We start from the raw sequence: 72089 nt of genomic DNA, 5'->3' as shown, positions 1-72089 counted from the left end.
ATCGCGATAGGCTACAATCCGACATTGATCAAAGTCGGAAACGTGATGGTACGCTTTTCTTCTCCTTACACGAGCATCACAACAACGTTTCACAAGGCAAAGTCGGTCAACTGCTCTTTGTGTATGAGAAATCGGTTGGAAACTTTCCTCATGTCAGCACGTTTAGGTGTCACCACCGGCACCAACCTTGTGTTAATGCTCTGAAAAGCTAATAATTTGCATATCAAAGCATCTTTTTCCTGTCCGTTAATTTTCACATCTGTAGCACGTCATCTTCGTGGTGTAGGAGTTTTAATGTGCAGTAGTGTATTCACTGAGGTTTAGCTATTATCAAAATTTTGTATCTGTATTGTTGTAAGTAGCGTTGCAGTAATAGGTGAACAAGATATCACCTGCTAGCAAAAATTTTGATTTTAGAGAAGCAGTTGCGTGACCACCTGAACACCGATGACGTGCCAGTAACAAGCAAAGATTGTAAGAATTCTACAGATGTGATGTATAAAGGATATCAGCCTGAAGATAACATTGTGGAAACAGAAGAAAAGTTTGAAGAGGATGGAATAGGTGTTGCGATAATACGGGAAGAATTTGACAAGGCACATTTTACAATGCAACAAACGGCACTGATTCCGTATTTGTTTATATGTTCAGATGTGCTAACAAAACTAACGGGGTTCCATTTAAAAAACATAGGTTTGTGTTAAGAAACATACTTCCGTGCATTTTTTTTATGGTTTGTATTAACCAATTACACTAACCCCTCTCGGTCTGTGGAATCGATTCGTCAGTATTTGATGTGGTTTACGAAATATATCCAGCGGTAATGTTAGGTGACTCAGCTTTTTTATGCCTCATTTTCATGATTTATTGGCTTTAGTAGCTTTACGAGTTCATTTCGTTTTCATTCTTGATGTTTCCTTCGCTCAAAATTCATAAGGTAATATTTACGCAAAACATCCTTGTCACAGTTCCATGCCATATGTACTTCAATAGTAAAAGGTTGGTTGACGCGTTATTTATTTGTTGGGAATAACTGATGCACTCGATTCGACACATTATCAGGCTACGTTACAAAATACGTATCAGTGTGGTGTGAAAAACGAAATGACCATCAGCCATAAAACGTGTGAAGTCCTCCCCATGACTACTAAAGAAATTTCATAAAATTTTCAGGTAGATGTTAAGGAACACATATTTCAAAGTTGTTGATTCAAATAAATACATGGTAGCTACAGTTACCAACAACTTAAATTGGAGCGATCGCCCAGATAATATTGTTAGAAGGCGAGCTAAACGCTGCGTTTTGTTAGCAGAGTACGTGGAAGATGCAACAATTCTGCTGAAGAGACTGCCATCACTACCCTTGTTCGTCTTCCTCTGGAGTATTGCTGTGCCGTATAGGATCATTACCAGTCAGGATTGGCGGAGGACAAAGGAAAAGTTGAAGCAGGATGGCATATTTTCTATTATGGCTTAATCGGAGGAGAGTTTCATTGATATGATAACAAACGTGGGGTAGCATTCATTAAAATCAAATATTTTCTTCTTTTCGGTTAGATCTTTTCACGTAAGTTCAGAAACTTAGGAATATTGGTCTGCAGTCCGTTCGTTTATAACTTTTAAGCACTAGAGTCACCTGCGCTTGTTTCCAGGAGTTACGGCGACGTTCTTTTCAAGAAAAGCTCTTGAGAAAATTTAGAGAACCGGGATTTGAAGCTGAATGCCGAACGTTTCTACTACCGCCAACACACATCGCGCTTAAGGATCACGAAGAGAAATTAGGGCCCATACGGAGGGCTACCGACGGTCATTTTCCCTCGCTCTATTTGTAAGAGGAACAGGAAGGGTAATGACAAAGTAGCACCCCAGATCACCTAAGAAACAAATTGCCCGATTCGGATAGAGAAAGGTTACGGAAGTGGATTTTAAATTCAGGTAAATCAATAAATTAGTTATGAGTAAGAATTACTAAAGACCCTAAGCATTCGATCCTTTCTAAATTTTGTCGATCTTTTATTCTGATATAACGGGCAGCCCTTCCTGTACAAGAGTCATATGATATAATTTTTAAATGAAATCACTGCTACGATTTGGACTTTTTTAAACTGCTTATTCACTTCACTATCGTAATTTTGGCTGTAGATATGATACGCATAACAAAATGCAAAGCATAGTGTGGTAACATTTGGTAAACCATTTAAGAAGCATTACATTACAAGACCTTTCCCTTGATACATGGCCGGCCAGAGTGGCAGAGCGGTTCTAGGGGCTACAATGTGGAACAGTGCGATCGCTACGGTCGCAGGTTCGAATCCTGCCTCGGGCATGGATGTGTGTGCTGTCCTTAGGCTCGTTAGGTTTAAGTAGTTCTAAGTTCTAGGGACTCACGACCTCAGAAGTTAAGTCCCATAGTGCTTAGAGCCATTTCAACCATTAGAACCTTGGTACTTCAAAATGGCTCTAGAGCTGAAATCGTAACAGTGAAATAAATGAATAATAGCTGTCATTTAAATCCTGGTTGGTTGGTTGATTTAAAAAGGGGGGGGGGGGCGGAAAGGACCAAACTGCTAGGTCATCGGTCCCTCTAAATCCTAGTATACACTAGAGCGAACGAAGTGAACGAGTGTAAAGCCTCGTTTATACTGCTGCAAACGCGTATTCATAGATAATTCGCCAGTGTTCACTGCCATTCGCTTATAGCTGTGAACAAGCTTTTATACTGGAATGAAGGGAGGAGAATAGAAGAGAACGAGAGTAGTATGCAAACTGTTACGTACACACAACACCGTGATCCCAATGCAACATTAATTTTATTTCTCTCTAAAGAACGTACATCATGGAATATAAAACATTAATTCAAGGATAATCAATATTTCCAGAGTGTCTATAATTACAAATATCAACCCGCAAAACCCTTCCCACCCTGGTAAACGTCTAGAGGAATGACCAGTTGAAAGGGACGTCAGATTATGGATGCTTCTGAAGTTCCAAGGGTTACAGTTCGTATTTTCCCATCTCTTCCTTCATGAAGATCTTCTATCCGTGCCTTCCTCCACATGTGTCGTGGACGAACATCCTCTTGTAGAAGCACGACATCACCCAGCTGGAGTCTTCCTGAACCTTGCCTTGGTTGATGAGTTTCATTGAAGTTTTTGAGCACGATCAGATATTCTTTCTTTCACCTGTTCCAGAAGTGTTCTACCATCTTCTGCAGCCATTGAAATTCCTTGGACAAGTCCTTTCTAACTGGTGATTCTGGACCAGAAGGTAGTATTGTGAGTCGATCATCCACAAGGAAATGTGCAGGCGTCAGTGGCTCAGATTCCTCTCCCCCTTGCGTAATTGGTCTAGAGTTTAGTGCTGCTTCTATGCTGACCAGGACTGTGTTGAGACCTTCTTCGTCCAACTGTGACTGTCCTAAAACTTTTCTCAGGCACCGTTTGACAGATCCCACCATCCGTTCTCAGAATCCTCCCCACCAAGGCGCGCGTGGGGCGATGAATTTCCAAGTGATGGCTTGCTGCGCAAGGTACTTGTGCGTCTTGCTTGCCATGAGAGCCTGCCAGAGCTCCTTCAGCACTAAGTGCGTGGCAAGGAAGGTAGTAGCATTCTCAGTGTAAATTGTGCTTTGCACTTTTCGTCTTCCGACAAACCTTTGTAGGGCTTGAAGAAAGCTGTCAGTTCACATATCTGAGCATAGTTCCAGGTGTATGACTCGTGTTGTTGCGCATGTGAATAAAGCAATATACGCTTTCTTCGTAATGTGTCCTTGTCTGACATATAATGGACCAGCAAAGTCAATACCTGTTACTGCAAATGGTTTCAGTGGTGAAACTCGTTCAGCTGGGAATGGAGCCTCAGTTTGTTGAACATCGTGAACTTTCACCATCTTACAAGGTAGGCAACGGTGTAGCACATGTTTAATTGCCTGTCGAGCTCTAAGGATACAGAGTTCTGTTCTCAGTTCAGGCAACACTGCGTTTACTCCAAGGTGATGCAAACGAATGTGAGTCTGCTGGATCAGTAATCGTGTAAATGATGATGTCCATCAAGACGAATCGGGTTGCGTTGATCTCTGGTTAATTCTGCAAACTGCAGCCGTCCACTGAGATGTATAAAACCATTATCCAAGAATGGGTTGTAGCGAGCTATCTGAGAATTATATGGTAGAGGCATGTTGTTGTATAGTGCATGCAGTTCGAGCGCAAAATGTTGCTGTTGAACAACTTGAATCCAGTAAGTGGGTGCTTCGCGTAAATCTGATGCTGTTAGTTCTCTAGATGTTCTGTTTTCTTTCAATAAGTGTCGTTTAAAGCGAAATACCCATCCTGTAACTCTTAACAGCTTAAAGTAGCTACTGTACCGTGTACCTGTTAAAATAGGAGGAATCGTTGTTTGTACCATGAAGACTTGGTCTGTTAATTTCTTCTTTTCTGGCAAGGAGTGCTCTTCCGTCTGTAAAATTCGAGGCCACTGTGTTCTGTTCTTTGTTAACCAAGCAGGTCCATGGAACCATACAGAAGCATGGTGAAGTTTATCTGCTGTGGTACCTCTGGAGGTTAGATCATCTGGATTTTCGTCACCACTGTGACGGATTCGTTAGTCGTTGTATTTCCGTAACACGGTTTGACACAAAGGTTTTCCATCGATTAGGGTCATGTTGTATCCATCCTAAGGCTACAGTTGAGTCAGTCCACAATGTTGCAGGACTTGTATTGTAGCTCGTGGCCTTACAGAAATAATGAAGTAGTCTTGATCCAAGAAGTGTCGCTAGAAGTTCCAGCCGTGGAAGAGTTATTTTTTTGATGGGAGCTAGTTAGTTTTTACAGCAAATTAAATGAACTGATACCATATTTGTTGTGGTGCACAGTACATAAAGGACTGCTCCGTAGGCCTTTTCTGATGCGTCGCAAACAGACATGGATTTCAGGTTCAGTTTTTTCAGATACACCAAGCCATCTGTAAAAGCTCATCCCATTCAATTCCTCTTGACGAAATTTCTTGAAAAATTATTTTTGCAGTGAGGGTCACAGGTGACAACAAACCCAGTAGGTCATAGAATCTAGCAGTGTTTCGTAGTACTTCTCGCTTAGTGGCAGGACGATTTATAACATTGTTGTGAACAACACTGAGCGTATCAGTCTGTGTGTTCCAGTGAACTCCCAGTACCTCCGTATCTGTAGTGTTTATGACACCTTCTGATTGCCATACTCCAATCAGTTGGCTTGAATTTGTGGATTTGTGGCCCACTTTGCCATTGGTAGGCTGATCTGTCCCATGAGTGATGTAAGCTCATAATATAAGTTAATTACGGCACTGTCATCTTTAGCACCTGCTACAAAATCATCCATGTACATATTATCTTCAACAAGTAAAGGAGCTTGCGGAAATTTCGATTTGTGCATTACAGCAAGTTCTTTCAGCGTGGCTGCGAGAAGAAACGGACTGCAGGTAAGTCCGAAAGGTAGCCGCGTGAAGCGGTATGTAATCCTTTCGTCAGTTGTAATATAGTTTTCTTGTTGATTTACGATTACTTTGTACCAAAAAAACCTCTTGAAATCTCTGTGTTTCCTATGAAGAACTAACGTTAGAAATGCTTGTTTAATATCGGCAATTAAAGCTACATGATGTAGACGATATCTCAGTAATATTAAAAGAATGTCAGGAAGTAAATTAGGACCTATTTCTAAAGAGTCATTCAATGAAGGTGCATTCTGGTAGTGCGAAGAACCATCAAATACAATACCCCATTTGATGACATCTAACTTTTCTTTCTTTACTGCACGATGTGGCAGAGAAAATGTGTCACGCAATTTCTGCGCATAAGGGGTGACTTCCACATGTTTCTTCTTGATTTATTCTATCATTTGCGCCTGGTAAATTTGTTTCAGTTTCTTGCCCTTCATAATTTTTTTCTCCAGTGAAGCAAATTTCTTCTGTGCTTGCTGAAGATTATTAGATAACATAACGTTGGGTTTTCTGGGGAAAGACACGACTTTTGTCTTCGATGCAGTAGGATTTTGAGAAATCTTGCAATAACGCCAATTCCTTCTGATTCAGAGTTGTTGTTTCATCTTCTGTGATTTCCATTGTTTATAAATTCCAGAAACGTCGTAAAATATCGTCTGTTGTTGTCGCTGTCTCTAAACTGATGTATTTTTCCGTCACAAAGAATCTTTAACGATTTTCCAATAGTAATCTGCTCAGATAAGAATCTCGATGGGAAGATCTTCTGTACCACCCCTTACGTCCGCAGACTGAAGTCCCCGTGTGCGTACAAGTTTCCTTAAATCGGAAGGCACAGTTGGGTGCACGGAAAATGAGTATGTGGTTTCAAACGCAGTCATAGACATCTTGGAATTAGTCCATGTACCCTGTAGTGTGAATTCTATGACTCTACGATGCGTTGAAGTTGCGGATGGCATTTGAAAGGCGTTGACAGATAGATCACGATGTTCTATAGTTCTTAAACATTGCTCATCAATCAGGAACGTGGAAATGAAGATTGACTGACTACCGCTATACAGAACGCAGCGAGTAAGTTAGCTTAATCCTGCGGGTCCACTGACTCAAACTCAAGCTGTATGAAGATAAGTAAAATCTGCTGAACTTACGTCCATTCTCCTTACAGATGTAGAGCTAATTTTCTGAGAAGATGAAGAAGAGGCAGCAATGTCAGTACAGATAGCTTTGTGAAGACTTTTATTGCACTTAGAACACGAGACATTGCCCTTCTTACTGCAGTTTCTAGCATTATGGCCTCGGTTTAGACATATGAAACAGCGATTATCTTGCTTTAGTTTATCGATACGTTGTTGGCTGTCAGTTACTATGTTGCAGTCTTGGGCCCAATGAGAGCGAGCTTCGCAAAATACGCAATATGGTTTTACCGGTACTTCTCGTTTAGGCTTACGCGGATTTTTCGCTTGCTTTGAATTTATATGAAGCGCTGCTGCAGTGGGCGTGAAGCTAGGAGCACCACGAACTTCTTCTTCCAAAATGTTAAGCAGTTTCAGTACATGTCCTTCCGCTACTTCGGTTCTTCTACCATGAATGACCCAATTCTGGCACATTTCAGCGGGAAATGCATGCAGAATTTTCGGAATGAGAATTTTACCGTATGCCACTACGTCTTCTCCTAAGGCACGCAGTGCTAGAATACGACGGTTACACTCCAGGAATGTACTGTTTAGCGTTTCAGGTGTCGCTGACTGTACAGGCTTTGGCGCATCCAAATAATAGAGGTTTGTATAATGCGACTGCTATCTCCGTAACTATTCAATAAAATTTTCTTTGTTTCTTTATACGTGTTAACCGTTGTAGGTATTCCATCTACTAGTAACTCCGGTTCGCCTGACAGATACCCGCGTAGAAAAACATGTTTGTTTACTGTAGAAAGGGACGGTTCTTTATCGATGGTCAATTAAATTTGTTCCCAGAAGCGGGACCACAAAACGACTCAAGTTTGATTGCTGGTAGCTTGACAGAGTGGAATACAGTTGGTTGTGTGAGCACTGGTGGTGACGTGATATTCATCTGCGACGTTGTGGCTGAAAGCTTGTAATCAATTGCTTTTGTAGACTGCTGTATAGCGCGTTTGACTTCGTCTATATATTCCTCACAGCTCAGCACATCTGCATTGTATTCATCGTCAGAGAGAAAATTATGAATAGCGTCATCTAATGAAACGATCTTCTCTAGAGTTTCTTGAAGACGTTCCATGTAATGCTCAAAATCATCAAACGTCCTTTCTGTGGTAAGAGCATCAACAGCCGCACAAAACTGCTTAGCATTAATCCTCTCCCTAGTTCGCCTTTTTTTAAGTTTGCTAACTGTCCTGCATTATGTCTTACTAAAGACGGCTGTTGTAAGATTGTTTACGAGCGCGCTTGTGAATACCTTAAACGTTTAACAAGCAGCGTATGCGCAAACGTAAGTGAACGAAAACCTTTTAATAAAACTAGCTACTCTGAGTGCAAGTTTCAGGCTTGCAATACAAAGCCGCAAAATTGTTGTGAAGCAACCTGTTCATGCTATCGTATTATATTGGAATGGACTTAGCTTGTGATGCGGTCCGACGTCGTCTCTTGTTTCCTACAGCGTGAAGTAAGCCGTTAATTGTTGAAATCGCGCAGGAAATCGCAATTTCTTCCCGGGTTTCGGCACCAAAATATTACGGACACACAACACCGTGATCCCAATGCAATAGTAACTTTATTTCTCTCCAAGGAACGTATATCATGGAATATAAAACATTAATTCAATAATAATCAATATTTCCAGAGTGTTGTAACCTCCCCACAAAATATAAAATAATATGAATAATTCTCTCATTTAGCGTAACTACCCAACAGTGAAAATATAATACGATGTGACAAACCTATAACCTTTCAATAATTGACAGTCAGTTTAACCTGGTAAATTTTGGAAATCAGCAATGTTGCGTCATGGCCCTGATACATAATTCTGAATAAACTGAAAAATCTTACCTTAATTAGATCGCCGGATAACGCGTATATATCTGCTCCTATAAGAAATTTTCCTGGCGCAGCTAAGTGCAATGCTGGCCGATAGATTTGTCTTATAAAAAAGGAAAGAACTGACTTTTCTTTTCAATAATCGGGATTGCCAAGGACTGGAGAAATTATTGAATTGTTTAAATTGAGATTAATGTCAAAAGTTACTTTTTATGAGAAAGATTATTATTAACAGATTTTTTTAAAAACATTTACATGGGACTTGATTAACAATACTACATATGCGCGAGGCTGCTTTTACCTTATCCTACAACGCTCAGGCTCTGCCATCGCTGCACACGACCCGCCCAGCCAACACGATACACCAGACCAGACTGCTCGCTACCAACAACTAACTGCTACTAATACTCAGTTCTTACTGCAGTCAATACTACTCTTTGGTCTCAGATTCTCTTCTAGCTTACATATCGCAGGCAGCGCGTGAGCAATACATCGAAATTACATCAGCTCGAGTGCGCTAGCAACAAATTCTTTAATTATGGACCTCTTACATAACCCTCCACCGGGGGGGGGGGGGGGGGGGGGGGCAAAAATTTGGCAGCGATGGTGAGTCAATTGGACTTGCCATAAGCAACAAATTTTTCTATAATCTATTTAGTTTTCTAAGGCTACAATCACAGAGTATATACATCATTGATAAGTGCAGAACATATTATTCAGAAATGACAAAGTATATATGCAATGAGTACAAAATATATTAACAAATGACAAAGTGCACACGCACTGTATACATGTTTAGCATTTTTACATGAACTGATCACATTAACAAATGAAATAAAGTGCACACGCACCATAAAATTTTTTAACATTTTGTAAGTGCTGAATTTGTTAAGAAAAGAAATAAAGTGCACATGCACGCTAAAAGTTTTAAACATTTTGTAAGAACTAGGAAAGGAATGGGAAGGATTACATCATGGTTGTAGCACAGTAGGTTGCACGTAGCTGCACTGAAAGTCCATATCTTTCTACAGAAGCACAACACCAAGCGAGACAATCTGAAGTTCTCTTCCCTGAAGTATTTATCAGTGTAGCCAAGACACTGAAATGTTGTATTAATATTCAATGTTATCATTTTGGTAGTAAATTAGGTACACCAAACAGTAGGACCATAATAACATCTCCATCGTTCAAGGTTGTGGACAGCTTGATATGTCAACACCATATTCTTGTAGAATCCATACTCTTACAGCAACGTAGAATTAGTGCAAAAACCAATATAGTGCTCCATGATCATGAGGATGGACAGGATAAACGGATATTGTAGTAATTAGGTCAGAAGGTGAAAGACACATTAAGTCTTATGCTAGTCATCATAGAATTACACTAGTGTATCAACTGATATGAACAATATTGAGTATTACGAAACATTATTCATAACTCATCTGACTAAATCAGTGACATTCATTGGCCAGTTACAAAGTATTCATATAGTGTCACAAAACATTATTCAGCGTTATACACAGGTCATCATTTAAACCAGGAGCTGTTGAGTTACTGACATTCATTGGCTAGTTACAAAACATTATTCAGTGTTATTGATAAGTCATCATTTAAAACAGGAGCTATTGAGTTACTGACATTCATTGGCTAGTACAAAGTATTCATATAGTGTTACAAAACACTATTCCGTGTTATTCACATGTCATCATTTAAAACAGGAGCTATTGAGTTACTGACATTCATTGGCTAGTTACAAAGTATTCATATAGTGTTACAAAACAGTATTCAGTGTTATTCACAAGTCATTATTTAAAACAGGAGCTATTGAGTTACTGACATTCATTGGCTAGTTACAAAGTATTCATATAGTGTTACAAAACACTATTCAGTCTTATTCACAACTCATTTAAACAGGAGTTATTGAGTGTAGCATCAACCTACTGGTGTTTATATATGATATCATGTAAGTGACATGAGACATATTTAAAATTTAAGACATTGGAACTATTACTCAAGGTCGGTAGTCCAATAATACATAGACATAATGCAATCAATATACAGAAAATTTGCAGTATCTTTAGGACTAAAAATATATTTTAACCTGGTAGCATTATTTAGTTGTATACTGGTAATAGTTGGGACTCTTAATAATAATTTTTTTGCTAGCAATGTATTGCACTGGCATCGATAATTAATTGCTGGGGCATGAAAATATTTGCTTTTGACTTATTGCTGGAAATAAGGATTATGAACGTCATTCATCATGAGTCAGCTGTAGCAAGGTTATGAACTAAGTACAGTATATGTGATCACATTCATAAATGATAGACACAACTGGGTAAAAAAATGAAAGTACTAGAACAGGTTTAATAACTAATTGCTTATAGCATGTTATGTCACGAAAAGCTTCTCCTGGAAAAAATACAAAAAATGATTATTGAGCTGAAAGAAGAAATGCATATTATGCTGAAAAGTAGTGAACTTCGAATTAACAGGTAATGAAACGTGTATTTAATACGTATGTACTCTAGCTTTCTTTCCCAAAACATTCAGTCATTATACTATGCGACATAAGACATACTGTCAAAAGGAACTGCAACAAATACTTAAATAACTACATAGCATTTCTTAACTAACAGTAAATATTATCATCATCTGCAAAGAAAAACTTCATTATTCATATTATCATAACTTCATCACTATAATCACCTGCAAAGAAAAACTTCATTATTCGTATTAGCATATTCTTCATATACCTATTCATCATCATTTATTATCATCTGCAAAAAATAGACACTGCATTATACATATTCATATTACCAATTACTTCATAGAACTATTCATAGTATAGTGTTTCTTATTTCTAGCATATTTCATCACTAAAATTGACATCTGTAGTTCTGTCTGACAGTCTGTATCAATCGCCTTATATTCTGAAAGAAAAATAATTAGTCAAGACTGCTATCATACGATGTGTGCAGTATATTCTGGTTAATGCTTGTTAATTCTGATCCATTTACTCTTCATGACAATATATTGCATTTTCTTCCCTTCATTCTGATGGTAAAATTTCCATTTCATAGTAAACCACTGTGGTTGTTTAATTCATTTCTTTTACACGGTATTGCTTTCTGAAAAATGATGAATAAGGATTAATATCTTGCATTTAACCACATACCCATTAAATAAAAACTTGTTTCTAGTAATATAATTAAGCATACAGGATAGCATGACAGAAAACGTATTAGGTCAAAAACATAGACAGTTTTCAGGTGCAAAAAATGTACACACAGTATCATAATGTAGTAGCAAAAAATGTAAAATAGTCAACATGTTGAGATAACATAATGCAAAATGTCAATGTCAACTGGTGTTTGTTACATCTTAAACATTTCATAGTGCATACAGACAAAAATTCTACTTTCGACAGGAAAACAATCATACATACACAAAAAAATCGAAAATGTGCACGGTCTGATAAATAACGACAAGAAAAGCGCCTGCTAACATTACTGTGCGGGGCACTTGCCAGGAAAAAATATGATAATCATCAGTAAAGAGTCACATAAATATAATTGCGTGAGTGGTCATATAAATATCAGGAAATGGCGGTACAGTGTGATCGTAAAGTATGTTCATTCAATGAAGGGTTTAATATTGGAGACATGGTGATTGCCTTTGCTTTTTCTGGTTCTCAAAGTTTCAACATGTACCACATTGGGATGAGGAATGCTGCGAATTCTTTATGGACCTGCGTATAGAAGTTCAAATTTATTGCATCTACTCTTTCCTCTGTTGGATAAATAATGCGTGCGTATTAATATCTTCTGCCCAATGTGGAAGTCACGGCGTGTACAAACCTGTTTGTGCTGTCTTCTCCGGCGCTCTCCGGCACGTTTGATGTTGTTGAGCGCAATGTCAATTATTTCATGGTGACGTAGTCGACGAGATGTAGGAAAAGATACTAATTCTTTAATTTTGTTAGGTGGTTCAACATTTTTCAATATAACAGTCGGAGATAGCATAGTGGATTCATTTGGTATGGAGTTAATTACATCCTGGAATGAGAGTATGTGGGTATCCCAATCATTATGTCTTTTATGGCAGTACATTCTACACAATTTACCAATTTCTTTCATCAGTCGTTCACAAGGGTTCGAAGAAGCGTGATACTTGGATATACAGATCGGAGAAATGTTTCTAGCTCGTAACATACATGTCCATATTGCAGATCGAAATTGTGGTCCATTCTCGGAAATTACTTTTAATACATGGGTAAAAAAAAATGAAAGTACTAGAACAGGTTTAATAACTAATTGCTTATAGCATGTTATGTCACGAAAAGCTTCTCCTGGAAAAAATACAAAAAATGATTATTGAGCTGAAAGAAGAAATGCATATTATGCTGAAAAGTAGTGAACTTCGAATTAACAGGTAATGAAACGTGTATTTAATACGTATGTACTCTAGCTGTCTTTCCCAAAACATTCAGTCATTATACAATGCGACATAAGACATACTGTCAAAAGGAACTGCAACAAATACTTAAATAACTACATAGCATTTCTTAACTAACAGTAAATATTATCATCATCTGCAAAGAAAAACTTCATTATTCATATTATCATAACTTCATCACTATAATCACCTGCAAAGAAAAACTTCATTATTCGTATTAGCATATTCTTCATATACATATTCCTCATCATTTATTATCATCTGCAAAAAATAGACACTGCATTATACATATTCTTATTACCATTTACTTCATACAACTATTCATAGTACAGTGTTTCTTATTTGTAGCATATTTCATCACTAAAATTGACATCTGTAGTTCTGTCTGACAGTCTGCATCAATCGCCTTATATTCTGAAAGAAAAATAATTAGTCAAGACTGCTATCATACGATGTGTGCAGTATATTCTGGTTAATGCTTGTTAATTCTGATCCATTTACTCTTCATGACAATATATTGCATTTTCTTCCCTTCATTCTGATGGTAAAATTTCCATTTCATAGTAAACCACTGTGGTTGTTTAATTCATTTCTTTTACACGGTATTGCTTTCTGAAAAATGATGAATAAGGATTAATATCTTGCATTTAATCACATACCCATTAAATAAAAACTTGTTTCTAGTAATATAATTAAGCATACAGGATAGCATGACAGAAAACGTATTAGGTCAAAAACATAGACAGTTTTCAGGTGCAAAAAATGTACACACAGTATCATAATGTAGTAGCAAAAAATGTAAAATAGTCAACATGTTGAGATAACATAATTCAAAATGTCAATGTCAACTGGTGTTTGTTACATCTTAAACATTTCATAGTGCATACAGACAAAAATTCTACTTTCGACAGGAAAACAATCATACATACACAAAAAAAATCGAAAATGTGCACGGTCTGATAAATAACGACAAGAAAAGCGCCTGCTAACATTACTGTGCGGGGCACTTGCCAGGAAAAAATATGATAATCATCAGTAAAGAGTCACATAAATATAATTGCGTGAGTGGTCATATAAATATCAGGAAATGGCGGTACAGTGTGATCGTAAAGTATGTTCATTCAATGAAGGGTTTAATATTGGAGACATGGTGATTGCCTTTGCTTTTTCTGGTTCTCAAAGTTTCAACATGTACCACATTGGGATGAGGAATGCTGCGAATTCTGTATGGACCTGCGTATAGAAGTTCAAATTTATTGCATCTACTCTTTCCTCTGTTGGATAAATAATGCGTGCGTATTAATATCTTCTGCCCAATGTGGAAGTCACGGCGTGTACAAACCTGTTTGTGCTGTCTTCTCCGGCGCTCTCCGGCACGTTTGATGTTGTTGAGCGCAATGTCAATTATTTCATGGTGACGTAGTCGACGAGATGTAGGAAAAGATACTAATTCTTTAATTTTGTTAGGTGGTTCAACATTTTTCAATATAACAGTCGGAGATAGCATAGTGGATTCATTTGGTATGGAGTTAATTACATCCTGGAATGAGAGTATGTGGGTATCCCAATCAATATGTCTTTTATGGCAGTACATTCTACACAGTTTACCAATTTCTTTCATCAGTCGTTCACAAGGGTTCGAAGAAGCGTGATACTTGGATATACAGATCGAAGAAATGTTTCTAGCTCGTAACATACGTGTCCATATTGCAGATCGAAATTGTGGTCCATTCTCGGAAATTACTTTTAATACATGCCCTACATGAAATAAAAAATGTTTTTCAAATGCATTCGAAATAGATTTAGCAGTAGCTTTGCGCAATGGAGTGAAGGTAACAAATTTCGAAGTGAGTTCAACAGCGACAAAGATGTAGCAAAAACCTCTATTAGTTCTGGGAATCGGTCCAAAAATGTCTACAGCGGCCATGTGTCTCAATTTAACAGGAACAATGGGATGTAACGGAGGAATATGTGAAGTCGTGTCTGATTTAGCTTTCTGGCAGATTTTACATGACGCTAAAACTCGTCGAATACGTTTCTCCATGTTGGCAAAATAACAGTTCGGTCTCAGTATAAGAAAACATTTTCTGGCTCCATAATGTGCGTAACTTAAATGAGTATACCAAATTAACTTGTTAACAAGTTCGTCAGGAATGCATAATAACCAGTTGTTGCCGTCAGGGTGAGAGCGGCGAAACAGAATGTTATTCCGTACCGTGTAATGGTTTCTAATGGTAAAGTTATTCTTATCTTGCCAAAGGTGCTTAATTTCTTTCCATACGTTGTCTTTACTCTGCTCTTCTGCTATATCTCGTAATGACGGTGAAATGAAATTTTCAAATGCGACTTGTTGATTTACATGAGGCTAGAATTTGCTTGGCAGAGAAGTTGGTTGCGATGTCTTGCTGATTGTTGCAGGGAGAACGGGATAGTGCGTCTGCTACAATATTTTGTGTTCCGGGAATGTGAACAATTGTAAAATTAAATTCCTGTGAATACAGTTTCCATCTGCTTAATCTGTCATGTGTACATTTAGCGGAAAGTAAAAACTGGATAGCTCTATGGTCTGTGTAAACGGTAGTATGTCTTCTATAAAGAAAATGCCTAAATCGGGTAAATGCCCATACAACACATAATGTTTCAAGTTCTGTAACAGAATAATTGCGTTCAGCAGGTGACAGAACGCGACTTGCAAAAGCGATGTTTTTAATTACTGTATTACCGTCTTCTTCAATTTCCTGAAAAATGTGGACGCCTAAAGCTGTGTTAGAACTGTCGGTGGCAATGGAAAAATTTCTAGTGAGTTCTGGGTGTGATAAAAGTGGTGCATTCAACAAAGCTTGTTTCAGATTGACAAATTCAGACTGCGCTTGGCTATCCCAGGACCAAATAGTGTTCTTACTCGTCAGTTGGCATAATCTAGGGGTGTCTAAAGCAGAGTAATGAATAAATTTACTGAAAAAGTTAATTAAACCAGAAAGCTGCGTAGTTGTTTCTTCGTCGTTGGAACAGTAATGTCACGTAAAGCTTGAAGTTTTTCCGGGTCAGGCGCAATGCCTTCTGCTGAAATTACATGTCCAAGAAATTTTGTAGAAGTTTTGCCAAAGTGTGATTTGCTAAGATTAACTGTGAGTCCTTGTGCACGAAAAGTTTGCAACAGTTGTTCCAGAATCAAATTGTGTTCAGACCAGTTAGCTTCTGCAATAAGAATGTCGTCTACATACGTTGTGATTCTGTCTTTGAGTTCTGTCGGAACTATAGTATTCAAACCGCGAATAAATGCTGCTGAAGAAATTGTTAAACCGAACGGTAATTTGCAAAATTGATAACAGTCACCAAAACAGAGAAATGCTGTGTACTTTCTGCAGTTCGGATGGAGCTGAATTTGCCAAAATCCCGATCTGAAATCTAATGTGGAATAAATAGCAGTGCAATGAAATTTCTGTAGAAGTTTTTCTAGTGTTTGTGGGCGATCTGTTTCATTAATAATAATGTCAATTATGTGACGCGAATAAAGTACGAGGCGAAGTGAGCCATCCTTTTTCATAGCAACATGGAGCGGGTTTATGTACGGACTAACTGCTGGTTCAATAATACCTTGGTCAAGCATAGCTTGCAATTCTCTCTTAACTTGTTCTCTGTGAATATACGGAATGGGATAATGTTTGGCTTTAAACGTGTCGTGCTGTTTAACTTGAAATTCATACATAAAACCGGATATAGTACCAGGGATGTTGTCAAAAACTGGAGCTTGCTGTAAAAGAATCTTGCATAGTTGCGTACGTTCGTCGTCTGTATTTGCGCTGCTCTGTTTAACTTTATCAGAAATCATTTGCATAACGTCATAGTCAGCTTCGTCTGGTATATTATAGTTGTGTACGAACGTATCTGTGAACAATGTGGAATGACAGTCTATGTTACGTGATGCAGAAATGACCTCTGTCCGATTAATTGTTTGTTCTTCTGCAGATAAAGAGTGCTGAAAATCTAATGCCAGTTGTACATTTTCATCCTTTAACATTAAATAGGAATTTTGAAAGTCAATAATTGCGTCGTGTTGTACCAAAAAATTCCTACCTAAAATAACGTCTGTTGTCAATAAGGGAACAATCAAAAAATTTGAGTGGAACGTATGACCTGCAATACAAAATTATAAGTGTCTCTGTAATTTTACATCTACTCCTTTACCAGATACTGCTCCTTTTACTTTAGTTTTGCCTAATGGTAATGTAGGATAAGTATTCTCTTTGTTACAAGCGTTGAAAGATTCCTCATTTATAACTGACATAGGTGATCCAGAGTCGATTACTGCCGAAAATGTGGATGATCGAATTTTTACTTCAATGATAGGGTGGGAAATGGTTTTTTGAATAACTGGTTTTTCATGCAAAAGAGTGTCTAGGATGTCGTTAAAAGTAATAACATTTTCGTGAATAACATTCTGCGTGTCAAAAGTAGTGCTTACGTTGTTGAAAGATGCAACCTGTACTGTATCTAGTCAAATTCTTTCTGACGTGCTGTTATTTGCGGGAGGATGCTGTGGCATCTCGACTATTTGTACTGTTCTGTTTTTTCTTCCTGACGTATTACGTTCGGGATGATATCTACTGTCTGGTTCATTCATGATAATCTGTTGTTGCCCATGATTCTGCTGCTGGTAAGACCGACTGCTATTAAATGTATGCTGAAAATTGTGCTCATTACTTTTACGTTTGTTATAATAATCATTGCTACACGGCGCATTGCGACAGGAGTTGAAATGATGCGTATTCTGTACGTAGTGATTTCTTTGTTGCTGTGCGTTACTATTTGGTGGAGCCGACGCTATATGTGTAGGCGGCGAAACATTAAAGCTTGGTTGACCTTGCAGACTACATTGTTGGTTAGGTATGCTAACCGGCTGCTTTTGATGTTGTTGCGGTGAAAACCCTCTATTGTACCCAAAATGTGTTTGCGATTGCTGATAATTTTGCATATACTGATGATTAAAATGTTGTCTATTATTAAAACTACGCTGGTAGTTCTTGTCGCTTCGGGAGTGTCTAAAGATAACTGTCACTTTCAGGTAAAACTTGTCGTATCAGGTTTTCTTTACTCATTCATAGCACTAGATAGATCGATAGTTTAAGAGCTGTTTTGATAGATATAAAGGATAGTAAAACAGAAGGCAGCAGTGCAGAAAACTAAAGATGAAATAGCACTACTACGGCTCGGGGCCCTGTGCACGCTACGGCACATATTCATCGAAGTGTAATGAATCCCCTGAGATCACTTACGCGCTGCAAATAAATTTTAGTTTCTGTATTACAGGCAATGTCGGTGAGAATTCAAAAGCAAATTGTTGTATCCAGTCCCATTCTAGTTTCTGCATTAAAGGCCAAGCTGATGAAAATAGAAAAGCAAGTTGTCGTATCCAGTCCAAAGGATGTATTTGTGTTCTGTCATTTTTAAATACCTTAGATTTTTTACGGATAAAAATTGCTTATAATCAACGTTATCGTCTCTGAATGTGTGAACTGGTTCAGGATTGTATGATAATCCGTTTGTCTGTGTCTGCCCGGATTCCAAGTCACGTACTCTCTGAAAATTACCTAAGTTACACTGGCTGTGTGATTGTGACAAATGTTCGGAAATTGGCGTATACTGTATCGTGTTACAGGCTGAGACATTTTTCATCTCCGTCACTTATTGCTGTAAAGACGACACTTTTCTACGCAATGCATTATTGGACGAATCTACCTCGCTCATTGTTTGCTGTATGTTTTGGAATTCAGGTGTTTGATTGAACGAAACTGGTGACGTATCGTCTGACTTGGTGTCATTGTTATTTTCGATAACGTCAATACGACTGGCCAATTCATAAAATTTTTCAGTCAATGCTTTAACCTGATCATCATTTTTAGTGTCACAAGCATTAATTTGTTTTTGGATTTTACGGGTAGTTTTGTTCAATTTCTTAACGTCTGCTTTAATGGCATCGGGATCCTGTATTAATTCTAATTGTTCAAGTCTGTTGGTCACTGTCTGAAAGTCTACTGTGTGTGTGTCTGTTTTTGTTTTAAGATCGGAGATTTCATCATCCAATTCGGTGTTCAACTGTTTGATTTCGTCTGATACTGTTGCAATATTGTTGTCTACGTATGTTTTCGCCTTCGTAAACATTTTACGCTTATCTTCCTGTCTCTGTACAGTAATTGTATCCATGACTTGTTTCTTTACTTTGTTCTGTTCCTGTATGAATTTACGGTAACGCGTTTCACTGTTTTGTAGGTGGTGATTAAAACGTTCGTCAATTAGGCTGTTCTGTTGTTCGAATTTCGTGTCTACTTTCGCATCCAGTGTGCGTGAAAGTTCTGATGACATTAATTTAAACTCGTCGCGTAACTTTGTTCTGTTTTCAGAACATTGTTTAGCGACTGCACTAATTTCATCTCTAAGTAATTTGGTTGTGGCTGGATGTGTATTACATATTTCTTGTGTAACGGATCTAATTTCTTCACTACTATTCCTAGCACTAGCCTTAATTTCCTCACTTAGCTGTTTTTTAGTTTCATAACACTGCTCGGCAACGGCTGTAATCCGTTCAGTAAGCTGTTCAGTACAGGTGTCAAGTTTTTCATTAATCTGTTTGGAATTGTTGTCTAGTTTTTCATTAAGTTGTTTGTTCGATTCATTAAGTCGTTTGAAATGGTCGTCTTGTTTTTCATTCGACTGTCTGAGTTTTTCATCAAGTTGTAGCAATACTGCCATAACTTGATCCACGCCAAAAGTAGCGACTCTATTTTCAATTATGTGTGATGGTGTATCTGCATGTGACACGTTTTGAATAACAATTTGGTCATTGCCTGATTCACGAAAAGGTTCGCTAATCGGATGTGCACTGTTGGCCACTAGGGCGGAATCAAATAAATCTCACGTGCTTAGTGTATATTGGTCACCTTCATTAGAAACAATTATCTGTTCGCTTCGTAAATTTTGCAGATCAGGTGTTTCAAACTGGAGAGCGTTCATTGTAACGGAAAGTGCCGCATCATCAATTGTCGTTAAATTAACAGAGGAAACAATTGAATTTGTTTGCTCATCATTAGCATCAAAATCATTACTAGTGATCGACACACACTGATTATCTGTAATTAGAGGATTATCACTATTGCACTGAGTGTCGCTAGTATTATCAAATTATTCGAGTCAGCTTTTTCACTCCTTGCACATCGCTATGCAATGTTAGCAGTTTTGCGCGGCATTTTCACAACTCAAAGTTAAGCACAAAATCAAACAAAGACAAAGCAAAAATGGAACAAATACAGTTACAACAAAGAGCAATAAATTGCCGATGATCTGTGAAAGAAAAAGGGACAAATTAGTAAATGCGTTGTACCAGATGCAAACTACCTTTAATATGAAGTAAATAAGAGCAGATATATAACTGACTACTTCTCAGAAATTCACAAAAATACGATCCTGGCATGGTCGCCAAGTGTAACCTCCCCACAAAATATAAAATAATATGAATAATTCTCTCATTTAGCGTAACTACCCAACAGTGAAAATATAATACGATGTGACAAACCTATAACCTTTCAATAATTGACAGTCAAGTTAACCTGGTAAATTTTGGACGTCAGCAATGCTGCGTCATGGCCCTGATACATCATTCTGAATAAGCTGAAAAATCTTACCTTAATTAGGTCGCCGGATAACGCGTATATATGTGCTCCTATAAGAAATTTTCCTGCCGCAGCTAAGTGCAATGCTGGCCGATAGATTTGTCTTATAAAAAAGGAAAGAACTGACTTTTCTTTTCAATAATCGGGATTGCCAAGGACTGGAGAAATTATTGAATTGTTTAAATTGAGATTAATGTCAAAAGTTACTTTTTATGAGAAAGATTATTATTAACAGATTTTTTTTAAAACATTTACATGGGACTTGATTAACAATACTACATATGCGCGAGGCTGCTTTTACCTTATCCTACAACGCTCAGGCTCTGCCATCGCTGCACACGACCGGCCCAGCCAACACGATACACCAGACCAGACTGCTCGCTACCAACAACTAACTGCTACTAATACTCAGTTCTTACTGCAGTCAATACTACTCTTTGGTCTCAGATTCTCTTCTAGCTTACATATCGCAGGCAGCGCGTGAGCAATACATCGAAATTACATCAGCTCGAGTGCGCTAGCAACAAATTCTTTAATTATGAACCTCTTACAGTGTCTATAATTACAAATATCAACCCGCAACACAAACTACAGGCGTTGCCTATTTAAATTTTTTTCATCTATGCGCTAATCATCCTCGCACAGCTTTCACTCGAAAACAACGCTGTCTTATAGCAACAGGTCTGCGCGAATGCTGATATCCCCAGTAATAACTGTGTTACAGATAAAAACGTACGTCTGTTGCGAATATTTGCGAGTTATCTTTAAACTGTACAAAGTAAATTTACAACATAATTATAGTTTTGCCGCCTGTGGTTTTCAAAATTGACATCGCCTAAATATACTCGAAAAACTAACTTTCACTTGGATATTACCCTACAAAATCAGCATTTCACCACGCAAACACTTGCAAACATTGATGTTACGCATTCGCTACTTAATTGTTTCTCACTGTAAAAAAGCTAAGCACTAAAGGGGAAACAACATTATAGACAAGGTTTGTTTTAATTACGAAGCAAGTAATGTCACGCAGAAGAAGAGATTAGGAACCACGTCTTTCTTAACTTTTCTAGGAACTTCAGAGGCACTGTGGACACCGAGTAAGGTTTACGAACCAAACACGACTGAATGTCGTTTGCTCAAATTCGCCTACACATATGAGAATGCAGTTTTCCCTGATTTAGTTGACCAGGCTTAAAACGTTCTTGCTGTAAGACCACATTCCCGGAATTAATCATAACAGCCGGCATCGGTGGCCGAGGGGTTCTTGGCGCTTCAGTCCGGAACCATGTGACTGCTACGGTCGCAGGTTCGAATCCTGCCTCGACCATGGATGTGTATGATGTCCTTAGGTTAGTTAGGTTTAAGTAGCTCTAAGTTCTAGGGGATGATGACCTAAGATGTTAAGTCCCATAGTGCTCAGAGCCATTTGAAGCAATCATAATATTTAAAGTCCATAAAAGGTTGCGGACAAAGAACTCTCTTAGCAAACACTTAATGAAAGACTCCTTTCCATCATGCTAATGTAGACTGAGCTACTAAGTGTGTTAATGGTATATCCATACATTGTATTTTTCTGATAAATTGTTATTGTTACAGACAGTGTCAAACTGCTGTATATGGACCCAGAAAAACTGCACAATAGTCTGCTCTGTGATGTCCATTTTGATGAAAAGTCATTTATGAACAGCAAGAAACAACGGCTTATATACACAGCAGTTCCTGTAAAATTTACATCTGATACTGGTTCTTCAGCAGTATGTGAGGGAAATAGTGATAAGACCAGTTTGTCATCACCTGAACTGAAAGTGAAAAACCCAAGGAGAACATAAAGTGCAGCTGGTCACCTTCTTGCAGAAAAAATGCAACACCACAAAAGAGTGAACCATTTCCAGACCTGAAAGAAATCATAGAAATGACTGCGAGGCAAGTTAAAAGAAAACTCTGTATGCGACGTGATGATGATGAGGATTCTCCTAAAAAGGAAAACCTGAAACAGAAAATACATAATACAAATAGATCACTGAAAAACAAAACTTCCTACATGTCAAAAGTTAAGGGTAGATTGTTGCACTGTAGGAGGTCATATAATATTGTCCATGTGTTCAGCAGTTTCTGTTTGCCATCTGATTACTCCAGGCCACTGGTTGCAATTCAGTGAAAGAGCAAAAAACGTCTGCGGCCTTCTATTGAGAAAAATCTCTCTCTAATGTTTTACAAATCTCCTACAGCATATAAATTTTTGTGAAAATTGGGTATCGTATTACCTGGACTGTACACAAGTAGACGATGGATTGGCGTCACAAAATTTCTACCAGGGTTTAACAAAAACTTTTTTTTTGTCAACTTAGCAAGAAATTTGAATCACAAACTTATTTAGAAAAGGCAGTGTGGTATCGTTTGATGAGATGTCGATAATGCGTGATCTGGAATACGCGAAAGATCTCGATTTAGTAGTAGGTCTAGAAGATTTGGGTGATAGGGGAAGGAAACCACTTCCTGAAAATTATGCACTTGTTTGTATGATCAGAGCCATCTACAGTAACTGGAAATTGCCTGTTTCACGTACTTTGTCTAATTCAGGAGTAAAACATGTGGATTTATTGGACTCTTGCAGAAAAATTATTTTATTGCATAATGCAAACCTAGAGCCAAAGTTAGTCGTTTGTGATCAGGGACCTAGTAACCGAAGTGTTGTGAAGCATTTACAGGTTACGCCGCAAGAACCTTATTTTATTGTAAATGAACGGATACTGTTATATATTTATGATGTCCACATTTATTCAAAAGCATACGAAACAATCTGCTTAGTGGCTACTTCATTTTGAAGTAGTTCCTCTACGGATGAAGAAGGAAGTACCATCGAGGCCGACGAATATTTGTCTTCCTCACAGCAAAACCATTCCTCTGGACAGTGTACAGCAGTATAATTTTCTGGCTACTTAGCACACATATGCATCGAAAGATATGGTTGTTTGAGATGTAAGGAGTCACTTACTTGTAGCAGTGAGCTTCAGGAGAAGAGGGAATTATTTATTCTCTATAAAAATACGCAACTGGGAATTTGTGTCATTGTTCAGTGGGACTCAGGGCTCCGACTGTAGAGTTTAGCAATATTACTGAAATGTCTTTACAGGCATATGAGTTCTGTTTCTACAGTTTATTTATAAGAGAAAAATAAAGTTCAGGATTGTTAATTATCTCAAATCAAAACTTGAAAACTTTCACTGGTTGGACGATGAGGAATGTGGAGAACACAGATTTTTCATTTTGAATCATCTTGTGAAATACAAATTGTATTACAGCTGCAGAACAATGTTCAATGACAAGTGTAGTAGAACTGTGTTATTTGTGATTTACTTCATTTCACATATGATAGTAAGAAGTATCACTACAGTAGAAATAAACTTGGCTTGTAGAATTACAGGAGTTAATCTACATTCTTCGATTGAAAACTCGGGACAAACCACAACCGATCATGAGCTACAGTCAACTGTGAGACGAATGCACTTCACCTGCAGGGCTCTAGCCGAAAAAAAATCAGCCTCTTTCACGCCACCGCAGATACAGCGTTGATAATTCCGTGACATGGACAAGTCAGTTAGCATTGTAGCGTCGCCTGCGACATCTGTTGACTGACGGGAAAATTATTTTTATGGTTGCCTCTCCCGCCGTAAGGACAGTCAATCTGTTTCTCACGTGATCTGGGGTAGCACAGTGTACCTTCCGCCATGCATCGTACGGTGGCTTGCGGAGTATCTTTGTAGATGTAGATGTAGAACTAATTTTATAAAAGTTATTGAAACCTGCCTGCATACTTCAGCTCGCGTACTAGTTAGTACTCGTCTTAGGCTAGTTACAACTTGCGCAAGACTGCTTGTTTGTTTTTATTATTGCACAATTATCTTCCCACAGACGCATGAAGCAGAGGAACTTTGAGAATACACACAGTCACACAATCGCACATGACTCACGGATCGTTGATGCAGCTACATATTAACCAATGTACAGATTTTGATGTCATATAACTTTCAGCTAAAACATTAAATCCAGACGTCTTACAACATTTCTGATTGCAAAATCGGAATCAGCGCACCCTGTTACATAACACTCGCGTTATTTTCACCCAATAACAAATTCATTGTTGCGTAGAGTAATCCTACAATGACTGACGTGATAAAAGCAAACAGTGATCGACTCCCACGTGTGGCTGATTCCAGAAAAAGGGTATTTTGAACAAAAATAAGTAAAATAAACTAATACTTAAAGTAACTTCCGGTTATCAAGTTTATTTCTGTACCTATTTTATTGAAACTGACAAATAATATTGTGGATTAGGATACAACCACGTCATGTTACTACATTTTGAAGTGCGTTATGCAGAAAATGCTAGCTGCCTGTTGAACATTACCGTCTGACGTTTGAGGTACAATGTTGCGACGTTGCCACGACAGGTGGCCCTGTTGTCTGTGCGCAGTCGCCAAGTATAACGCCGCCCATGGCGGTTGAAAAACACTTTAAAATCTCGGTTTCCTCCCAAAAAAAGGCTGTAAATCTGTATCCTGTAGCTCTCTATACTGTGTAACCGTGTTAGATATCCATTCCTTAATTTTAATTAGTTATTGTTACGTTAATTATTTTGGAACGGGTAAAATTTTCCCCTCTGATAAACAACTTGAAACTTACACATCATAATATCAAAAAGTATTGAACTCTCTGGAATATTTTTCTCGTTGATTAACAAAATGTGGACTTACCTCGTGGTCACAAATCTCAAGGAACTAGAGAATATTAAAGCTAGATTCGTAAAAAGAACTCTGTCACCCTCATAATTTACAAGAAATAGCTACAAGTATGATATTAGACAATGATTCTATCTTCCAGAGGTGTATGCGTACAAAACTGTCCTTGAGGAGAGACAGAACAAAGCCAGGGAGGTTCTGAAAGAAACCGTGGAAACCCAAGCTATGAATTCAGACTCCTGGGCTGAACCCAGTTTTCAGCTGTACACAGGATTTACCATCTGCAGTTTCCACGGGAAGATATGCCCGAAGGCATCATACCACGAGCCCAAGGAGGACTGCATCTGTGAACTACACAACAAATTGTGCCCAAAATACCATTTAGTCGAGCGTGAAAGCAAAACTTAACCAATAAGCACTATAACAAAAGAATGGTGAGAGCATAACTCAGATTCAATGGTATCTACTCGTTGTGTCCGGTAAACTTGTTCTTAACGAAGTATCTCGCTCGTTTTAAGATCTCTCTGAAGTTGCGTATCAAACTGCTTTTTCTACACTCGGTTGGAATAAGGCCTGTTTTCAGTAGCGTCATCATTAATCCGCAATATTTACGCGTAACAAGCATGAAGTTTAAACTCTTTAAGAGAGCGGTCAGGCGAGAAATCGAACTTCCGCTTCGACAAACTTAACGTTCAGCAGCACCGCATTTGCGAGAGGACTGGAGACGGGGAACAGATGCTGCTGTCGCGGATCGTGTCTACAGGCAGCCTTCACTCGACCGCATCGTGTGCCTTCGTGGACTGCACGTTGTATCAGCAATGAAATGCGTCAGTTGTACAATTTTCAGTATAAATTGCATTATTTTATTAGAGATCAACAAAATAGCAAAGTATAGAAATAAAAATCTTCATTTGTTACGATTTGCTATGACTTCTGTGCATTGCGCTAGTGGAAGACCATATAATAACACTTTGAGATGATACATTTTATCTCCATATGATATACTAGAGCTTTCATTGTTAAATCAATATTTTCTATGAACCCTCAAAAAGGTTCTAACTCAGCTGTCGCAGCTAAGAGTAAGGGAAGAAATTCAATTTAAATGCATTTTCTGCAGTAGTCGCCGGACGAAGCGGCCGTGCGGTTCTAGGCGCTGCAGTCTGGAACCGCGAGACCGCTGCGGTCGCAGGTTCGAATCCTGCCACGGGCGTGGATGTGCGTGATATCCTTCAGTTAGTTAGGTTTAAGTGGTTCTAAGTTCTAGGGGACTGATGACCTCAGCAGTAAAGTCCCACAGTGCTCAGAGCCATTTGAACCATTTTTTTGCGATGGTCCAGCACGCATTGGTTAACACTGACTACCATTGCGTCAGTTATCTGGACGATCTAATGACAGAGTCATTCAGTGTGTGGCTTGTAAGAAAAATGTCACTAGATAGGAGAAATGACCATTACAGGTATCTCGGGGAAGTATTGCATAACAGTGAAAAGTAATGGCAGAACATGATGACCGTTCCGTCATTAACGTCCACTAACAATGTGCCATCGACTCCTTTGTCTCAGTCGTGCTTCTTTGAAAACACTTCATATGAATTAAAAAACATGGACAAATGAATAGGCTTAAAATATAATTGAAAAGCAGAACAATTTTGGCATCGTACTCTACTAGGAAAACTTGCGTAAGGTTTTCTTAGGAATCTTTACAAGAGCGCAACTGTATTTGGTGCGCTATCGTACCATGATATGTGCAGCTGATCCCGGCGGAGGTTCGAGTCCTCCCTCGGGCATGGGTGTATGTGTTTGTCCTTAGGATAATTTAGGTTAAGTAGTGTGTAAGGTTAGGAACTGATGATCTTAGCAGTTAAGTCCCATAAAAATTCACACACATTTGAACATTCGTACCAAGATGACACACGAAAGATGACTCGAATAAGATTATTCGAAACATCACAAGAGCAGAAAAATAGCGGCAGAACGAAATTAGTCCAGTGGATTATCCGAAACATCACAAGAGTAAAAAATAGCGCACGAACGAAATTAGTCCAGCGTTTACATTTATCTTGTAGACACGAGGTTTTAAAGATCGACATAGTAAAGTAAGTGAGTAAATTCAGAGTAATTGCACAGGTGCATCGTTTACATAGTTGTTGTATGAGCAATTCATAGGTGCAAATTCTCGTATACAAAATGTAATAGTACAATCCTAATGAATCTTCCAGTGTAATTTTATTTTGGTTTTCTAGTATGATAAAAAATTAAATATTGATATATTTCAATTTTTTTCAATTTTAATCTAATACTTATATAGATGTTGTATTCCATACTAGAATGTTGTGTTCCCAGTTTGGCACAGCTTTGCCACGAGAAACACGAAAGAGGCCGAAAATGTCTGTCTTCTGGTCGGCTCCTGATCGTTGTCAGAAAGAGGCTAGTTTTTGATTACGCAGAGGCTTCTATTATTTGGAAAAGAACAAACCGAATTCCTTTACGTAATCGGTAGGAATTTTATAATTACTGAAGGGACCTTTAACAATCAACAATAAAAATTGCATTTGCAAATGAAATCATTAATAAATGGGGCGTCTGTGAGTTGTATAGGAAACAAGGAACGGCCTTCTGTCTACGACCAGGATGCCACAGTATTCTCTCCTGTAGTAAAGGCTGATTGACATTTATACAAATAATACGACATAGAGGTAGGAAAGGAAAGGAATAGAATAAGAATTCTGGTAAACACTAAATATATTCAAATAATTCTCACAAGCAATTAGGGCTTATTTATAAACAGTATAACTTACATAAGTACTTTTCTGACTATGTTGGTGCGATAAAATTTCAGCCTGTCCTATGATCGCTTCTTGGTTAAAGTCTATATCACAAATTACACTCATTACATTTCTCTTTCTTTCTATGCGGTTCTTTCACTGTTTACCACTTTTATAACAACAGGTTACCAATTTACAGAATCGAACATAAATGAATTGAATTTTACCAATTAATAACTGTTGTCTGAACGCTGGAAGGACCGCTCACTTTATGGCTCACAATCGACCGTTTTTTACCTTTTTACATTACAAGAAGAAGTGGGATAAAATCTGAAGATCTACAATAGTTTTTACCGTCATATTTTTTATTTAGATCGAAGCGGAACGCTCAGTTCAGCTTCTATTAAAATGTTTCTCTGGCTGTGCAGTCGATGTATTAGCGTTTGCGCTAGATGCGCATATTCACAGTTAAGTCAATAATGTAAACCAAATGTCTTTTAAGGTCTCCTCTTATAAATTGATCATTCAATACGTAGCTTGGTGAATGCCTTTCCAAGGGTACTTACAGCTTTCATACGACGAAAAGCTCAATAATATTACAGTTTGTATGATTTGTTTATTTTGGTTTGTACTGTGTTAAATATTTGGAAATGAAATTAACCAAAATACATGCGCAGGTATATAACCTTCCTCAATCACTTATTGTGGAACAAAATAGTTTGATTTTCCAAACACATGGGATATAGTGAAACGTGAATCAACAGCCTCGAGCGAAACAATATTGTCTTCCCTACTTGATTAAAATATTAAACCCTTATACGAGTATTTTACACTAGACTGTGACCATTGTCGTCAATTTTTTTACTTGTGATAATTGGTTCTTCTTCGTGAAGGGACTACATATTTAGGATCATTTCATGGGATTAAATGAACGAAGATATAAAACATTTTCAGGCTGGAATGAGTATTTGTGAATCAGCCAAAATGAGAAATATAGCCCTCTTCAGATATATGCATAACGTAAAAACGCATCGTGTGAACAGGAGGAACTTAAGTTTAGGTTCAGTTAGGTGGACAGGAGAGATTTTCCTGTGCATCCGGAGGAGACGCTTTCAGATTTCACTTTACAAAGCTCTAAAACTTTTTGAGTAAATAGTCAGCTAGTGTGTAACACTCCCTGAAGAGGTTGGCAACACTTCGTTGTATCTACACCACAATGAGCCAGTACAAATGGCACCTCATCCCGATCAACGACCGCTCGAAATCCACTCATAGAATACGGAGATTGACAGCGGCTGCGGCCTAGATCTGCATCTATACCTAACTGTGCAAGTCATATTACGGTGTGTAGCGGAGGGCACTCATAGTACCACTGTCTGATCCAACCTAGCCTGTCCTAGTCACGGTTTGCGCTTGTGAGAGACGATTGACGGTAAGGCTCCGAGTGACATATAATTTCAGGCGTTTTCTCATCATGATAATTTCGCGAGATGTCAGCGGGAGGAAGCAGTAAGCTGAATAACTCTTCTTGGAATGGAAATTGACGAAATTTGAATAGTAAACTCTGTGATGCTTTACGCCTCCCTTGTAGTAACTTCCCAATGGAGTTCGTCGAGGATCTGCGTAAAGTCGCTTTTCGGACTACTACCAGGTGATTATAATTGAAATGCATTTACTCACAGACGCCCAGTGTGGGCTGTTATTATCGTATGACAGCGGAACTTGATAAATGTTGTAATGCGTTAAGACGGAACCGATTTACGCTGACAAAACATAGTTTCAGTTTTTGTCAGCATGTACAAAGCTGGCGCTGTAAACGCAAGAAAGACGTATAGCAATGTTTCCACATGTAATGGAGTAGGAACGTGACGTCGGCAGAAAACATCAAACGCATAATTTGTTATTAACCGCAGATTACATCATTTGTTCAATATGAGCACGAGAGACGTCGACGAGATGTTGCATTCGTGAAATCGGCGTGATCAACAGCTGCTCGGAGCCTCTATGCTGGTCTTCAGATAATGTAGAGACCGAACGTGTCCCTGGTAAACGCCTTCTTTTAGAAAATGGGTTCAGATCATGTGATCTTGCTGACCATGCATCTGTAAAATCTATGGAGTTAATACGTTAGAAGAAGGTTGCATTAAGCAGATCTTTGACTGGGCGAGCGACTTCAGATTTAGCCAATTCTGCATGAAAACGGTCGTTTCCACACAGTTGCGCTCTCCCATAGCAGAAATCACGTGCTGTACTAGGTCTCGATAACGAGCAGACATCACGGTACGCTTGACAGTTCCTCGTGGTGGATGCTCTTCAAAGAAGAACGGACCAAGAATAAATTTCCTTGTGAACACGCACCACATAGTTATACGGCAAGTGCAATGGTCGTTCGTGCTCAACAAACGGCGCAGCAGTACCCCAAATTCGGCAGTTGTACCGGTGAAAATAGACCGCAAAACTTTCCATACTGTTGACAAACTGATGGCTAATCCTCGTAACACTGCACGAGCACTAACACTAGCCAAGGCACATGCTGCATGGTCAGTTACAGCAACAGCAACCTCGTCAACAGCCACAGTGATAGGACGCTTTTCTCTTTTTGGTGCTATACAATTCGTGTTTTCGAATTTCATTATCATCTTGTTTCAACCATTGAATGACATCGGGCCTCTTCTTATATCTTTCGGTCGGCGATACTCCCTTCATGCACCACTGTATTTGCTGCCGTTCGCAAAAAACAGTTTCACTCACAGCGTACTGTCTAGCGATGTTTATAATCTCTCGTTGTATCGTCTGCCGTGAAGAGTCGTCTGCTGTGAAGAGTTGTTAGGTGTTGTGTTTTCGCTTTCTCTATTAAATTATTCCGAAATAATGGTGTCGACGGGACAGCAAACTGTCGAGTTGTTGGCACCGCGAGAAACAGGCTGACGCCTACTAGTAGAATATTCGAAGCACTCAGTACAAAAAAGGACAACAAAAAATAAAACGCTATGCAGAAAAGTGTTCCGACGTTTTTTCTACTGATGGAAATTTATTAGGAAAGAACATAAGGTCCCATATCGTCACCTGTAGTAGCGTGCTTTGAAATGTGAAATAAGGTCCGCAGCTCGTGGTCTTGCTGTAGCGTTCTCGCTTCCCGCCCATGGGGTCCCGGGGGGTCAGGGATTTTCTCTGCCTCGTGATGACTGGGTGTTGTGTGGCTTTCATCATCATTTCATTGCCGGCTGGAGTGGCCGTGCGGTTCTAGGCGCTACAGTCTGGAACCGAGCGACTGCTGCGGTCGCAGGTTCGGGCATGGTTGTGTGTGATGTCCTTAGGTTAGTTAGCTTTAATTAGTTCTAAGTTCTAGGCGACTGATGACCTCAGAGCCATTTGAACCATAGCCATCATTTCATCATCATTGACTCGCAAGTCGCCGAAGTGGCGTCAACTAAAAAGGACTTGCAATACGGCGGCCGAACTTCCCCGCAGGGGCCTAACGGCCAACAATGCCATACGATCATTTCATTTCATTTCTATCTGAAATAAATACGCGAGGGTCTGAAATGGATTACCGATGTCAGAAAACGAAAAGTGACGCTATGTATTTCGTTGGTTATAATTGCACTCCTGATATTGGTGAGTTAAAAAAAAAAAAGGCAAATGGTACTCGCTATAAACTCAAAATCGATACGTGATACCCGAATGATATTATGTAAACGAAAAGTAACAGCGTGTATTAGGTTGGCTGTAACTGCATCCCTGGAATTTGTGTCCTTTTTTTAAGAAACAATTGGTACTCGCCATACATTCAAAATCCGGGCGTGATACCCGAATGAAAATATGTAAACCAGAGTCGTCTTCCGTATTCAGCTCCTGTAGCAAGTTATCAATCCAGTTTACAGATACAACGGCTCTAGACATTAAGTAGCAGACGATAAGAAAACAGTAAGAAAAACAGCGTTCCACACGATGCGAACAGACTGCGAGAAATGTTTGTCGTCAATGTGGGAAGAGACAGAAACGAGAAACAAAGTTTTCAACATTGTTGCGAAAGACTGCAGGAAACATATTTCCAGCGCCATTGTCTAAGTGGCTTAACGCTCTTACGCCAAGTACCCAATGGCGAAATTTTCTACTTGCTAGTTGTTCTAAACTAACGAATGGTGCTCCAGACTCTGTCAAACGAGTGTTTCTTAAACCACTTCTTTCGTGGATGAATTACATTTCCTTATAATTCTACTTAAGATTCTTAGCTTTTTATCTGATTTTATGTCTTTATTCCATTTGAGGTCTCTACGGCTAGCTGCGCCTAGGATTTTATGGTAGTTATTGTTTCCAGGGAATTGTCGGCTATACGGGTTGTGTAACACAACAATAGCGTCTCAACTTGCTTATGTATGCGAAGTATGTATTGAGGTTCACGGACGACTGTCCTTCGAGCACGAACCATCGGGCCCATGCATGTGCTCTTGAATTTTACTGTTCTGCTGGCGCCGGAATCCTTATATACACGGGTTTAGGCGCTACAGTCTGGAACCACGTGACCGCTACGGTGGCAGATTCGAATCCTGCCTCGGGCATAGATGTGTGTGATGTCCTTAGGTTAGTTAGGTTAAAGTAGTTCTAAGTTCTAGGGGACTGATGACCTCAGCAGTGAGGTCTCATAGTGCTCAGAGCCATCTGAACCTCCTATACACAACAACATCGTCCGCGAATGCCCTCAGCGTCTCCAACTTCATCCCTTAGATCATTAATATAAATTGTAAACTTTAGAGGCCTTCAAACCCTCACCAGGAGTACTTCCGAAATTACTTTACAACCTTTCATTTTATTACGATAACAATGACGTGTTTAATTTTAAGACCAAGTCCAAGACGGATTTTTCGGGAGCAAAATTGCTATTCTGAGCGTTTAGCTTGAGATTTTTCTTGTGGTGATGATTGTTCTTTATGACATGTCTAAGCACAAATAGGCTAGGCTTTCGGTAGTTTTTATATTTTATCTCACTTTCCTCCTTTATGGCGGGATTCATACAGTTCCTCTCAAAATCGATTCATAATTTTCCCTGTCCATATGCATTACACTACACATGAGTGCGTAGAATACTTCGTTTTGAGGTCGTTAGATGAAATCGAATTACAGAGCGAAGTGGCGCAAATTTTTAGCCAGACATTCGGAGCGACTGCTGCTTACGTCCGCGAACTTTTCTCCAAACGTGGGTTTTCCATTGATTTCCTGAAACTAGGACACAGAGTTTTTTTTCCGATTTAGACGAATCTAACGCTTTGTCGACAGGAAATTAAAGCATAGCCTTCAACACAAAAGAAAGCAAATTCAAATTTCCTGGAATTATTGTCAGTTTTTTTAGATTAAGAACATGTGTGACACTCAAAAATTCTAAAAATGTTGCCATTGTTTTTGTTGTAAATCTGTTCCTTCTACATTTACTTACGGCTATCCGTTACTAGCCATTGTAACGCGAGGTTGGCGCCAATATCGATGGGTGAGCTCAGTTGCTATCGATCATAGTGGCTTGCGCTTGTAAGATCTCTGGGCGTCTCTTATAATTTGTGACAACAATGAGTTTTATTATGATGGGGCTAAAATTTCCTTGGAAGATACACTAAACCGCCAAGAAATCCTAGTATTAATCAGATTCAGTTAATATGGCTGTTAGATGGTAATTTTAGTGTAAGTTGTATTAATATCGCTGCAACATACGTGCTTCATCGCTGAATGCTTGCACAATCGTTGTGCTTTACTCTTTGACTAAAATTCCATTTGCTGAAAAACTACAGTATTTAAATTTCTCAATATTTTGCATTAATGGAAGAACTGCGCGTGTCAGATCAGCTGCCGTTTTGCATTGGTAAGTAACTGATGAATCTCTTTTTGTTGTTTACGAATATTGGTGTGCTTAAAATTTTGTTTCGGTTTTGGAAAGTTTCTAACCACAGTACCGCTGGACGTTAAACTGTTACTTTCTTCGTTTTTCAATCCACTTGTCTCCAGTTACGTGTGATCTAAGACCGGAAAAATGTAATACAACGAATATGTTTACAAAAAGGTCACAGTGTGGCCCTTAGACTGTCTTTCTGGACTACATGAAGTGTTGTTCCGTTTGTTGTAAGTACAATAAACACTGTGCCACTTATTAACAGTGCTGCTTAAGAAGAGTCCCAATGAAGATGAGTAATTCTATTACTGTTATTCTATCCCTCCTAGAAACCTTGTCGTGATGGCAAGCTGATCTGTAAGTGGCCTGCGTTCTAACTTAGATTGGAAGGTGGTAACAAGGGTCTTGTGAATATTTGCGTAGTACCTATTCAGACACGGAAAATGCAAGAAAGGTGAGAGGGAACTAAATAGCTCTTACCAGTAATTGTACTCTGACGGGCAAAAGCAAGGTAAAGGTTAATGGTCAGTACAAAGAAAGCAGATGAAACCCTTCTCATAATAGTCGGCACGTTCGTAAACTACTGTATATTTATCGCATTAAGAGCATTTTCGTTGACAGTGACAGTGTGTGCGTAAGATAGTCAATGAACTTTCTAAAATTCTTCTTTCTGGATTTTAAGAGCTCATTTAAGCTCGGTAGTGGGCCTGATGATTTTGCCCTCTTATCGAGTCTTGTGTACAATGCAGTGATAATGTTTGGCACTGACCATTGTTTCTAACAACACTGCCACAATTAAGTCTCTCCAGACTTGTTGATACTCATTAAGGTAACCAGAGTAACAAAGATTATGTACATTTGTTTTTAAACAATCAAGTACAAAAGAGGATGTCATGTGTTGCGGCCAAGCACCTTGTAAAAATAACTAGACTCCCCGGGGGCGCTGCAAGCATGGAATATTTTGAACCTTCGGCTGGACGCCATTGTGGTGGTAAGAGTCCGGTATGTTGACGCGTATTGTGGCTTGTTAGGACACAGATCGAACATTATATATTTTTGGTCCATATGTACAGTATTTGTTAGTCGTGACTGCCCTGCCTGCACATTACGAACAATGGTGAAGAGCTGTGTAGCGTTTAATTGCACGAGTAAACTCTGGAAAGGTACCAATATTACCTTTCACAGTTACGTGTTTATGTTTAAATGTTATATGTTAGGGACTTTCAGTAATAGCACTTAAATTTTCAGAAGAGATACATCATATATCTTAAATTTTTTAACAGTAGCTAGTATTTTTGTTAGTACTGTCGACCATTAGGATCAAAACATTTCACTTTGTGACGTTGTGAAACAGCTCATTTGTCGGCGAGAACACCACAAATTCCGGTATCAGGATTCACCTGCATGCTGCACATGGCGCGAACCGGTGACAATGTAGTGTACCAGATACAGGAAGAACCATGCGATGCTAAGCACGTTTCACTTCAGAAATCTGGAGCACTAAATAAGGAAATGCTTGAGTTCGTGCTCCTGTGATGTAATGAACTGCATTTAGTTGCAACAACCAGTTACCGCAAATTTACTGTAGTGCTTAAAAACAGGTAATCAGTGACTGGTTGCAGTTAATTTAAATTGCTAACTTATAGTCTCATATTTAAATGAGACATTTGGTTTGTGACATTACTCAAAGAAAGATGTGTTATAACTAAAGGCGGCTAAGTTCACCACCACAGCAGCGCGGTGGCGCCCTCGAAATGGTCCATTATTCGTACCAGCCCACTCGTGGAATTATCGTAGTTCTGTGCGGGCGCCCTCTTAGAAGCTACAACCCAAACTGATAGACATTTCCGTTAGCACACCCACACCTCCATTTTGTGTCGATGATGTCCCAACTTACAAAGTACCGTTCACTATGAATAGCTCTGAAACACCATTATTATTTTTTTTACTACCTTGCATAATTTGGCAGATTAATTGTTTGTTTTATTTGACCTGTAGCTATTTGATCTAAAGAATTCTTCACGCAGAAGTAAAGCTACATATAAAGGAATAGAAAACTGTTTTGTAAAAGTGCCCTTAACATCACCTTGATTAAGAAAGATTGTGATTATTAGCTAAAAGTCTACCATCGGTCCAGCTGCGTACGTAATTTTTTCGTGCAGTAATGTTGTCAGCGCTTTTAGTGAGATATGACTGGATCGAAAGACGGTGTGTCAGCTGTGTGTGCTACGCAGTCTGTGAGAGAGCAGCAGGCATACGACGTGTTTCGATGTAATACATTCGGAAGAAAGAGCGAAATAATGGTGTGAACGAGTATTATAAATTGAATTGCTTCTTGTCTGGGTCGCAGCTATTTTATCTATGCTAGTACTTACCTGAAAACCTAAGGACAGCCTCATAACCTGTAATATAATGAAAAAGCCAGTGGAACATTTTTGATTGTGATGCCTATGTATGTAACTGCTCCTCGATTCGCTCTCAGCAATTTAACCATTGGATGCATGCGTGTTCGGACTGACGTTAAAACGTCGTTGTTTTCCAGCTTTGTTAAGTTTATTATGAAAGCTTAATTTTATAAACAAGTGAATAGTCTCATAAAACATATCCTTAGTTAATTTAAATTAGGAAAACATTAAAGAAAACTTTGGACATTAATTTAAATGGAATAAGTTTCAATTCAATCGTTACTAAATTTATTATTTTGGCAAATAAGAAATTATTCGAGGGTTGGAACTTTAATAGTGGCAACTATTTATTTACAGCTCATATAAAATAGATACTTGTTTCCAAGTTTTACTGACCTTTAAAGTAGTCACCAGCACTGTGTATAACCCTCTGCCAGCGAGGCGAAAGTCGTAGGATACTCTTAGCAGTGCCAGTTGTGTTGACAGTTCAAGCGGCTCGGTCTATTGTCCGACGAATTTGTAGCAGTTCTGAAGCGGATGCCGTCAAGTGTTTCCTTTAATTTAAAAATCGAGCTGAACTCGCCAGCGCTTAGGTCAAGGGAGTGCATTAGGTGGTATAGCACCTTAGTAGCTGCATCAGTCAAAAAAATTTTAGGGACACAACCTACGACCAGCTTAGAGACAGAAGTGATGACACTTTCTGCAGGGCCTGACCATCATTTTATAAGACAATGTTCAAGCGCGTACAGTGCAAACTGTTACTGATTTGTTTGACTGATGGAGCTTCTAAGTGCTACACGACCACTACTGCACTACCCCGGCTTAAGCCCTCATATGTTCAACTCGATTTATAAACTGAAGGAAGCACTTCATGGCATTCGCTTCAGAACTGCTACAGCCGGCCGCGGTGGTCTCGCCGTTCTAGGCGCTCAGTCCGGAACCGTGCGACTGCTACGGTCGCAGGTTCGAATCCTGCCTCGGGCATGGATGTGTGTTATGTCCTTAGGTTAGTTAGGTTTGAGTAGTTCTAAGTTCTAGGGGACTGATGACCACAGTAGTTGAGTCCCATAGTGCTCAGAGCCATTTGAACCATTTCAAGAACTGCTCCCGAGCCGCTCGAACTGTCAACACAACTGGCGCTGGTAAGTGTATCCTACAACCTTCACATCGCAGGCAACGGGTTATGCACAATGGTGATGCCTACTTTAAAGGCCAGTAAAACTTCGAAACATGTACAAGCTGTACATAAATAGTTGCCACTATTAAAGCTCCAACCCTCGTATTAGCACTTGTATAACCTAGGAATTTCAAATTGGTGAGGTACAATGCATATCGATATGCATAAAGCACCCACAATGCAAAATAGAAGGAAAGGAAATGGCTTCGTTGTTCCTTACACAAACACAGAAAAAATTAGTTATACAGCATTTTATCTTAATAAACATTAGACTGGCTGTCACAGTAGTCGACACATCACTGGAAACAATCTTCACAAAGAAGTACACTACTTTCAGTGCGTACATTGTTAAAACATTCTGAACAACACTGAGCAGTCTTAGTTTGCAGGTCAATTGGATACAAAAAATATCTGCTGGTGGGCAATTTCTTTGGTGAATGGTATTCATTTCCTGACCCCTTTTGAAGTCACATATAGTCAATACTTGTAGGGCTTCTCATTTCAAATATGTAGTTATGGCTCTGGACTCATTATGTGGACGAATAAATTCTAGTGCCAAGTCATTCAATAAAAAGCCGCTTTCGTGTGATTTTCCACTGTGATATTCTCGGTGCTTTCTTTTTTTCCTTACGTCTTATTTTCTTATACAGCATTTTGCATCTTATCACACCTTCTTTCCTTGTATGCTTCCATTGTACTAAAATTGTCCACATTCGTTTCTTTTAATGTATCAGGGCGCTGATGACCTCGACGTTGAGTGCCCGTTAGCCCCAACATACACACACATACACACACACACACACACACACACACACACACACACACACACACACACACACACACACACACAGATTTACAAGCATACGGAAAGGATTTATAGCTGCAGTATCTATTCAATTAGCCCATAGAAGAAACAACCATCTCCTCGTCTGTCGTTTGCAAATGTAAGTGCGTTTGGTCAAGAGAATCCACAGTTTTTTTGTTATGAAATAAAATCATTTATGGTTTCTTATTTCTATGTGTCTAATCAACTGTGGTGCATGGATCTTAACAGCACCACACACTTATTCTTCTTTGGTACATAACTCACAGTATTAAAATCGTATCACAATCCAAATGTTGAAGACAGAACCTCTTGTGTCTTACATGGTTTCATTTCAGGTGGAATTCAAAAAATGGCTCTGAGCACTATGGGACTCAACTTCTGTGGTCATTAGTCCCCTAGAACTTAGAACTACTTAAACCTAACTAACCTAAGGATATCACACACATCCATGCCCGAGGCAGGATTCGAACCTGCGACCGTAGCAGTCGCACAGTTCCGGACTGCGCGCCTAGAACTCAGGTGGAATTTGTTATAGCGAATAGTACCGACTGCTGCAATTTTTCCTTCAGTAAATCTTTGAAAAGGGAAACACAGGTGAAGTAGTTGTACATCGTAATATTGACTTGGCTCCCTCTAGCCGTCTTTTCCAGTGTTTTACACATGATCTGCAATTTTAACTTGACGAGGATGATCTGGATTTTTTCTGAGTATACTAGCCCATTTAGCGTATGAAGTCAAATGGTCACAGAACCAGAATATCTTTATTCCATATTTTTCTAGCTTGCTTGCAATAAGTTGTTGAAATTTGCAACGTCCTATGGAAGACACTAGCACTCATCTATCGTGGAGTTCTCTCCTGGATGAGATCTTTGTCTGAATTTGTTTATGAATAGTTCCCACCGTTTGCGGAAAGCTGTCATATTACCTTGTTGACTCCTAGCTTCTCCAGTGTGGCTATTGTCGAGCCTTAGGCTCTCCTAGTTTCTTCAAACCTGCTTCTAGAACTTTTGCCATGAAGACAGGATTACCAGTAGAGTCGTGCAATAATTCTATTATAAAAACGTCCCAGCTTCTGTAACTGCCACCTAATGTGACAACTCTAAAAAATGCATTGATTTTTTGTTTGTCCCATTACACCGTAACTGAACTTCTATAGCTGCTGAGCGCCGTCCTTCCAGAATTGCGCAATAAACTATTTCATCCACAATATTGATTGTGATGAAGTAACTCCAAGCATCTTTTGGCGTTTGTGTATTTTTCCTCTAACAGGATCTGGAGAAACTTTCACTGTCCTATGAGTAAGCGTTTTGCTAGAAGGAGGTGACGTTTGTCTTCGATGAGTTCCATCGTAACCGATAAAAAAATTTGCAGGCTGGGCTGGACTCCCTACATTATTTCCATTTTCGGGTGTGGCTGTGCTTGCTATATTATTTGAATTTGCGGGATGGGTTGTGCTTGCTACAGTATTTCAATTATCAGGCTGCACCGCATTAGCAGGCTAGGCTGTCCTTGGTTAGCCTACATCCCAAGATTCATCACCCGTTTCTTCAGATTCTGAGCTGTCCAACGTGGGTTTATATGCAGCACCAATTTGATCTTCGGGAGCAATACTAGTTTCACATTCGTTCAGAAATACTTGCTAAAGCGTTTGGCTCATCTACATTTATAGCATAAGTAGGATGTCTTTTACAACAAATTACTAGATAATTCCTTACTATAAGAAACGACAGTTTCTTGGCTACAACGAAAATCTAAATTCTTGAGTTCGAAAAAGAGCCAACACCGTGTTACTAGAGGAGGCAGAATTTCACGCGTTTTAGCTCACGCAGGCTGGCGTGAGGAGGGAAGAACTATACTGACGTGAGGTCTGGAACATCACAAGGAATTAGCATTCAGAAAGCGGACGGAATTAGTTTGATACTTAACTTTAGTCCATTAATGTAGAGGTGTATGTGGGTACTACAAAAAGAACTGTCAACAAACGACTAGAAGAGCACAAGGGCAATTGTAGAAGAGGGGAGGCAGACAGGTCATCTCTTGCGGAGTGTGCTTTGCAGCAGGGAGGCCGCGAAATTCGGTTTGATGCTACTCAAGTAATGGCAGCCACAAGTTGGTAACATGAAAGGCTATACAGAGCGGCCATAAAGATAGTAACAAGGACCCCAGGAAATTCAATAGGAAGGAGGAGGATGTGAAAATGAATGACATCTGCATCCCGGTGCTGAAGAAGATGTGGACAAGTCTTCCACAATGAGGTGACAGCAGCAGCGGACGACGGCCGTCGGCAACGGCCAATTGGGCTCGGGTGTTCAAAACATGCGACGTCACTCCGTTGAGGAGAAGCAGGCAGGAGAGGACTTTTGCCGCAGTCAGTAGCGAGTCAGGGTGTGAATCGGATATTCTTAGATTCTACAATCTTCCTTCAAAATGTCATCCATATATGGGGACGAAACGTTGGGGTTTACTGTGAAATAACAGTTGGGATCATTTTTGTTCGCTGTAGCATTTCCTGCCGTGAAAAGTTACATTTTACAATCAAATAGATATTTTGTCAGAGAAAGAGAGGAAAACGAAAAACAGAACAACAACCATAATTACATACATCAGTTACGAGAGCAACAGCTCTAACGGTTACACTCCACGTAACCTAGACCTCTGCTGAAGCAACAGATCAGTCTGTCATCACAACTAGAATTTTTTTGCTTTCACATTCATTAGCTTCGTCGACTCATAATTGGACTCTTACCTTCCAATCTATCCTAGACCCTGGGCTGGTCTACTGGTCACTCTGCCATCACAAGCACTTTCCTATCTTTTTTTTTTTTTTTAGATTCATTGGTTTTGCCAACTCACAATCACAGTTTCACATGGAAATTAAACAACAGTCTCCTAGTAACTAACATTTATGGCGAAAAACTGTCAAATATTTCTGACAATTTGATATTATGAATAACAATTATAGTGAAAAGAATGCAAAAATGAAACTGCAAGAAATTTTGTTCGTTTGGATTATAGGCCTATAGCAATGCAGCAGCCCACAGAAAACACAAAAGGAGTCTTCGTTCAAGTGGTTATCTACAGCCGATAGATATATGGAAAAATAACTTTTTGTGCCAAAAGCTGTAAAGCTTACCTCATTCTCTACCGATTTCGGTAAAGGGCAACCACCTTTACAGGAGACAATAAGGCGCATCAATTGGTAAAAAATATATCACTGCCAAATAGCGGCAACATCAAGTATGACGTGTGACGAATTACAAGAATAATTTCCGATGTAGTAGATTTACTCAATGGAAATAAGTTAACACGTAAGAACTTGATATTACCATCAAATAAGCACCACAAGCTCAGTCAGCATGATTTATACAAGAAGATACTGTTTCGTGGATCAGCAGTACACGGGTCACCAGGACCTTTCACGAACATGTAACGTCTTTTTTAACACTGGAATTTTGTATTCCGACTGCATTGCGGTCTGGGTACTATATATTGACGAAATAACGCCCTTTTTTTGTAGATCAAGCTCTGACTGAACATGTGGTGTTTATTTAATGTTCAGATCAGGAGTGTGCATGTTACCGTATTTAGTTTGTGTAAATCTACTGCAGTGGAAATTCATAATGGCTCTTGTATTTGGCAGAGATGTTTTTTTGACCATTTGATGAACATTATTGTCTCCTGTGAATATGACTACCAGTGCTGAAACCGGTAGAGAATAAATAAAAGCCGGCCGGTGTAGCCGAGCGGTTCTAGGTGCTTCAGTCTGGAACCACGCGACCGCTACGGTCGCAGGTTCGAATCCTGCCTCGGGCATGGATGTGTCTGATGCCCTTAGGTTAGTTAGGTTTAAGTAGTTCTAAGTTCTAGGGGACTGATGACCTCAGATGTTAAGTCCCATAGTGTGCACAGCCATTTGGACCAATAAATAAAATTGTACAGCCTTTGGGACAAATATGGTGTCTTCCAAAAATAAATACAAGTCTGAAAAGTTTGATTCATGTCGGGTTTGTTCCCTCCACGCAGATTAGAAGGGGTAGCCATAAAAAAAAGTATTTCACTCTCTTGTGTTGTGCAGGGACCGTTTAATGGCAGGCCATGTTCCTATTATGGTTTTTGTATGGGCATCTGTCTCCGGATCCTTGAAAGTCAGATTGTTATTGACTACAAGATGTTGGAAACCGTCGCTGTTTAGACATTTGTATGCGGAGAAACAGTCTGGTATTACCGGATATTTTCCAAGACTGCTTCTTCCCGACCTGAGATAGACCAATCGCAACAATCTGCCCTCCGTCATCAAGTTTCTCGTTCAGCCTGAGGCAGATTTCCGCAGACTTCTCTACAAAATTGCCGCCAGCCCATCACGATTTGCTTGACCAGATCCAGTTCTCGGGAGACAAATTTTGACTTACACTAATAAACCCATACATAGGTAAGTTTCAAGGTAGTACCAATTACCATGTTGTTCCCAGAACACTAGTACTTATTTCTGACAAAACGCTTGGAAGAATGGCGCCTTTTGCTGCACTTCCTGATAATTCCATCCACACAAACCTTCTACTCTTTAAGAGCCATTTCACCACCACATCGACACATTTTTGTGTCTTTGCAGTTAATCCACGAGACATGCAGAAATGAGCAATTTTGCTGTGCAGAGCTAAATCCGTAAATAATTCCACTACAGATATTTCGCTACCATAATCACAAACTGTTTCTCTCGAAACTCACAAATACATCAAAAATTAGCAGCAATGGTTTCAGTTCCGGCGCAAGATATGCAGCGCCTCTTTTCTCACCTCTCCTTGTGGAAGTGTCATACCAGTGGATAGGTGAAAGTGACGCGTTGCCAATCTATGAACAGTAGCAAAGCACTGTCGCGACTGCCGCAGGCCATGGTCTAGACATTAGCCTGATTATCAACGCTACATTTAACTACTACGAATGACGTTGCTTCATGCAGACACATCTGCAACGCAACGAACAGTTACAGTCTGCCCCATCAAGAGTCTAGAGCGCCAATGTGTGCCAAGGTGCCCAATAAGTAAAAACCAGGTCGAAGTCATTCCTGTTATTAAATTGCAAACAAATACATCGTGAAACTTTCCACTTAAGGTTTCGTCTCATCAACAATTTAGACCAGATACTGTCACATGTAATCCGTCCGGCTTTTTAAAAAGACATTTTTTTTTTATTTTTTATGAAGGCCATAGAATCTCCAGATTGCTTCAGTTTCCGGGTTCTTTCTATCTTCCCGAAACTTCAGCATGCTCTCGCTGTGTGTCTGTTCTCTTACTAATGTCCATGTGTTTCAAGGATTTCTGTCTGTCAATCGTTTAGACATGATCCAATGAGCGTAGATCTTCCGTCTTTATGTAGTTCCTGTGGTTGGCAGCGGGATACCAGAATTTGCGCTACGATTCTTTTGGGTGTCGATTAGCCACCATAATCTTGCTTTATCTCGTCTCGTTCGTGATACGACTTTTTTTTTGTTTGATCGTCAGATATACATTAGGCTGTATATCTTCAGCTGTGGTTTTCGTGTGATTGAACTGTATCGTTATGGTAATGAGCCCAGTTCTGAGATATTACACATGTAGATAGATGCAATACCCAGGGTTCAAATATTTTTTTCAATATCTCTCATTCTATTTTTGCGATGCCAATGACAAGCTTTGTTAAAGCTGGTATCTGAACTACGCGGAGTACCCCTGTGTGAACGGCTGTCTGATAGCTGCGATGTTTTACTGTATTTACTCTTTGCTAAGGCCTTCGATGTAAACGTATAGCCTATACTTAGTATTTCTGTGCCTGTTTTATTGGTGTATTTGCCATTTGTAGTACTCCCAATAATTTCACCAACTGCTAGTCGTGGTTAGCCTCTGTGATGATACAATATATGATCGTAATGAATCTTAGATCTGCATCCTCCGTTGTGTTTTATCTTAATAGATTTGAGAGTTGGATTTGATAGCATTGGCTTTCTTAGAGGGTGTCTGGCTTTAGTACCACAGAAGATAATTATTAATAGATTGTTATAGATTCTGATTACTTTAATGCCCCCCCCCCCCCGCGATAGCTGAATGGTCAGCGTGACGGATTGCCGATCTACGGACCCGGGTTCGATTCCCGGCTGGGTCGTCGGGGATTTCTCTGCTCAGGGACTGGGTGTTGTCTCCATCATCATTTCAACGCATCCGGCGTGCAGGTCGCCCAATGTGGCGTCGAATGTAATAAGATCTGCATAAAGGCAGCAGGACCTGCCCGTAAGGGGCCTCCCGGCCAATGACGCCAAACGCTCATTTCCATTTCCTTTAGTTTAATTGTGATTGGTTTAATTTTTGTTAACATACTTATTGTATCAGCTGGAAAAGGTAAAGTTGTTTTTAATTCAAAATATTCTGCTATTTTACCCTGAAGTTTACGTTAGCGATTTTGTTTCTCAAAGTGTCTTGGATTAAGTTAATTTGTACTACATCATATATAAATAAACTTTTAGAGAGGATTGTGAGTAAATCAAGGTAAATGAAGGTATATCGTCCAAAGTGACTGCTGTGCTAGTCGTGTAGCAGATTAGTATTATTCTCAGCTTTCCGAACTTTTCCTCGCATGGTCGGCGCTATTGGAAACGCACCTTGTATTCAACAATAAGATTGACATTCTTTCTGTTTATCTAGTCTGGTAAGGAATGTACGTGAGAGGAAACTGACAGAAAAAATACCTCGGTAATTGAAATGATAATTAATTCGACACCCTAGCTGCAAACAGGTGTTGATATTCATCACTAGGGACATGTCGAAAATGTGTGCCCTGACCGGAACTCGAACCCGGAATCTCTTGCTTACATGGCAAACGCTCTATCCATCTGAGTTACCGTGGCCACAGAGGATAGTGCGCCTGCAGGGACTTATCCTTTGCACGGTCCCCGTGAGACCCAGATTCCCAACATGTCCACCTCTGTAATTGTTTGGGCTTAGCACAGTATTTCTTGTAATATGAAATCGGTTCTATCTCTTCCCCTGTCTTTTTGTAATTCATGGATTTTTTGATACCTTATTGGTGTTCTGTCGTATTGTTGATTTAGGAAAGCCTGTTTCAAAGACTAATATAAAACTATCTGCAAAATTTATTAACAGTCTACATCTTTATTCTTCATTTCTACGTATTTATTTATCGTCATAGACAGCCTGGTGATGGACACATTTCTCCCAAAGAGAGACTATTTCGTTTATACAGTCACTGTAGAAAGTTTCACTTTATTGACGGAGCCACAACCTTGCCCCTGCGTGCACCGCTTCAACGCTATAGAAGTGAGGTTCTCGAAGGTGTTCTTTAAGGTTTAGAAACCGATAAAAATCGGTTGGGGCCAAATCGGTCCGTATGGAGGATGAACGATGACAGTCATCGCAATTGTTGCAGAGTCGCAGCCCTTGCGTGTGTTCTGGCATTGTCATGATGACGTAGACGATGCCCCATCTGTGGACGAATTCTTCAGTTTGAAACTCCATTACAACACGCTGTATCTCATGCACAAGACGTTGTTACGAAATACACACCCATGTCAGACGCTACATTTCAGAGTGAAAGATTGCAACTTGCGTCAGCGAAGCGGGATTAGTCATCCTGCTAATATGCATTACTTCTAAAACCTCAACCGATAGTGAAAACAGAATGTAAAATTCGGAAGCACTATTTTTCAACGCGCCGCATTAGAAATGATATCGATCACCCTGTACGTACAGCTCCGGTCAACCCCCTGTTAGGCTGACATGAAATTTCTGATCTCTGTTAAATAACTGCTCCTACTGATTTTTATTATACCACTTAATTGTGATCAGACAAGTTACAATAACGGTTAATTGAGCATCATTTCTAGAAAGGCCATTCACTACTGAATGAACAATTATGTAATTTATCAAGTGTTCTACTATAAACTTGTTTTCTGTTAGTGTTTTCCTGTTCCGTCAGTTCCAGTGGGAAAGGAAACGCAGCTCAGGCTATACCGTTAAGCAGTATTTTCTAATAATTTATTTTATATCAAGCTTTCAGAAAATTTTATTTATCAGTTCTCCAATCTAATACAGCAGTACACTATCATCTTGAAGGTACACCAGTAATTATCGTATGCATCGGCAACGGCTAGTCATTAACATTTACTTTGTGTGTCTAACTTTCACGAGGTGAGACGCGCGCGCGCGCGTTTGTGTGTGTGTGTGTGTGTGTGTGTGTGTGTGTGTGTGTGTGTGTGTGTGAGTGTGTGTGTGTTATACCTGCTTCATGACGTAAGATAAGTTTAATAGTTAATAATACTGTGTATTTGATCTGCTACGTCTTTTGTGTTATGACACTTCTATTGCATTGGAATGAGATTTTTATGATTATTTATTATGATAATTTGCATGTCTTGACTCTATATTTGTAGGGTGATGGCTATGTAGTTTTAAATACTGTACGCTAGTATCTTACTTAAACAATCTGATCAGCTACGTGTAACTTGTTCTGATACTCATATTGGAAATTAAGTTGATACACGTTTGATCCTTGAAATTTACCTGATTTGAGTGATAAGCGCGTTATGTTTCCTTGGAAATGTTTTTTATTGTATCTGCTGTAGAGAGCCATCAAATGTGTATTTAGAATATGTATTGCTTTACTTGTTAATTTATGTGTTAATGTCACTGTGTTCCATTTCCTTTTCTTTTGTGTTGTGTTTTTTATAATGGCATTAGCATATATTGTAAATAATGAAATACATGTATAGATTAAAGAACTCAAGGATGAGCAGAGCACTGTTTGTAGCTGACAAGCCCAGTAGCTATTATTGCAGCTGAATTTATGTGCGTGTGTGTGTGTGTGTTTTTCAGGCCACTGAAAATTCCTCTGTATACTTAGCTGAAAACATCTGACAAAAAGGAAATTTTGATCATTTGCGTAAACATGAAATGTAGGAATGGGAAGGAAAGGAAAAGAATCGGTGGGAAACCTTTAATAGCTAGTAGCACAGGACACTGTGGTAATCGAGTGATGAAAGTTGACAGTATATGCCAGACCAGGACTCGAACCTGGATTTACCGTTTTTCATGAGTGGTTGGCCATCCGGACGCAGTCACAGACCATATCAAATTTCTAACTTACAGCTCACTGAAATGCAGCATGCCTCGTCCATTAAAGTCACTACTAGCGAAGCCTGATTCCCGTAGGAGCTCCGACGATATTTGTGCATTCGCTCCGAAAAAAAAAGTCGAAGAGCCGACCCCTATTTTTTCGGAAATGTGTATATGTGAGTGGTGTCTCTTCTATCAGACATTCCTGACAGAACAGACACCACTCAGGTATATATATTTCTGAAGAAGGAGGAGACGATTTCTTGACATTTACTTCCGTGCAATTGCAAAATATCGTCCAAACTTCTACGGGAATCACGATATGTGACATTGGTGTCAATCGACTTTGACAGTGACTTTGATAGGACCCGACACCAGTTCCTTCTATCGGTAGCGACGCATACAGGTTTCCCTTCGCCATTCGTCGACACCCTGCGACGCTTGCTTACCAGTGCCACATCAAGTATTTAAGTCAACTGATCACTTGTAGACCAATTCCAATATGACGTTCTGCCATACAGGGCTGTCCTCTGTCCACTGTGCTGTCCGCAGTCACACTCGAACCCCTTAGTGGAGTACAAGTCCCACCCTTTGCAGACATACATTTCGTTGCCTGGCATATGTGGACGACGTCCTTCTCCTGGCATGTAAGCCTACAGAAATACATAACGCCATATGTGGATCCAACTGTATGGAAGAAACTTGTGAAGCATCGTGAGCGTGGCCAAATCAGTGACAATGAACACTGGTGGTGGCCTCCAAAATTGAGGGACTCTGCCACTGGCCACAGCGTGCCAACTCTGTTACCTGGATGTCACATTTACTGCACATACCCACCACACAGAGGCATGCACCTACTGTCATTTGCTTCAGAACGAGAAAATTCCCAACTAACAATGGGACTGACATTCAGAAAAGAAAAGTATGTTTACTTTCATATACATAGTCATTATTATTATTATTATTGAATGTTATAATTATTTTTATTGTTATAATTATCATTGTACTACTGTTATAATATCTATTTTTTTCTTTAACATCAATACTGCATAATAGGCTATATGTCCTTAATGTTATGTAGAAACTGTAACTCGTTCAATCTGAGTATGCCTGGTTAGGTGTAAGAGAGGGCCTGAAGGCCCTAATCTTGCCAGGTAAAATAAATGCATAAATAAATAAATGATACGAGCCCACATCCACCACAGCATGAATCCACTCCAGTGAGTGACGTACGTCAACACCTAGGTCGCACCCAAGTTGGTAGATTTTGCCCAAATTTCCCTCTGCCAACAGTTATAGGACGACAAATGCAGGCGACCTTTGGGTCCTTCGTATTGGCGGGATTCATGTTTAAGATCCGCTGAGACTCCATCACCCTCCCCACCATTCAGCAGGAGGATTCGGTCTCGTCCATGCTGCAGCCAAGTCATCTGCTTTATACTTAACTGTTATGGCAAGGCTTTGGGGTAGGCCTTTGAACTCCCTTATGTGCAGCCTCTTTGAGGTTTTTACTCTGGCCTCTTCTGTCTCGCCGCTGAATGTGACCCACATGTTCTCAACACTTTCCCACATATCGAACTACTTTGTCGAACTTAGCTATGTATGTGATGCCTATCTGACCGTGCATGCACCCAACTGAAAGACAGTCTCAATTGGTTTGTTTCTGCAATTCACCCCGCTACCCCACAATACACCGGAGAACCCGTGCCCAGATATCCGTTGGTCAATGGTGCAGATGAACATCCATGTGCCCTTCCTTACAATCGATGCACAAGACGTGTGGTATCATTTCGTCAATAATAAATACCTGACAAACCAGCGACTTCATCGCATTGGACCGACTGAATCACAGATATGTACTGAATGCCACAGTGAAGACAGTGATGAGCATTGACACACTTCTCTGTCGACACATGGTGTCTGGCAATCCGTGCAATGTATACGGACATGTTACCTCCACGCCCCACCAATGACGGTCAGTCTGCAATTACTTCTCCTCGCAGAGGACACGCATTTTCCACTCACCAAGCACCACGCTATCACGTGGTTCAAGGGCTTGACGATTGCCCACATCTTCAGTGACGGGGCGCAATCAAAGCTCGACTTTTGGATTGGTTTTGGATGCTCGTACCTCACTTGGTCGGACGCCATACTGCCGCCGTCAGTTTCCAGGTTACTTATACAGAGTAGTTTATGATTCCCTCCCTACCCCTCTCCCCAATTGAGGCATACCAGAGAGCACACTTTTCGAAATAGCACAGCTCATCATCTTAGTTCCACCCATTGAGCGGGAAACGTGCTTGAAGAATTGCATCCTACACTTCGTACGCTAACTTACAGTAAAAACTCGATTAACCGTCACGCTTTGAACCGTCAGTTTCTGTTAACCGTCACTGCTGTAACAGCATAATAATACTGTAGTAACAGAATGCTCTAAGGTGCAGTGACGCCTTCGCTTTGTTTATTTACTCTATTTTAGTGGGAAGTGAATGTACCCGCCCGCCGTAGAATGGTACATAAGATATGAGCTTCAGTTGATGTGCTAACACATCTTCCCCTTTTCTTGTTTTTGTCTCACTAGTGAGCCAACAATCACCACTGGATCGGTTTCCAGTCGTGGCGAGAAGGCTGTAATTGTCGCAGTGTATGTAGCGAGTTGTGCCGTGTTATGTGTTTTCCACTTGAATAAGCTTTATTGATTAATATTTTACACTACCGTATTTAGTGCAGATGTGTGTGATACAGTGACTTGATAAAATGGCTGAAAAACGTAAACATGTTGTTTTAGGACTTAATCAAAAACTTGAAATTATAAAACGCTTAAGAAAGGGCGAAACTGCGACATGTGTAGCGCTGATTTATGGTATTGGAAGAACAACAGTTAACGATATTAAACGTGATGCTGATAAAATAGAACAACATGTGTCAACAATGCAAAGCATGGATGGAGATGTGCGAACAAGAAAGACACTGAAACCTGCAAAATATGATGAATTGGACACTACAATGTACCGATGGTTTATACAAGCAAGAAGTCAGGGGTTGTACTTTCAGGGCCTATAATAATGGCCAAGGCCGCTGAAATGAACAACAAACTTGATGGTGACTCGTCTTTTAAAGCAAGTATCGGATGGCTCGACAAGTTGAAATTTCGTCATGGCATTCGCCAACTTGATATAAGTGGAGAAAAACTCAGCGCGGATAGCTCTGTAATTGCTTAGTTCCGGGAACAATTTAAAGAAAAAAATGACTGAATTGAATCTTGTTAGGGAGCAAGTTTACAATTGTGATGAAACTGGGCTTCATTGGAAGGCTTTACCACAAAAGACATTAGCATCTCTCTCTGAAAAAACTGCTCCAAATTTCAAAGTACAGAAAGATCGCATCGTTGCTATGGTTTGCGCAGATGCGACCGGCAATCATAGGCTACCCCTACTTGTGATTGGGAAATCAAGAAAACCTCTTGCATTCAAGAATTTGAATTTGAATGTTCTCCCAGCACAATACTACGCCCAGAACAGTGCTTGGATGGATCAATCAATTTTTTCTGACTGTTTTCACAAACAATTTGTACCTCAAGTTCTAGCACATCTGGCTAAAAAAAAGTTGCCACACAAAGCGCTATTGCTATTAGAAATGCCCCAACGCACCCTACATGTGAAATGAAAAGTTATGACGGCAACATAACATGTCTCTTCCTTCCAGCAAACACAACTTCACTTATACAGCCCATGGATCCGGGAATCATCGAAAACATGAAATGTCGTTATAGAAAAATATTTATCGAAAGTTTGCTCTCATCTGATGCATCAACATCTGTAAAACAGTTTTGGAGGTCTTACAGTATTATAGATGCCATTTTCAATGTTGTCAGTGCATGGAGTGATTTGTTAGTGTCAAATCTTAAGAACGGCAGGAATAAACTTTGGCCTCAACCTAGAGGTGAAGAATCGGAGGAACCTGAGTGTGTGACAGTTGACGAGATGGCCAATTTGTGCAATAATTTACACATCAGCACAAATTTGACGTCAGAAGAAGTATCACAGTGGTTAGAGTGTGACAAAGTGGACGGGGGTTTTCAAATTTTGAGTGATGACGAAATTGTTGTGAGCGTAAGTGCCACCGAAGAAGAAGAAGAAGGGGCTGATGAAGAGGAGTGTTCAAACCATGAAAAAAAAAAGAAAAACTATTAGCCATTCAGAGGCCGAAACAATGCTGTCCAAGTGTATAGAATGGTTTGAAAGTCAAGAAGAGGCTAATGCATTGCAGGCACTACTCCTCCGAAAAATACGAAATATTGCCACGGTGAAAGCTCGAACATCAAAAAGGCAGAAGAAATTGACTAACTATTTCCAAGCTAGATCTACTATGTCACCTGTAAGTTTGTAGTACAGTACAGTACTGTACATTACGTATTTTGAAACTTTTGTAGCTATCATGTAATAAATAGTTTTATTTGCTATTACAATAGTGTTTAATTTATTTTCGCTCCGACATATTATTATATTACTGTGAGAATTATATGTTTCTATACATAAAATAATTGATTGAGGTTATGTTATCCGTCTATTCGCTCAACCGTCACGACCACGGTCCCGAAGATGACGGTTAATCGAGTTTCCACTGTACTTTGTTTTGTTCTTTATTCCTCCTTTTTTGTGTCCGTTTATTGTCATACCCCCGGTGTTCGGGAGCCGTTAGTAGTTAGGGAAGTCAAGTCTACCCCTATTGAACACCACGGGTGTCAGTTGCTCTCCCTGCCCACTTTGGTCCCCTACCACAGATAATTATCGGACTCCTTCGTTGTTAGGGTAGAAAAGGGCAGTTAAGGCAACCGCTCACGAGAGGCGGTACATCCCGGTTCGAGGACAATTCTGACACAAATTTTCAACTTTCGCCCTTGTATTACCACAATGCTCTATGCGGATGGCCATCACGATTTCCCACTCACCCTTATCTTTTCCCCTTCCTATATTTCATGCTTACATGGATGTAACCACTGCGTCATCACAAGATGTCTGTTCCGTAAGAGAAGTCCTACAGAACGGGCACCACTCAGATATATATATACAGTTGTTCATTTACTTTCACGCGTTGCTGTTGTTGTCGTCTTCAGTCCAGGGACTGGTTTGATGCAGTTCTCCATGGTAGTGTATCCTGTGCAAGCCTCTTCATCTCCGTATAACTGCTGCAACCTACATCCTTCTGAATCTCCTTCATGTATTCATCTCTTGGTATCCATCTACGATTTTTATCCTCCACACTGCCCTTTAATACTAAATTGGTGATTCCTTGATGCCTCAGAACGCGCCCTACCAACTAATCCCTTCTTCTAGTCAATTCCTTCTTCTCGTCAATTGTGCCACAAACTCCTCCCCAATTCTATTCAGTAACTTCTCATTAATTACGTGATCTACCCATATAATCTTCAGCATTCTTCTGTAACATCACATTTTAAAGCTTCTGTTCTCTTCTTGTCTGCACTGTTTATCGTCCTTGTTTCACTTTCATACACGGCTACACTCCATACAAATAGTTTCAGAAAAGACTTCCTAACACATAAATCTAAACTCGATGTTCAGAAATGTCTTCTCTTCAGAAACGTTTTCCTTGCCATAGCCAGTCTACATTTTCTACCCTCTCTACTTCGACCATCATCAGTTATTTTGCTCCCAAAATGGCAAAACTCATCTACTACATTAAGTGTCTCATTTCCTAATCTAATCCCTCAGCATCACTTGATTTAATTCCACTACATTCCACTATCCTCGTTTTGCTTTTCTTCATGATCAACTTATATCCTTCTTTCAAGAAACTGTCCATTCCATTCTGCTGCTCTTCCAGGTCCTTTGTTGTGTCTGACAGAATTACAACGTCGTCGGCAAACCTCAAAGTTTAATTTACTCTCCATGAACTTTAATTGCTACTCCAAATTTTTCCTTTGTTCATTTACTGCTTGCTCAATATACGGATTCAATAACATCGGGATAGCCTACAACACTGTCACACTCCCTTCTCAACCACTGCTTGCCTTTCATGCCCCTCGACTCTTGTAACTGCCATCTGGTTTCTGTACAATTTGTAAATAGCCTTCGCTCCCTGTATTTTACATCTGTCACCTTCTGAATTTGAAAGAGAGTATTCCAGTCAACAATGTCAAAAGCTTCCTCTATGTCTAGAAATACGAGAAACGTAGATTTACCCTTCCTTAACATATCTTCTACAATTAGTAGTAAGGTCAGTACTGCCTCCCGTGTTCCAACATTTATACGGAATCAAAATTGATCTTCCCGAGTTCGGCTTCTACCAGTTTTTCCATTTGGTTGTAAAGAAATCGTGTTAGTATTTTGCAGCTGTGACCTATTAAACTGATAGTTCGCTAATTTTCAGAGCTGTCAGCACCCACCTCCTTGGGTTTGGAATTATATACTTCCAAGGCTATCAGTAGATCTAATGGAATTTTATCTACTCCTTGGACCTTGTTTCGTCTTAGGTCTTTCAGTACTCTGTCAAATTCTTCACGCAGTATCATATCTCCCATTTCATCTTCACCTACGTCCTGTTCCATTTCCGTAATATTGGCCTCAAGTACATCGGAGTTGCATAGATCCTCTATATACTCCTTCCACCTTTCTGCTTTCCCTTCTTTGCTTGGGATTGGTTTTCCATCTGAGCCCTTGACATTAATATAGGTTGTTCCCTCTTCTCCAAAGGTCTCTTTAATTTTCCTGTAGGCAGCATCTACCTTACCCCTAGTGATACATGCTTCTACACCCTTACATCTGTCCTCTAGCCATCCCTGCTTAGCCATTTTGCGCTTCCTGTCATAAATTTTTTTAGATGTTTTTATATTATTTTTCTCCTTCTTCATTTACTGCATTTTTATACTTTCTCCTTCGTCTATTAAATCCAGTATCTCTTCTGTTACCCAAGGATTACTACTAGACCAAGTCTTTTTACCTACTTTGACATATACAGACATAACTAAAAATCTTTAACATCTAGTAAAGTTAGTATATATTGCAACAGTCTGAACGGTTGGCCCGAATGAATCCAAACTCTGGGAACGGTTGTACCAGTGAGAAGAATTACAGAGAGAGGGAATGAGAGAGAGAGAGAAAGAGAGAACAAGAGAGAGAGAGAGAGAGAGAGTACACCTCCCCATACCCTCCCTATCAGGGTCTCGTGAAGCTCTGTCGGAGAATAATCATAACACACAAGGGGATTGTGAAAGAAATCACCAGTTTCCGGCAGGTTACAATTTTTTTTTCGGATTCAATATTATTAACATTTGACATTCAGGTCATAGGAACATCTTTTACTGTTTCCGAAATTTTGTAGGATTTTACAAGCTAAGGTGAAGAGAATTGCCGAATTAATGGATAAACATTGACAAAATATAATTAACTGCTGTTAGCAATCTGTTTTCTGGGTTTTATTCGTGCTACATGCTAAGAAAGTGTGATTTATATCTCCTATTGTTACTGCTCCATATTCGCAGTCAGCATTATTGCTGCATTCGATGAAGATGTATGCGGAATGTCATGGGTCAAATCTTAGTGGTTTCTCCTTATCTGATGGGTACCAGGTTTAGAGGCCATGCCCGCCAGTATTGATTCATAATAAATCTATTTATTTCGTTTTATACTTGATATTCATCTTTCTACTGGCGTATTACTCATACAGATAATGTCCTCTGTGCTTCTTATGGTAGTATTTTAATATATATAAGTGTTCATCTTGCACTGGCGGTCTTCAGTAAGTATTCGATTATTTCATTATGCAGAGTGTCCTAGAAACGTTACGACAACGTTCAAGGGGCTGTAGAGAGTGTCTTGAAGAACCATCCAAGGATAGGAAACGTCATCTAACGATGCTACAGTGTCAAAACTGAAGGCGACTGGTTACTACAGTCGCCACTGGGGATCGCTGCTGTGGAGGCAGCCCTTGTCTCTTATGAGTGTGATACACTGATGCCTTGATGGATGTCAGTTTCCGATACGAGTTTCCATTTGCAGTTTATTTTTCTCCTGTACACCGAAACCGTTAGACATTTTAGAGGGTGCAGGAGAAAAATGATCTGTGCATGGGAACCTGTGTTTGAAACTGTCATTCACTTAGATAAGAGAACATCGCTTTCACAGAAGACAAGGTCTTTCTACAAACAAGTAGCTCCATCTTCTCCACTGACAGTCGTCTCAATTAGTCGCCATCCCTGAGAAATAAACAACATTGTGAGACGTTCCGCCTAGTGGCAGGCGCCCGCACCTGCAACGTCAACGTTCTGTAGCTGCATTGGGTGACGTTTCCGGACGCGGGTTCCTATTCTCGATTTGTTCCTTAAGGCCCCCTATACAACCCTTCGAAGTTCGTTGTAACATTTCTGGGGCACCCCGCATTTTGTGTTACCATAATCCTAGATCTACGAAAAGATTTTACTTACTTGACAAGATCTTTGTTGCCCATGATGAGTTTTATAATGCCAACTAACAATGGATTAGATATGTTAATAACGGCTGGGATCTGTGTGTCTTCGAGCAGTCCTCTGAAAAGAAAATATTTTTTGCTTTGTGATTGTGAATGTATTGCTGCAGTCACAGCTGTATCATTGCCAGAATATCAAGAAGTCTCAATGGGAAGCAAATGCGATTCACTTTAACCACCAATTGGTAGAAGTGATGCGGAGCGGTACCGTGATTACCTGGGGTTTCATAGTTGTCTGGGTATATCTCGAAATATTCCTAGGTGTTACCAAAAACGGAAATTAGATAATAGTAGCTGTGGTTATTTTCTGATATCTGCAGTAAGTTTATGATTTTCGGAGAGAAGATAGTTGCTCGATTCTGATGAACATTTTAGTCATCTCTTCTCTTCCCTATAAATTTTGGATCGCATGTTCGCTTTTCTCTGTACATTTGGTAATCTAGGGAACTACTGTACGGAGTTTGATTAGGTTTTGACTAATACAATGACTCTCATGGCAGAGTTATGTATATAATTTACTAATATTTCGAGAAAATTGTCTGCATTAATATCAGTGGAAGTCCCGTTGTTGTGAAAACGATGCTACTGTCACCTAACGTTACAGCCACCACATCTCTAGAGAGAGAGAGAGAGAGAGAGAGAGAGAGAGAGAGAGAGAGAAAGAGAGAGCGAGGGCGAGAGCGAACCGCCAGAGCAGACAAGCTGGATGAAGTTCCGTACCGGGCCTGGTGGTCTTGCGGCGGCTAAACCCTGTTTTTCTTTCACATTTCCTTTTAACCTGGCATTCACTTCTCAGTGATATGGGGACTCGCCAGAAACGAAACAGTTCGGATTTTATGTTACACTATAGGTCCCCAACATCCAAGTTGCGTAAGTGAGGTCATGTGATTGTAATCTTTTGAGAATAACTGCACAGAAAAAAACACGCGGACCAAAATCTGTGATTGTAATGTTTTCAGAATAACTGCACAGCGAAAAAACACGCCGACCAAAATCTGTGGTTTTCAGTTTTTGTGCAAAAAATTTTCTGAAAAGTTAGTTCAACATGGACTGCAGCTTTACTTCATTTGCATAAAGGAAGTTCTTCAGTAGCACAGCAGATGACTGAACTTTCAGCTTTCTACTTTCCTTAAATCAAACCCAGGTGCGAACAGGGTTCTTTCCGTGGTAGGGCAGCAAAATCCCTCATAAAAGGTCATCGGAAAGAAATTACGGCCCTGAGTCTCAACAGTGAATAAGTACGTACAAAGCTATAAACGGTAGTTGCCGTCTTGTGCTACGTATTAATACCAAACGTGTTTTTTTCTGTTTTCATTTTAGTTTCTTTGTGGTGTTCAGATATGATCCCTCATGTAGCCTCTGATACATGTTATAACACAGCGTCATTTTTATTAACGTTTAAAACCCGCAGAGGATACGTAGATGACTCTGAGACAAGTAATTTGACCCTCTAAATACCGCGTAGCGGCAGAGAGTGATGCAGCCCCGGTGTCCGCGGAACTACGTGTTAGTCCTTAGTTCTCTCGCTTTGTGTTTATAGAAATTTTCAGGTACACCCTTCCGCTCATAGTATTGCACGTGGCTGTCTCCTGTTTCCCAGTACAATCAGTGAGAAACCATCCGTTGCGCTGAAAACATAGCACAAGCGGCACTCCATACGGCGCGCCAAGGAACACGTACGTATTTACTTTGTCGTACCTCCTTTTGCTTTTACTGTCGTTCGAGCCAACCGTCGCTAAGCATTGCGATAAGTGCAATGCACATAATTACTTCTTTGCTCTCTTTTGCTTTTCTAGGAATAGGTACAATATATGTGATAAGTTATATCTCAAATACTTCGTGGGGCCTGAGGGCGAAGATGAAGACTTAGAGCCTCCATGCGACTTCACCATGAAAATGAACGGAAGGAAGAAAGTGTGAACATGTATTAGCACAGCAGCGACGCAGAACAATCCGGGGACGAACATTCCAATCCCTTATCTGAAATTCAAGCAACGATTACCCTTTTTACGTCAGAAAACATTAAAAAACAATATTGCCAGGCTCGGGCAGAAATATTTCCTCGAATCTGGACGCGTTAATGAGATTCATTCATAAAAATATGACTGACAAAATTGTTGGTTACACAATCCTATATATCTCAGAACAGAGATATACAATTTATATACGAGTGACTGAGATTACAGGTTTACATGTTCTTCGGAAATGATAGCTATTTGTGGAGTTCTGTCCTGATCGCGCTCAACGAAAGTTGCCGCGCCAGTTCCCGAAGTGCTTGGAAACGTAATAGTACAAATATGATGGCTTGCCGGGCTGCGTTTCCATATAACAGATTTATGTTCCTACTGACAAGTATCAGGATTGATGAACGGACAACCAGGGGAATACGAGAAAAGTATAATAAATTGGCAGCCATTAGAGAGTTTTACAGGGATTTTGAAAATATAAAAACAACTACTCCCTGCGATAGATTGTGACCATTGTTGAAATGCTGCTTCCCTTTAGAGGTCGCTGTAGTTTCATCCAATTCATGCCTGCAAAATCGGCAAAGTAGGGCCTGAAATTTTGTGCCATTTCGGCATTAGAACATTTTATAGGGAGAATGTTAGCAACGTGTGGTTCATCTGTAAAGGAGACGGCTTATAGGACTCTAGTGTCATCTATTCTTGAGTACCGCTAGAGTATTTTGGATCCGGACGTTGTCGGATTGAAAGAAGACATCGAAGCAATTCAAAGGCGGGCTGCTGGATTTGTCACGGGTAGGTCTGAACAACACGCAAGTGTTACAGAGATAGCCGGCTGGTGTGGCCGAGCGGTTCTAGGCGCTTCAGTCTGGTATCGCGTGACCGCTACGGTCGCAGGTTCGAATCCTGCCTCGGGCATGGATGTTTGTGATGTCCTTAGGTTTGTTAGGTTTACGTAGTTCTAAGTTCTAGGGGACTGATGACCTCAGATGTTAAGTCCCATAGTGCTCAGAGCCATTTGAACTATTTTTGTTGTAGAGATAGTTCGTGAACTCATACAGGAATCTCTGGAGGATAGACAGGCTCTTTTCGAGGAACACGAATGAGAAAATTTAGAGAATCGGCATTTGAAGCTGACTCCAGATCGAATTAACTGCCGCAGGGTCCTATTCCCAAAATGACAACGAATTTAAATGACACAAAGTAGCGCTCTTACGGAAGGATATAGATAGTCATTTTGCCTTCGCCTTATTTGCGACTGGAACAGGAAAGGAAATGACTTTTAGTGGTACAGGGTATCCTCCGCCACACACCTTGCGGTGGCGTGCGGAGTGTGTACGTAGATGTAAGTGTGGTACGGGCATCACCTAACACGACAGTTGCTTTCTACCATTCTGTCACGTCTCCACGTCGACCGCTCTTGTTGGACTTGTTCCCTGGAACTGCCTGGCGCGTACAATTCGCTGTGGTGACTTAACGTCAACAATGGAGAGTCACGTGACAAGCTAGTAGCAGTTATGCACCACGTAGAGCGCTGCAAAGTGAATAGTGTGCTCTTTTAAGCGGATGAATGTTGAACTGGCCAGTGAGCTAACGTAACAACGAGCGGCAACTTCACCAGGCGTGACCGTCACCTTGTCTGCATCGCCGTAGGGCCCACGGAACTGGCCGGAGAGCGTGGCGCGCGTCTGAGTAGCGCCGGCAATGTAGCTGGCTGGTTTCGGGAGCTCTGCGTAAAACAGTTCTTCAGACAGGGAGAAAGTGCTTCGCACAAATCGTCACTCTCACAAGGAGACGGCACGACCGTGGGGTCGGGAATTTGCCCGCAATTTTGTGTGGTTGTAAGGTGTTAGGCAAATGCAACACCTTCCATGAAAACCCTGACATGATAAGCAAATCCAGTAGTATGTCACATAGCTCCGTATAAATCGTGCCATTAAATTGACCAAAGTAATACGAGTAACGAGTGAGCAAATGGAATACCACAGACTAACACAAGAATGCCTAAATGCATGACGTACCTTTCCACCGTGAGACCGACGCAGTTCTGAGGGGAGAAACGAGAACAGAAGCCGAGAGCACAACCGTGTTAAGCTAGAAGGCCCTACGATAAGGGACGGACTGGACATCCACGACGCCAGCGAACCACTAGGGCCACACCACCCGCAGTTTTAGCGTGAGACTTTTTCGCGTCTCTGTTACGTCAAGGACCACCCCCCAGCCAATGTTAAAAGCTAGAGCCCTCCAGAAAAACAGTATAGATCTTACTATAACACAAAAAGGGCCACTACCACCCGCAAGTTTTAGCGTGAGACTTTTTCGCGTGTATGTTACATTAGGACTACCCCCCAGCCCATGTTACAAGATAGAGCCCTCCAGAAGAACAGTATAGATCTTACGATAACGCTAAAAGGACCACACCTGCTGCAGGTTTTGGCGTGAGACTTTTTCACGTCTCTGTTACGTTGAAAACTTTAAAAACATTGACCCACCACGAAAAGTATAACGTTTCTCATTGGATAGACAGAATTTTTGTAGGCGGAGCTTAAGGTTAACATTGATACCCTGATTGGTCAGTTGAAAACACAGCCATATAGTTTTTTTTAACCAACTTCGGTGAATTGTAGTAAGGAGAGTTGCTTCCGAGATGGCGAGGTGAGTGGAGCTGTGCTGCTCGCCGCTGCCCTGACGCTGCCTAAACACCGACAAGGTAATGAACGCAAGCGATGCCGCATTTTTGATCGCATAAAGCTTCACTCAGAACTGCAGAAGTCTCATCTGTTACACCCCTCTTTTGCGTAATACTAGTGTCGATCGTTAATTAAAACTCATGGTGTTCACATTTGCCACTTGAAGAACAGATCTGGAACGCGATGATTTCTCTGTTATATAGTTATTGAGAAGCCACATCAGCCACTGTAATTTACGACAGGTTAGATAAGTAATTAAAGATAATTGAGGGTCACTGTAGACCATTAGTTTTCTCTTTTGTGAAACTTAATTTAAACCTATATTATAGATGTGATATGGCATAGGTCATCCTTCGATCGATTGTAGAACTTGGAAACCCATTTAGGGAATATTCGTTCACATTTTTGTTGAACGCAGTTGGTTTTTACCATCCTGTATTAAAACATTTCCTTTTATCAATAGTGCAATTTATAAACGATGTTTTGTGAGTAGAATAAAATTTCCAATGGTAAACTTAACTGCTTTTTCGACGTTATTTTACCAGCTAACTAAAAATAGGAAAGCCTTGAACCCTTTCCACTATATTTAGTTAGTATTAAGATTCTTTTACAGGGAGTGCAGTGGAGCTGACGCTGAGATCATTTAGTATTTGGTTATATCATCGCTAGTCTCACTGAACTCTTCTGAATTCTACATGTCATGTGTGGTCTGGCGTCTCCTTACCAGCAACAGGTCGCAGGTTCAAACTAGTTAATTCCCTAAAAAACACGCTCAGAGCGTCGTTGCGCGAAAGTGGTAGGGAGACACGATATAGAACAATCGGACACCACTATGAATGTTTAGATGGTGAAAGAGGACCCCTAACACATCACGTGGTTAAAATATTAGGACGCACTACTCGGAAAATCCCGAGAAAAATCGATCCAAAGTTTCTTAGGTACCTTATAAGCATAAAATGTTAGTCCATTGTCGTGCCGCCGTGCGGCCTACAAGGTTAGCACTCGGGCTTTTACGACAGAGGTCTCGGTTTCGATTCCTCGTCCGGCAATTTTTTTTTCTTCTGTAGCTTGCAAAATTGCAACGCATTGTTAAGGAGAATCGTGAAATTAATTTCCGGGAAGATTGTATAAAAATTCATTCTATAATTCACCATCAATTATCGTCACCAATATTCCGAGACGTGATTTAATATGCCTGGTTTGCCTCAAAATTGCCACAAACTTTCGTAAATGTTTATGGGGTATGTTTCTGTACAGATTTATTGCAAACGCCCTGTGATTGTAAAAAATCCGCTTTTATATGTTGCGCAAGATGTCGCAAAAATTTTTGCTTTGTTTGTTTTTACGATGATTGCCACTGCGATTCTTGTTTATAATTATTATATATATAAAAATTGAATGTTTCCCAGTCGACCTTTTTCTTCTGATTACAAAGGCAATGTTTCTCCTCATATACTTTACAATGAAAAATAGAAAATCCACCGCCATGAATTGGTTGTTGGACAAAAAGAAAATAATTTTTATTCAATAATGCAACTAATTTATTAAAGATAATGTAGGTTTGGGAAACTTTCTGAATAATTGGCGGAATAAGCAAAGGAAATGAAACAGAAGGGGAAAAATGTGCCAGAGGAGGAATCGAACACGAGACCTCTGGCGTAAGAATTCGAGCCCTAAACACCGAGGCCAGACGGCGGATTGGCAGTGTACTAACATTTTATACTCATAAGGCACGTAGGAAACTTTGGATCGATTTTTCCCGGGATTTTCCGGGTAGTGAGTCCTAAAATTTTAACCACGTGAGGTGTTAAGGGTCCTCTTTCACCACACAAAATTGTGGACAAATCCCCGACCCCACGGTCGTGCCGTCTCCTTGTCAGTATGGGGGACGTACAGGGAAAACGGTGCGTGCTGCACCTCAAATCATCCTTACGCGATACACCTGTACCTTTGATCGGAGTTGTTAAATTTTACTGCTGGGGAAGCTAATTTTGGTACACTTTACAGGGAGATTTACAGAGTTAAGACAGAGAAATACTATAACATAATGGTCAATAAAATGAACGCAAATCTCGCTCTGTTTATTGAAAGATATGTTGTTTCCATTCCATTACGTAAAATTTTGGGAATAGTTCACAACTGGGTAAGGAGACATAACGGCTCAATTTCATCAAGACAGTTTGTTGCAGCCTTGAAAGATGCCTTCAGAGTACTAAAATGTAATGAACAAGAAATATGCTTAAACAGACTTATGTGAACCATCTTCTGTTACTGTACGGCATAGGTTTGTTTGTTTTAGGCCCTAGAGCAATGAATTCTAAAATGCGATAGAAGTTATCAAGAGAATAAATCTACAGGAAGCCTGATGATTATATACGGATCAAAGTATTGTACAATAAATATTCCTATAGAAACATGGTAACCATTATTGATGAAGCTACACAAGCACTTGATTAATTTGCTTACAGATTACAATTCAACACACCATGCAGCTTAACGCCTCAATGAATAAATAAAATTGAGCGTATAATAGGTTATCGGCTCATTTGAAGAACTGAATTCTTTGTTCAAGAGTTAATTTCCATCGCGTCTTAAACGTAAAGTCTAACACTAGTGTATTTTGCCATTAGCAACTTGCAAAACGTTACGTTACGCGCTTCAAATGCTCAAATTAAAGACTACCGAGCGAACAATGGAAATGTACGTGTTATAGATAGCAAAAAGACTGAAAAACAAAAAATGAATAACGGGAAGTAGTACATGGATAGATAATAGTGTCTATTCCAAAGTGAAATGCTAATCGGCAGCACATAAAACAACACAGAATGATGTGAGATGGACGAAGGAGATCCTGTGTATGATTCTTTGTGATAAAAATGCCCTGTAGTACGTCCTAACGGAAAGTGGACTATCACTGAACAAATATGACAAATTTGTGTCGTAATGAATGAACAAGGGAGAAACAGACCAGCTGAAAGTGGTGATTATGATGTAGATGTTACTTGTTGTTTCTGCTCAGATTTTTAAAAGAAACAAAATAGTATGACACATGAAAACACGTAGGTTTACCTAATTTGCTGACATTTGGAAACTTAATTATTTTGCTGTATAAAATAACACACAAGTCTCCAATTCCTTATAACAAGTGAAGTAAACTGTAGCTGAAATAATGAAACCCGAAGGCACGAAAAACTGCAAAAACCTATATGCTATAATTAAAACAACTCAATAAGGATCTAAACAATCCATAATTATAGTTTTCTTTGTGATAAAACCGCTCTTCAGCAGCTTCTATCATCTTCCATGCTAATTACGTGAGTTGAAGTATGAGTGTATTTTGTCAAGACAATCCTTGTCAGCAATGACGAGTACAATGATCTTGTTCGCGTCAGGTTGTATCCCTAGCTGTTCCGTAACGTTAATTGTGGTTTGTTGGCGAATCACTGAAGCATGGTACATAATCCATAGCTCCACACTCCAAGGTACTTATTTTTTCTAAGTGTTGTTAGGTCCTTGTATCGTGGTTCTACGATTTTCTACGATTTTCCGTAAAGCAAATTCTTAAAAATTTCTCTGTCAGGCAGCATTAGTGGAGGCAGTAAACAAACTCGAAAGGAGAGCAGCGTGTTCCACAGTGGATTCAATTAATATGTGCGAGAACGCCAAGGAAATGCTCAGAAAACACAGGTCGCAGGCGGTAAAAAGAGAGGCCATTTGTAACATGGTGAGGTTCATTGTTAATGCTCCAAGACTGTTCGAGAGTCAGGTAACATATAGCTCCGTTCCACATAATGATAACGGCGGGAAGATCAGGAACGTTAGAACTCGTACGTCCGATCGCTGCCAATAGTTCTCACATTTCACTTCACACAAATGTTGGCGTACTTCTGTAATTTTAAGTTGACTAATTAACACATTTGAATTTTGCTGTTTTAAATGTTGCCATGGATGACACGTACCGTTTTTTCTTTGTGCAGAGACAGAGACTGCTGCGAAGGGAACGCGGTGGAACTCAACAACAGACGCTGCGACCTTGGTGGGGCCCTCAGCAACCGCGGGGAAAGAAGAGCCATCACATGCCGCAGAATGTAATATCTTTGAAACCATATCTGGGCATTCAAGATTTTACCAAGCAAGGGAATCAGGTAACGATGTCGTAGATCGTGGACCTCCACCTGGCATTACGGAGGAGAAATGTAGACTGGAAGTAGAAGAAGCGTACGCTCCAGTTTCCACTAGCGAAACGTGTGAGACACCCAGAAGTTCTGAATGTCACACTGGAGCTACTGCAGGCGACAGTACTGCCCCTTCCTGCTCAGACATGGAAGCACAGGCAGATACATTTTCTGACCACGAACCTCCTATTGGGAAAAAATGCTTTAGACTGGATCTGGATGGAACTTATTCCCCAGGTTTCTCCAGAGAAACGTCGGAATGTCACACTGGAGCCATGGCAGGTGATAACACCCTCCCGTATTGTTCAGGCACAGAGGCAGGCACCGACAGTGTCGCTGATCACGAACTTGCCGTTGACGTTATTGAGAAAAAATGTTCTAGACTGGAGATGGAACATGCCCTCTCGCTGGCTGTCTTCAGTGAAACCTGTGAATCGTTGTCCAGAAGTAAGGAATGTGACACCGACGCTGCTGCTGGGGGTGACAGTACCATTCCACCATTCTCGGATGAAGACGAGCATCAACTTTTCGAGGCTGTGTCCATGTCGCACACAACAGGCGAAGGCCCTACAGATACTGAAGAGCCTTACGAGCTATGTGCTGCCGATTTTTCCACAGTGCCATCGGAAATAGAAGAAAGCGTCTGGAAGGAGATTCGTCACGTGAAACGGCGACTATTGCAAGGGAACAAGCCATCCACCAAGCGGCTCCCACGCGTTGCTTTGGTGGCACTGTTCGACGCAGTCGACGCCTTTATCGGTGACGCCGGGTCGACTTCTCCCGGTCCCGCAAGTGGAGCCCGCGGCTCAGGACGCGGCTCGGGCACCTTCTTGACATCCAGGCGGTGTGGTCCGGCTTCCAGGGTTTCCAGCCTCCAAGAGTCGCAACCGCCGGAGGAAGCCCACACAGGGGCCGACGTGTGGACCTCAAAGCACCTCTCGAAGACACTGGAAGCCATCAGTTCGCGTCTCGAAAATGTGGAACGGTCCTTGCGGTCGTACCGCTCTGACGCCGCAGATACTTCCAGAGAAGTGACGGAGGAACAGAAACGGCTTCTTCTGGAAGTGGAGAGGAAGATGGTTGGCGTGATGTCTCAGGGGGTGGGAGAGCAGAGGTCCCGGCGGACGTTCCTGCAAGCAGAGGTGGAGCTGTTGGCGCGCAGGCTGCTGAGGCTGCGAGACGCCCTGAGGGCCGTAGGTGGGTGCGGGGGCGGGGGCGGCGGCGGCGAGGCCAGTGGCGGAGGGTACTTCACGGAGCTGGATGTGCAGGTGGCGCTCAACGGCGCTAGGAGGCACCTGAGGGCTGCGCTGGCCGCGGCGGCCAAGCTCTCCCTGCAGCCGGCAGCCGACAGCGAAGAGCTGCCTTCTACCGGTGTCGATGTTCAGGGAACTTGATTCAGCGACTCTGTCACAGAGCTGTGCACCTTTTTGTCATAATAACGGTTGAAAAACCTCTGTTCGTTCAAATAAAGCAGTTTTTCTGTTATTTGGGTAGTGTTTTGTGATTCTTACCACCAGAAACCTGGTAAAAATATAAAACCTTTCAGATACAAATGTGCAAATAGAAAGAATCTGTACAATATATTTTAATCTCTCCATTGTTGTTAGCTGTCGCACGTTATGAACACTCACCAGCAAAGTATTCTATTAGCTGATGCCTTATCTTCGGGTATTTCTTCTTTGGCGCTGATTAGTCACACTACATCGTGTCATCAGATGTATCTGGGAAATCAATCACATTTCTCTTGATTGGATGGAAACAGATACCTCCAAACATGCTGTTTCAAGTAAAGGTATTCAGAAGCTTATATTTTCAGATTACATTTGAAACGAAAACTGGAAACAGAACCAAGTACGCATTTTCACACAGAGTTCCATGATTTCTTTCCACATGGTAAAGTGTACAGTTGGATACCACTTAGTATCGGTTTCGTTTTCCCCCAAATCAGTACTGATTTTCGTAAATACACTTGATGATAGAATGTGCATCTCGAAATTGATCATATGTTGAATTAATAATCAACGTCAGTTACTATGAAGCCCGACGAGATCCTTGAACTTTAACTTGATAAACGCTAAACAATAATAACTTTTCTTTTGTCTCGATCACACCTTTTATTTTCCCAACAAAATTACACATTTCGCCTTTCCCTCATTTTCAAAGGCAGTGTTGCGTCCGTCATACAAAATCGTTCATTAGATATGTTGTATCAGGTCAACATTCTCTGTCACCAGACAAGTGGGATACAGTATACCTATTGAACAATTCCATATGACTGACATAACAATGGCACTGAAAATGACGGAAAGTCGAAATGCTTATGGTTGATGGAAAAGTAAAAAGTGTAGTCAAGATATAAGAAAAGTTATCAAAAGTGCATCCAGATAGCCGCGTTGTCTCACAGCATTTTCACGCAAATTGCAGGATCCAAACAATAATTTAAGATTTCTTTACGGGAACCATATGGCATCAGACTCTTCGATTACACAATCTTGACATGACACTAACAATGAATGCAAGGGTACATAAGAAATGAACTCAGGAAGATGTGGATAATATATACGACCAATTTAAAGTGATAATGAAACATTGATAAAACGGCCAATCTGATTTAAATACATTGCTCTCCCATATTTTACAGCTTTATATATTACATGTTTAAACATGCCTGTGAGGCAGCAACTGTGCAAGGACATGATCTGTATAATACAGCCATTCCGTTATAACAAGATTGAACTTGAACTGCTTTCGACACCGAATATGGGTATCTTCATCAGAAAATCCAAAAGAGTTATCGAAAAATGTTACAAAACCATTAATACAGAGAAACATCAAAAATATATAGTACAATATGTACATGATACAGAGTGATCACTTTAGTTGCTGGGTGCGGGTGGCGGAGGTGGGAACCACGTGGTTATCTTGTTTCTCCCAAGGATGAGTAAAATTTCCACTGAAGTTGGAGGAAAACAACAAATCATTTCTACAAGTATCTTCATTGTACTGTCAGTCGTAGAGGTTTCTCCGTGTTACACCTACGTTGTAGGCTGGAAGAACTTGAATCATAGTTGCTCTTTGGTTGTTGAGCTTCCATAACAAGGTAATTATATTTTTTCCCGACTGAGACTTTCGATGGCAGCGAAAGTTTGTAAATGGATTATCTTTTATTTTATAAACACGGATCACAATAGGAGTTTACTACCTACAGATATACTGATATTTCATGCCTTTCACCAGTGATATATAAATGCATCGCTTCAGCTTTAGCTACTTCGAGGGAACAAGTGTAATAAGTAGAAAAAAGCCAGTGAGCGATGAAGAAATGAGAGCCCATTTTCTCAAGAATGGGACGGTGGTATAACAAAATAACGAAGTGATTCATCGGAAGACAAGGAAGAATTAACAATATCGTTGACCATTCAGTAGAAACTTTGTGAATTCGGAGATAAAGATTGAAAGAAACGGTACAAGTCTGTTAAACCTCTTCCAGACCAAGAAAAAGAGACAGTTAATAATTTTTATTTTTAATTCCATTTTCCACCATGCTTCCGCTCTGGAAGATAGCAACAAGATCAATAAAATATACTGTTAAACAGTGTTTCTTTTGAACCAGTCACATGGAGGTGTTCAGATCGCCAGATTCTCGCACTGTGTGTGTTTAATGTCCCAGAAACATGAAAAGTTGCCTCGTTGCTGAAACAAACTCGCTTGAGGAATGCTTCATCCTCCGAAAGGCATTCCAACATGTTGAGTGCAAGTTCTGTCTATAACAGGTGCACTTTGTAAGCGTACAACCGCAAGTTCTTGTGGGGGACCTTATGCACAGTTGAATGTGGTAGTTGCAACTGTGTGGCAGCAGTGCGGATGGACTTCGTAGGTGAACGAGTGAAATTTAAAATTCGAACGATGTTTTTCTCGGATGTTCTTGGTCGCCCGCTCCTCCTTTTATCCAACACTGTCCCTGTCTCCATAAATTTTTTGTACTAGGCACGGATTGAAGGACGCGATGGTGGATCTCTTGCATACTTCGTTCGGAAACTTCGTTGAGTCTGAACATCCGATTTTGTCTCAATAAACCAGGACACACATTGTGCCTTCTCTTGAGGAGTTGCATTTTATAGAGATTTAGTTCCTTCCATCAACAGAGTGTCTGAAACAAAAAAAAAATTGTGTATATAAAAACTTTAAAACAGCGATTACAGTAAAAGAAATTTCGTTAAAATATTTCAACAACTGCTGTTGTAATAAAATTTTGAAGTTGTAAAGGGACTTTGTTTACACCCTGTATTTACTGCTGAAAGAAACGCAGACACTAATAGTGAGCTTTCTGCAAAAATCGCAGACGCTGCACATCGTTCAGTGCTATACGATTACGCTTGGTGGCTTGGTCGTTCATTGCAGAATACATGCAGCAGAGTTTCAAAAAATTAATAATGATAGGATTTTATCCCACTTGTTGCCGTTTTTCCGTTACTTCCTCATTAGTTATGTGTTCTACCCATCTAATTTTCAGCATTCTTCTGTAACACCACATTTCGAAAGCTTCTGTTCTCTTCTTGTCTGCACTGTTTATCGTCCTTGTTTCACTTCCACACACGGCTACACTCCATACAAATAGTTTTAGAAAAGACTTCCTAACACTTAAATCTAAAGTCGATGTTCAGAAATTTCTTCTCTTCAGTGCCATTGCCAGTCTACATTTTATATCCTCTCTACTTCGACCATCATCAGTTATTTTGCTCCCCAAATAGCAAAACTCCTTTACTACTTTAAGTGTCTCATTTCCTAATCTAATTCCTTCAGCATTACCCGACTTAATTCGACTACATTCCATTATCCTCGTTTTGCTTTTGTTGATGTTCATCTTATATCCTCCTTTCAAGACACTGTCAATTCCGTTCAACTGGTCTTCCAAGTGCCTTGCTGTCTCTGACAGAATTACAATGTCATCGGCGAACCTCAAAGTTTTTATTTCTTCTCCATGAATTTTAATGTCTACTACGAATTTTTCTTTTGTTACCTTTACTGCTTGCTCAATATACAGATTGAATAACATCAGGGAGAGGCTACAACCCTGTCTCACTCCAAAAATTGAGATAATAAACTATAAAATTCGACTATATTCCATTATCCTCGTTTTGCTTTTGTTGATGTTCATCTTATATCCTCCTTTCAAGACACTGTCAATTCCGTTCAACTGGTCTTCCAAGTCCTTTGCTGTCTCTGACAGAATTACAATGTCATCGGCGAACCTCAAAATTTTTATTTCTTCTCCATGAATTTTAATATCTACTCCGAATTTTTCTTTTGTTTCCTTTACTGCTTCCTCAATATACAGATTGAATAACATCGGGGAGAGGCTGCAACCCTGTCTCACTCCAAAAATTGAGATAATAAACTGTAAAATTTAAGTTTTCTCTGAACATGAAGTTTAAAACGTAACAGCTCAATTATTTTTCATAAATTAAATAAATTCTAGATTTACGTACACCTGTAAGTATGGTTTGTGTGCTGCGCAAAATTCAACGAAGAGTCTCTCTTACTTATGAAGAAAATTTAAGCTATAGAAACAATGCAGCCAATAATACGTGAAAAAATGATGAAATTTCACACGTAAAAAATACTTTTTGTTATGGTTTTGAACTTCCACTGCTATGGGTGTCAATCCTGAGTCCTTCTTTGGCATGCTGACAAAGTTGTACGGATTTGTTTGTAAACGTATAGACAGTGGACATTAAAACCTGCGATGCCTCTCCTGCTCCAAGTCGTCCCGTTTGACGTCCTACGCCCCTAAATATATTGCCTCTTAAAGTTTTACTGAATACATTGCGTTGTCAGATATAATTACCTTTGGTTTTCCTACGTAATGAATGCAATCACGCGAAAATCATCTTATGACAGTGTTTGCAGTCTGAGATTTTATGGCGTAAAGGTTAACATGCTCCGAAAATATGTCATAAAATACTAATTCTTATTTAACACCATCGCTACTTGTCGGATGGTGTCCACTAATGTCTGTTGGTTTACTGGGTAGTATGAAATGTAAATCTGTCTTAGAGGATAAATTCTGTGGTTTAGCATTCTGACAAGATACACTAGTTCGGAGTGTGTAGTGAACTTTTCTCCTCATGTCGATAATGGAACAGTACGTGTTGATTGTGATAGACACTTCTTCGTCCTATAATGTACCCAAAAGAGTGTGTGTGTGTCTAAATAAGTTGGGTTCTGGGTCCTTGCGTATACATCCACACCAGTTAGTGCCATTTGGATGTCCACGACAGAATAACACATCTTGATATATCCTATAACGGCTAGACAGTGGATGATTAGGTTGATAAGTCAGCAAGGTCCTTCGTTACCTTGTTCCAGTGCTGATCTGACATTTCTAAATCTGACATGTTTTTACACAAATCAATGTAGTATTCTTAATATTGTTAATCCTGCGTTAAAAGTGTTCTATGGTCGTTCTCATTTTCTAGATCAGTGTTACTGTCATTTTCATCTTGTGGAAGGCGAGGAGAAGCGTCAGCAATGATGCTGTCCTTTCCTTTAACAGAAAAAATCTCAAATGAGTAATTCTGCAACGACAAAGACTAGCGTGATAATCTGGGATGGACTAACTTACAGGTTTGCAGTATACTTAATAATTAAACTTTTTAAAATCGTAGACAATAGCATGAGTTTTCAGTTCAGCTATTGAATATGTTCGTTCACATTCGCTTAAGGTTCGGCTTGTAAATTCAATGATTTTTGTCTGTTTCTGTTCTCTGTATTTAACCACCTCTGAAACAGGCAAGATCCTAAGCCACTGAGACGCGCGTCACATGACATAAGAATCTAGACTAAAATCTGGATGGTTTAAACTGTTTGAATTTACTAATGCACATTTTATGTTTTGAAAATCTTGGTCGAGCTGCTTTGTCCAGATCCATACATATTTTCTTAAGTAAAGCTAGCAGGTGTTTGCTGTTTATTAGTTACTGTGGAAGGAAACGATGGAAGAAAGAACATAGTTCTAGATACGATTTCAGTTGTTTTTTAGTACGTGGAGCAGGAAAATTTTTGATAGCATCTAACTTATGCCGATCAGGGAACCTTGTGCGTTAATTATGTGCCCTAGATACCTTATCTCACTGATGCAGATTTAGATTTTTTAAGGTTTGCTGTTACAGCAGTCTGCACAATTTTCTACAGAATTTTTTCCAGTATTTAGCGATTTTCTTTCCACGACTTTGAGACGACCAGAATGCCATCTACTTTCTACTAATTCGCCTCCAAGGACTG

General features: G+C 40.0%; 1 protein-coding gene across 2 annotated transcripts; it reads left to right on the top strand.

Annotated features, from left to right (window-relative positions):
* The first annotated feature begins 33628 nt into the window (after positions 1-33628).
* On the top strand, positions 33629-66372 carry LOC126272993 (uncharacterized). 2 transcript variants are annotated; one of them, XM_049976346.1, is made up of 3 exons: positions 33808-33959; positions 64608-66002; positions 66074-66290. In XM_049976346.1, exons 1-3 carry the CDS (start codon positions 33917-33919, stop codon positions 66091-66093), a joined length of 1458 nt encoding a protein of 485 aa, XP_049832303.1. In that variant the 5' UTR covers positions 33808-33916; the 3' UTR covers positions 66094-66290. The 2 variants fall into 2 exon arrangements, with proteins under 2 accessions (XP_049832302.1, XP_049832303.1); XM_049976345.1 differs by having other exon boundaries at positions 33629-33959; positions 64608-66372.
* Positions 66373-72089: the final 5717 nt, after the last annotated feature.

This window comes from Schistocerca gregaria, chromosome 5 (assembly GCF_023897955.1).
Source record: "Schistocerca gregaria isolate iqSchGreg1 chromosome 5, iqSchGreg1.2, whole genome shotgun sequence".
Classification (NCBI taxonomy): domain Eukaryota; kingdom Metazoa; phylum Arthropoda; class Insecta; order Orthoptera; family Acrididae; genus Schistocerca; species Schistocerca gregaria.
Note: the sequence above shows the minus strand (reverse complement) of the source record. Positions and strands in the feature narration are given on the sequence as shown.

Excerpts from the sequence above, each read along its gene's own strand:
- LOC126272993 (XM_049976345.1), top strand. The coding sequence starts at position 33,917 with ATGGAAGAACTGCGCGTGTCAGATCAGCTGCCGTTTTGCATTG. Across the intron at positions 33,960-64,607 it reads TCAGCTGCCGTTTTGCATTG|AGACAGAGACTGCTGCGAAG; the intron begins GTAAGTAACTGA and ends TTCTTTGTGCAG.